A 72,089-nucleotide genomic window follows, 5' to 3' on the forward strand; every position below is an offset into this window, starting at 1 on the left:
GTAATACCTGAAGTGTCTTATTTCATTATGATTTTAAGGCAGATACTCATCAACAATGGTTTATAAGGGTAGTATGTGCTGTTTTAGGTGGTTATGAATGGTTTTGGACTTGAGATGGATTAAACTATCCCCCAGAGGGACAATCTCAGTACCTCATGTAATGTACCCCTACTGAACCCATGTTGTAACATCTTCAATCAACATGAAATACCTTAACATTATGGTTAGTCATCAGAACCCTATCATTGTGCAAGGCATACATAAACTGATCATTTAAAGTGATATTGGTATATCAACTTTTAATCCCCAAGGGATATCCTTCCATACAGAGAGGAGCATCTTGAGAAATGTCATAGGATGTGAAGAATTATCATTACAAGGAAGGAAGGAAGGAATAATGAAAAATTAGCACTATGCCATAATATGGCTATATGTCAGTAAGGCAGAAGGGAGCAGAGTAAATAATTACACAGTATTAAATGTACAATATGAAGTGCAGTAAGAACAGTAAAAATAATAATGGAAATATAAACAGGGGGAGAGTCACCTAGGAAATCAGTAAGTTGAGGGAGCTGACATAGTGAGGAAAGGAAGGGGAGAGCCGCAAGATGCTGTTGGAGTGTGGACGGGCAATCAAGAAAAAGATGACGGATAGTCACAGGGCAGTTACAGTCAAAGCAGAAGGGCTGAGGGTCATGGCTCATCAAATGACCATGAGTTAGGCAGGTATGACCCATGAGTTGATGAGCAAGGATAGTCTCCCATTAATGAACAAGGTGGGTTGACGTATGCCAGGGAAGAACAGAGGGTTTAACACTATGAAGTTTGTTATGAACCTGCTGGTTTCATGAGGATTTACCAACGATCACAGAAGAGACAGGTTAGAAGAGGGAAACAATCAAAGGCAAGAATGGGGTGGAGGAATGACACAGAGGAGGAAGTATCAGAATGTGCCAAAGAGTCTGCTTGCTCAATACCTGTAATCCCAACATAGCTAGGAACCCAGCAAATGCAAAGTGACTTTTTTTCAAACAGAATGGCGGAACAGCCACTCCTGAATTTGGGTCATTAGAGGATGAGAAGAAGGCATAGTGTGTAAGAAAGTGAGTGCACTGAGAGAATCAGAGAAGATAACAATGGTGGAAGAAGAGAACCTAAAAAGGGACTTCAGAGCAATAAGAATAGCAGACAGTTCTGAGGTGAGGATACTTGCAATAGAGAAAAATGTACTTTGGAATGAGGAGTTAAGGAACACAACAGCAAACCCAACACCCCAATAAAATTTAGAGCCATCAGTAAAGATATGAGTGGCAGAAGAATGATGGAACATATGTTTGAGAAAAGGGGAGCAAAGGGTATCTGCAGGAAGAAAAGATGTAGAACAAGGGAGAAAAAAAAGGGCAGACACAACAGCAGGCAAAAGCCAAGGTGGGAAGGAAACTGAATGTAGTGGGAGAATAGGAAGAAAGGCAAAATCAACAGACTGAAGGAGCATGGGGACCCGAAAAAACGGAAAAAGGAGATGGGAGACCGACTGAAAAGAGCATTGGCATCCCTACAAAAGAATGATATCTGGCAGCCCGATCACTGATTGCAACCTTCATTCACAAAACTCAAAGCCAGCTCAGTCTACTCCCACTACCATGGGTCCAGGATATGCTTATTTCTCATGTGATGAACTCATTTTAATGTTGTGATACAGTAACTTGCTGAGTGCAATTTCTCACAAAAAAACTTCATTTGTCTTTTACTTGTTGCCACATAAATATCAGGCAAACTGCGAATGATTTCTTTCCTGCTACTTGCTTGGGAAAGATTGAATTTCATCATGAACATCAGTTTTCTAAATAACCTTTTTCCTCATAGAGTAGCTGCAAGTTGAAGATAGAATTTTTTTTGTAATAATGCCTGGGTGGGAGGTTGTACTAGGCATACCAAGCTCAAGATAAGGAGCTGACATTCTAATACCATATACAGTACCAAATAATGAATTATGACTTGATAAATAAGTACCTTGATTATAAGTATCTGGCAAGCAAAATAAGCCTTGAAGTTTTCTTGCCTTATAACTAGCAGGCACTCAGTTACTGACTCAATCAATAACTGTAAAAATATACAGTACCATACCACAATCCTACTGATTCTATGGTACATTTCTGGCTCATCAGGTTTACCTATCTATAATTATGTCGGTTATCACTGGTTAAATGGTTAGAGCCAAGCTGTATGCATAGATGGGGATGAGAATTGCAAATACCATTTTTTCAATAAGTACGGTATTTGTGGCAAGAAATGATATCTGGAGTTTGTCTCCTCGTGTTTCCAGCAAGATCTGCCAGAAACTACAGTTCTATTAACTCATAATGAAATAGCACTCATTTTCTTACATTTCTGTCACAAATATTCACACCCCATCACATACAGTACAGTATTTACACAATGCGTCACAGGCAGTCACTGTATAGCTCTTGATACCCAGCCTCTTACAGCCACATTCAAAACACATGCCTCTTTACTCTGTGTAGATTCTTTGTACTGTATATTTCTCACACTGTTATAAGTTTTCCCGAACACAGTGGACATGGGTGGAACTTCTGAAGTCCACAGTGCTCCACCTGACTGCTGGCTTCCATCTCATTCAGGAGGTCCAAAATCCGCTGTACCGTAGGGCTCTTACTACCTTCCACCTTTACTCCTGACCCTTTGTCAGTATGTTGGTGTTGATGGCTGACAATATCCCCAGTTCCTCCAGTGTTGACTGAACTCCCTCCAACATCGCTTCCAGTGCCAACAGTCTTGCCTTGCATGCCATTAAAATCTGCTGCCTCCACCTCTGTTGTGCTCCCACTTTCCTCTGGCTCACTCTCACCATTCTCTGTTTGATTATTTTTACCAATGGCAGACAATTAGTTTTTATGCAACCTGCACCAATAATCCTGCCTACCAATCCAATTGTGTCATCATCATCATCATCATCATCATTACTCTCTCTCTCATGCATGTACACACGCTCCCAAACAACCTTAACACTTCCCTCCAGGCTAAAATGCCAACCTTATTAAGAGTCCTTGCAATGCAATATACAGTCGACCCTGGTTTTGTGCAGTTAATGTATCTGTGAAAACTGCCATGCAAACTGAATCACAAAAATTGTTAATATGAACTACTGTTATCTGACTAATGTGAAGAAGAAAATCCCATCACTTTCTCATTAGCCTCAGGCCTTTATAAAATTTCATGTTTCTTTTCTAGACTCAAGGATACAGTTTTTGCTTTAACACCAGATGTAGAAAGGTCTTTGGTAACCATGACTTCATCAGTTTTACCCTGCCTTACAAACATGGTGGGCCAATAACTTGGAGGTTTATTGAGAGTGTGGGTCAAGAATACAAGAACAATGGTCAGGCAGCAGGGGTGAGGCATGCAGGCAACGCTTGATGTGCATGCACCAGGACCATGATGTCAAGCCCACACTACTGTGCGGGTAGTGCACTGTATTTTCAGTGTCAGTAAGGACAACTGGAATGCTGGTCAGATACTTCAGTTCACAAAATGTGTTTGTTGCCACACAAAATGGTTGGAATACAGGTTGACCGTGATGCATAAAAAGTATTTCATGCAACTGAAAGGCATACAGTATAAGGTTCTACTGTAAACTACAGTCCTTTTGTTTTATTTATATGGGCTCCAATATGCTTGTATACGTAAGCCTTGGTCACCTAATGGTGGCTCTCCCTGCTGCTTTACCTCTGGCAGATTCCCTATTCAGTCCCTTATCCATGAAGTCACACTCTATGACCTCATCCCAGGTCTTTTTTGGTCTGCCTCTCACAGCCCTACCCCCAGTGTTCACACTTCTCATTTTCTGCACCCAACTGTCATCCCCCATCCTCTCCATATATTCAAACCATCTCAGTCTACCTCTTCTCATCACAACACCAATACACTCCAATCCCATTCTTCTTAACTCTTCCATCATAAACCTAGCCCCCCAAGCCTCTCATTCACGGACACACTGCAAATCCACCTAATCATTGTAATTTCTGTATGTTTAAGCCTGCGAATATCCTCTTCTATTATTGCTCAGGTATCACTATCATACAGCAATACACTACACAGACCAATAATCAGTTCAATATACTACTTAAACCATTCACTGCAGTACTTTACATGCTATACACTACAATCTACATTATACTATAATTATCACTCCACATATAACATAAGGTATCACATATTGTATTTGCAAAAACTGCATAGCACATTGCTCAATAGTCATATATACTCTATGATGCACTGGGTTACTCACTGAGTCCATTGGCCATTGAGATGTGGCTGTGAATAATGCTGGCCATCTTGGTGAGTCGCTCCACATCAGCCCCCTTCTCCTGACCCAGTGTTGATACCAGGTCCTGTACAAAATATCATTATCAACACCAAAACCATTTCCAATGTTACAATCTCCCACTGACATAACTGGAATGTTATGCAGCTGTTCTGAAACTGGGGGAGGCGGTGGCTCAATCGGTAGAGAGGTGGCCTGCGGTCCTACCGGACCCAAGTTCAAATCCCGGCTGGGGCAGGGAACAGTTTAAGGATTTGAATTGCATGAAATCAGGCTTTACTGATCTACCAGAAGACCCGCCGACATGTCGTAAAAATACCCCCGCTAATACCAATACACCAGTCCTGTATGAGACAGCCCTAGCATGTATCCAATATGGACGGTGGGTGTTAGCGCCGAAGTGGTGACATGTAGAGGTGTATGGTATGTAGGAGGACTGCTGGGCCTTGATAGCAGGCTGTGAAGCCTATGCCCAGAGTCGGACACATAAAAAAAAAAAAAAAAAAAAAAAAAAAAAAAAACTAACAAGCATCACATAGCACTGCCTTGAAGCAACTCTACACTCAGTGAAAAGCCAAAACGTTTCCAATAACCAAGGAAACAATTTACTGCACTGGGTGGAAACCATACAACCAAATGATGCCTAGTGCTCTACTGGGTTACAGTGATCCAGCTGGATGGAGCCTGCATGGGTCTCCAATGGAGGGGTGGTTGGGGTTTATAGCTCACAGAATGCCACTGAGGAGTAAGCAAGGTTGGTCACCCTTGCCTAAAATGTCGGAACTCAACAGCCTAGTCCTGGGCTCCTACGCTTCTGATGGGGCAAAAAAGGAATTGGATGATAGCTGGATGATTCATCATCATCATCATCATCATCATAATTCTACTACTCAAAATACATACAATTTACGTAACAGTTAAAGCAATTAATATCACATTTGTAATATTAGTCACACTATTATGTGAAAACAATACACATGAATGAGGGAAGCATGAGGGTGGAAGTGGTGAATGTGTTCATGAGTGTGAGATATGATGTGATGGCACTGTGTGAAACAAAAATGAAAGGGAGTAAATTGGAGGAGTGAAAGGGTGTGAAATGCATAAGATCAGGCATCAGTAGGCAAGGAAGATGCAAGGAAGGAGTTAATTTGTTGATGAATGAGGGGTGGCAGAGTGGACTGAGATTTTACAAATGTGTCAGCTTGAGAGTATTTGAGTTCAAGCTTGAGATGGTGGAAGTGGCAGTGATTGTAGCATATGCACTGTGTGATGACAGAAGTGAGAGAGAGAGAAAGGCTTTGGGATGAGGTGGATGAAGCAGTGGGAGAAATGCTCAAGAGCTATAAAGTGATCGTAATGGGCGATATGAATGGAAGAGTAGGCACTGGTCCTGAGGATGACATAATGGGTTGTAATGGAGTACAGTACCCAGAGAAAATGGTGATGGGAAGCGACTGAAGGATATGAGGCGTGTGGTAGCACAGAGGCTTATGCTCGGTGCAATTAGTTTTGAGTAATTAAAGGTTAAAGGTGCTCAATGGTCACTGCATTATTTTAAAGATAAATCCAATGAATAATATATGAGAATAAAGCTCTTAAAAAGTCCTTTTTAACTGTATGTATGTATATATATATATATATATATATATATATTTTTCATTTCGGTAAAAATAAAAACACAAAATTAAATGGCAGTGAGACCTGGGCAGTGAAGGAGGAAGACATTCGCCGGCTCAGACGTACAGAAATGACAATGATTAGGTGGATGTGCAGTGCGTCCCTGCGTCCAAGGCCTGGAGGGGCTGGGTTTACAATGGAAGAGTTGAGAGGTAGGATGGGACTGGAGTGTATTGGTGTTGTGATGAGGAGAGGTAGATTGAGGTGGTTTGGACATGTGGAGAGGATGGTGGATGATAATTGGGTGAGGAAGGTGAGAAGTGTTAATATTGGGGGTGGGGTTATGAGGGGTAGACCGAGAAAGACATGGGACGAGGTCATTAAGTGTGACCTTAGGGTTAAGGGACTGAACAGGGAGGCTGCAATGGATCGTGCAGCGTGGAGAGCCGCCATTAGGTGACCAAGGCCGATACATGCAAGCATGTTGGAGCCTTTAAAAACGAAACGAAACGATAACATCCCTCCCATTTGTTTGTGCATTTTCAACACTCACATAGGTGTATAATAACCTATTCAAAAGAACAATTACACAGTAATAAAGAAGCTGTTAGAGTTTCTTGATGACTACTCCTATTTGTTGAATTTTACTTGTAAATAATAATTACTGTGAATATTGAAAATATTAATATTGTTTCACTACCTTATGTTTATTTCCTGGAATGTGAGACATTGAGATTATTTTCATAATACTTATCATTGAAGGCACCACACATACACAACAACCACAGCTACCATTACAACCACAACAACCACAGCTACCACAACAACCACAACAACCACAGCTACCACCACAAACACAACAACCACAGCTACCACCACAACCACAACAACCACAGCTACCACCACAAACACAACAACCACAGCTACCACCACACCGGTAGTCAATCGAATTGCGTACCCTTGGGGTTAAATTTTGTTTTTTGCCTGGGAAAACTGCACCTGAGGAAGTGACAATTCTTAATCAAGCTTTCAAAGGAGGAGGCTATGGAAAAAAAAAAATCTTCTAATGGTATGCATGTTTTAAGAAATGCAACATACTGGTCCGAGACTATCCACATTCCAGCTGTCTTTCAACATCTCAAACAGATGAAAACAGAGAAAATCTGACAGGCAATCTTGGAAGATTGCTGTCACACTATTTACAAGCAGTGGTGGCCACAGGCATTTCTTGGAGTTCAATCCAACAGTTTTTGACACAAGATCTTGCACCAAGTCTTGGCAAAGTTCATCCCCCATCTTCTAACAGAAGATCAACAAGCAAATCATGTGAATGTCTGTCATGACTTCAAAGAACAGTTGAGAAATGACCCAGAATTTCTTTCAAACGTCTTTACAGGTGATGGGACCTGGGTTTACAGGTATGACCCCAAAGCCAAACAGCAGTCCAGTCAGTAGAAGATACCAACAGCTCCAAGATCGAAAAATGCGTATCAGGTCAAGTCCAACATCTAGACAATGTTGATCTTGTTTTCTAACACTGAGAGATTGTCCATAAAAAAATTTGTTCCCCGTGGACAGACTGTGAACCAGCAGGTTTATAATACAATGATGAGACATCTACAGGAGAGCATCAGGTGCAAACGTCCAGTGAAGTGGTGCATCCAGAAATAGTTTTTGCACCATGACAACACCCTATCACACACCACATTGTCAGTTCAGCAACTTTTGGCAACATTATTACTCTGGATCCCCTGTACTCACCAGATCTCACTCCCTGTGATTTTTTTCTTGTTCTCCAATAGTAAGTTAGAACTGAAAGGCAGAAGATTTGATGACTTAAAAGAAATCCAGGACAAAACAAGAGTCTCTGGACAAGGTGGCAAAAGATGACTACAGGAAGTGTTTCTGGGAATGGGAAAAGCGTTGGGACAAGTGCACAGTGTCTCAAGGGGAGTACTTTGAAGAGAAATAAAATGGATTTGCTTTAAGTTTTGTAATTTAGTTTTTTGTTAACAATTCCAGGAATTTTGAGGTCCCCACTCATGCATCACCAATCAGAGTGGAAGATCATTGTGCCTCATGAAGAATAATAATTCAGAACATGAAGCATTGCACTCCCCATTCAACTCTTTTGAATGTCGAATTATTTCTCCTGTTACCATTTCCAATTCCTGTGTGGTGTTGGAAGTGGCTTGAGACCACATTCAAAAGGCTGCTTCTAAGTAAGAGAGCAAAGAGCAAAAAAATATGGTACTGTACTTTCAATGTATTCATATCACCTGTAGAGTTGCCAGTTTTGTCTTCATTTCCTCACGGTCATGTCTAAGGCGTGCCAGCTCTAATTCCCGTTCTCTTGCTTGCTGTTTCATCACTCCACGCTGGAACTGGTAGATCGTAATGTAATCCCCTGGAAGATAATGCAGACATGTTATCTGATCTGTGACGGAAGGGTTTACACTGGCAAGAGTAATCCAGCCATCCATCCATCATCCAATCCTACACTGCCCCATGAGGAACGTAGGAGCCCGGGGCTAGGCAGCTGGTCCTGACATTTAAGATGAGAGTGACCAGCATCACTCATCCCTGGGTGGTATTACATGAGCATTCAACCCCAACCACCCCCTGGATATAAACCTTCACCGGCTCAATCCGATTGGAGCGCAATAATTACCCACTAAAACCACCAGGCACCAAAATCTGGTTATATGGTTACCACCCAGCGTAGTAAATGCTTTCCTGGTGTACAGGAAACCATTTGGCTTGTCACTCAGTGTAGAGTCACCCACAGGCTGAAGGAAGAGGAAATAATAAAGGAAAGAAAGACAGAAGAGGGAGTGTAAAGTCACCCGCAGGCAGAAGGAAAAGGAAAGAATGAAGGAAAGAAAGACAGAAGAGAAAGGAAGGAATGAAGGATGGAGAGGAAAGGGGAGACACTCGAGAGCAGCACTACATCGAGTGAGTGGATTACTAACACAAATGCTTTAACATTCCACTTTAAGCATGTGGCTCATTTATGCACTTCTTGATACAGCTGGATGTCTGCGACTGCAAAACACTAAGTATACAACATATATAAAATACAGGCATTAAGTAATGGAATAAAAGCTCAGTGACAAATAAATCAAAGCACAGGTAATAAAAACTATGGCATACACAATCTGCTTAATACAGTATAAACACAACAGTATGTTCCCACCCTCCTCACTTCTAACTCATCTTATTAACAGGGTTTAACTGTAACTTGATGATTTAAAAAAGGGGAAAGTATATGAATTATAAATCACAGTCCAAGCCATTTCATAATTTACAAAAAATTATGAGTTTCTAGCCTCTTAGGGTTTAGTGACTAACACTTATCTGAACCTCACTTAGGCTCAGATAGTGTTTGCACAGCTGGAAGACATGCAAAACAAGGGTCTGATGTTACAATAATCTGGTCCTATATTTCTCAAAAGTGCCTGTTCTTCATTAGGAATTCACTAGCGCTCAATATTTGTTGGCACTCTTCCATTATGATCTAAGACATTACTAATATTCAATATAAACTTCATCTGCAGAAATGGCAGCAACCAAATCCTGTAATCATCCATCACAGCATCTCTCTCATGATAACATAATAGCATCTCTAAAGGAGAAAGGCTCTGAGCTGCCCCTGAAAAGATTCAACATAGCCCAACTGTCTCATGGGTAACGGCACCTTACTTAAAATAACCCAAGGGCAACCTAGGAAAAAAATTAAGTAAAGACTCATGAACAGTTCCTAGCTCATCAAAGAACAAAGGATCACCTTTACATTGCAACACTGCACCCGGATATGCCGATGGAGAGTTTTAACAGTTTCAACCAGACACATCAGTTCACCACAAATAAGAACCTTGGCTGCCACAAGACACAGTTTAAATTCTACTTTAACTTTAACTGGCAGCCAGAGCCATAATACCACACTGTACAGGTAGTTGAGAATGAAATTAAAATAAATATACCTTTCCCACATTCATTACTTCTTTAATGCATAATTATATAATACATGTGCTGTGGTTCTGTTTGGCATCTCACTTATGTTCAAACTTACCAAACGTATTAATACAGCTGGAATGTTCAGTATGAACTCATACTCATCAGATCCCCTTGTAACAATACTCCCCCCCCCCATGTGCTTATACACACACTTTATTTTAAAATAAAAAAACCATGCCCTACTTAATTCCAAAATGCGTGCATATTTATACTGCTAAAAGCAGCTACATTTATCTCATGTACAGTACTACTCTTTGACAAAGACAAAAATGAACTGATTTCAGATGGCTGGAGAGCATCAGTCCAGACACCATCCAGTCACAGACAATTACTGTACCTTCTTTTGTTTCAAATAACTGCCCACAAACTGTATTTATTGGCTAAGTAAAAACTGCTTCAATTTTATTGGTTGATGACAGGGTAACAGACATGAAAGCATTTGGTACTGTGTGTGGTCAATGGGCAGCAAGCATTGCTGGGAGTACAAGTCCTACTGATGAAGGAACTAAGGTCGATATTTAATCGTAAGACTTCACCTCTGTGCTTCAAAAAAGTATCAACTTCATCCACACCTGCCCCATTTCATGGAACAATATCTATCTTTTCTTTTACTGTTTAGAGGTGATATGCCAATGTAGTTGTGCATTAACAAAGTGACATTGGCTGACAGAAATGAAAAAGGAATGCTGTGACACTTGTTAATGGAAGGAGCAATGCTGAGTCAATCACCAATTTAAATGGGCCACAGTGTCAGCAACACCTGCTACAGGGTTGTTGGCACTATCTCAGTTGTTCATCAGGTGACAATAATGTACTAATTGGCAAGGATGAAGTATATCAAATTTTATGTACAGTATGCAGGTGAGGATGTGCTGTTTGCTACTAGTAACTGGGATCATTACAGACTGGTTCACAGACTTCGAGGTTTTTCTGATGATAGACTACAATCCAGTAAAACCTCGATATAATGGACTTCAATAGACTAGAATTCGCTTTTATCGGACTCAAGGAGCTACCGGACTAAATTCCTATAGTAGGTATATGAGGGAGGGGGGAGAGAGTTGGGGGAGAGAGTTGGGGGGAGGGTAGTCAACTGGTGGGTGACAGAGCGACTTGGAGGCATTTTGTCTGCGGCCACCCTTTGCGGGATTAGGGCGTCGGGCTATAGATAGAAAGATAGATAGATATCGGAAAAAGTCCGATAAAGCCTGAAGCAGTCCGGACTGCCTGACCACTTCAGCTACGTTCACCACAATATGGTAAATAAAAGACATGTTTATCAGTGTACAGTACAATATTATTATACATATTATACCATCTGATTAATGTAGTGAAGATATAACACAGTACAGTACTGCAATGGAAGTCAAAACAGTTTAAAAACCATTCATACGATCTAGACTAATGTCTGATATATCGGAAAAAGTCCAGGTTAGCAGGGGGAAGTCCGGATGTCGCTTTTATTAGAATTTAGCATTTTTCGGAATGGTTTGGGCCCCAATTAGTCCAATATAATGAGGTCTTACTGTACTGTAAAAAATACTTAAATTAGAAAAGAACAGAGAAGACTCAACAATACTAACCAATAGTTTCAGTTTCAAGTTGCAGCTGCTGAACAACATGCTCCAGTTGCTGCTTCTCATCACTCAGCTCTGCCATCTCTTTCATGCTGCGACTGAATCTTTCCTCCAGTGCCTTGTGTGCATCCTCCAATCGCATGAACTCCTCCAATCCAATGCTTTTACTCTCACCTGGGGATATATCAGCACAAAAGAATTTACACATGCACTTTACGTGATATACAATAAAGGAACCTATGACAATACCATAAGACAGTTCTGTCCTTTCACTGATGATCTATGGTGACAGGACATAAACTGCATCATCATCTTACTTCAGTCAAATGTAAAATGATTCACTACATTTCTTGCATATTATGTCTGATCAATACATCCACTGCAACATGCAACATTCTCAGTTCAGTCTGGGGCTGCTATTACCTTTTTTATGGGTATGACCTCAAGGGTCAGGGATTCTCAGTCCTTAACCTCCCCCCCTTTTAGTTGCTTTTACAGCATACAGTATTCATTCTCCTCCAACCCCACAGACACTTGCTATCCTTGAGAAAAATAGCAAGGAAGAAAGAAATTTAAAAAGTACAAGTTTATAATGAATATTGGCCTGACTTTTAATTCACTATACAGTACGGTATGTGTGAATTAGCTCTCAGCCCATGAGTGAAGTAATTGCATGACAAGTTACCAACCGTCAGCCATACTTCATTCTCATGCAGAAGTAGTACTTCCCAGGTAAACAGTGACAAACCATCTAGTACTGTAACTATTTCATTAAAAAAACTCAGAAGAGCTACTTATGCCTTTCAGGCATTGGTCACACATAGGGGGTTACCTTTCTTTCATACTGGTGTGTTCAATTCTAAACATACACAAAAAAAAGGATTGGACAAAAATATTTTATTACAAATTGGGTTGGCATGTTAACTGATCAATTTACTTAATGCACTGTTGGTGCTATAACAGGGAATGTGAAACAAAGTTCATTCAAAATGAGCCCATGCCAACAATAAATACAAACTTGAGTATTCACAGACAATGTGAAATAATGTACAGTAAACTCTCATTCATCCGGTGTAATTCCACCAACCCCTAAGCCGATTAAAGTAAAATGCCAGATAAGGAACTGTACCCCTCGTCAGCTCAACATCTGGCATGAATCCAGATATTGTGTTACTATCCATCTCAAACCTCTATCCAATATACTTTCCCATGAGTAAAAGATGAAAATCAAGCATACAGTACAATAAAGTACTGTATAATACAATTAAGTAATACAGCGCCGGCTGGTTACTGTTTAACCCCTTAAGTCCTAATCGCATCAACTGATGTGATTTGAGTTTTAAGCCAAAATGCCTCATCACATCAACTGAACGTGACCTGTAAAAAACTGCAAGCACTTGCTCCACCCCGATTATGACGTACATGGCTTTAGGCCAACGAGAACTCTTCCCTGATGTGGCATAAGGGGGGATCGGACCAACCCCGGCGGTGGGGGGGGGGCACCCCCCTCTCGGCCGCCTCCATGCCACCCTCTACTCCACTCCCTCACGCCCTCCTTGTCCCTCGTCACTCTCCCACCCCTCCACACAACTGCATCTCTCCTCCCACAACAAACTGCATCCCTTCCCACCCTCTCTTGTCCCTCCTCCCTCCCTGCTAGCTTCGTCGCCCCCCAACCCCACCCCACCTCTCCCTCCTTGTCCCTCACTACCCTTTCGACCCCCAACAGGCCCCCGAGTGTCAGGCCTGATGTACGTACCTGTTTCATATTACAGAAGTTCTACTTCTTCCCAAATTTTTACACCTCACTGTATTCATTTCTCACTTCGTACCTACCAGTTTTTTGTACGTACATAGTTGGAGAATGCTGTATGTTGTAGTACATACGACGCATCTTATTATTATTATTTTTTTCATTCTCCCTACCTGTCCAGATTAGCAGCTCTGAGTAGTGTTCGTCTGTGTTAGTTTTTGAAAGACTATGAGATCTTGTAGGGCTACTCCCCGCACCTGTTTCATCTCCCCACACATACAAACACACCTGTTTTCATGGCTGGTGTAATAATTCCAATGAAATGGAGAGTTTCCACAAGAGAATTTGGTTGTTGCTGAAACGGTAATGATAATGTGATAATTGTAATGGTGTAATAAATGTGTAACGAGAAGTTGGGACAGTAAAATCAGAAATCGGAAACAAATTATTGCTTTTTTTTATTCCTTTCTTATGCATGCATTTATAATATTATTCAACTTTATTTTGATGTCCTTGATGGTTATAAACATTCATATGCATCTGTGTTAGTTCTGGAATGACTATGATGCCCTATAGGGCTACTCCCCACACCTGTTTTATCTCCCCACACCTACATACACACCTGTTTTTATGGCTGGTATGACAAATCCCATTGAAATGGAGGGTTTCCACAAGAGAATTTGGTTGTTGCCAATTTTTTTCTCCCCAAGTAAGAGCAAGGCCTTGTAGGCCTACTCCCCACACTAGTTATCACCCCACACCTACATACACACCTGTTTTCAAGGTAGAAAGCTGGTTATTTCCAACCCCCATACCTATAGGCCTACTCCCCACAGCCTACTTTATCTCCCCACAGTCTAGTAATCTCCCCACACCTACATATACCAGTTTTCATGGTTGGTGTGACAAAACAATTTGAAATGACCTGTTTCAATAAGAAAAATAGGTTGTTATCAAAATTTTCGTGTTTTCGATTGCTTTCGAGGGGTAACTATCATAAACTTTTTGAACTTTGACACACGATTGTGTGGTAACCACTAGGGCTACGGGGGTATGGATTGCGTTGTCAGGTGTGTAAATTCTTCCTCTTTAGCCAGAACACAGTCCATTTGCCCTTGGTGAATGTCGCCAAAACACCCCTGAACTGCGGTTGTGGGAGGTACCCTGCCTGAAACAATTGCGGTCTTTAGGGGTTAAGAGCCGGCTGATGAACCTCAATGCCGTATATTGCACAGAACCACCAGTTATGTCCTGTTTCGGCACCAGATATTGCTTTAAAAGAGCCGAGCCAGCAGCGCTGGCTATTGCTTCAATACAGCCGTGTCAGCAGCACCGGATATTGTGATGTGCCAGACATTGCAATGATGGATATTTGAGTTTACTGAATAAGAAATAAGAGGCAGAATATGGCTGATTTGCTTAAAGAGGAAAGAAGACCTCCATTTAACCAGGCACTTGATATATCTGCAATTAAGGAATGCATCAACCATCTGGATAAGGTAGACTCCAATGTAAATCAAGGAATCACATAATATGTAACACGTTTCCTATGCTGCCTTACCTTTTGTTGTGGTAGTGACCTGAGGAGATTTGAGAGGTGACTCCTGCATCAAGTTGTTTTGGTTGCTTCTCTCCTCCTCTCGCTGTGATAACAGATGGCTGCGTTCTAATTCCAGCTGATTTACTGTTTCCATGAGGGATGTTACCTTCCTCAACAATTCCCCTCTGCTCTGGCTCTCCTCCTCCTGTCCTTCCCTTTGATTTTCTGTGGCAGAATGTTAAACCCTTCTTTACAGACATTTTATATTATTCATGATACTGCCAGGCAATTTTACCCAGCTAAGGCAGGGCCACAATGATTCAAGGAGTCATCCATCCATCATCATCCCAAACACAATTTCCATTAACATGTTGGGTAGGGGGATCCAGTGGAAGGAAAAAGAAAGCACAAAAGTAGAACCACCAACAGAATGCCCACTGAAATGGGTCACTCACTCATCATTCAAGCCCTCAATATTCTTGACTCCATTTCTCACAGAAAAAAGAAAGAATGAGAAAAAAAAAGATTTCATACTGTAATACCTCTGAGGCACACATAATTCTGCTGGCTACCAAGCATAAAAAGCATGCAATGCTTGTCACAAGCAGCCTCATACTTGTCCACCCATTTTGATTTTTAGTCAATTCTTTTGCTCCTTCAATATTCATGACTTGTTTATTTACACCTTCATATACAGTATTCATCCACTATGTGTGTGTGTGTGTGTGTGTGTGTGTGTGTGTGTGTGTGTGTGTGAAGGGATGCCACGCTGGTCAGTGTCTCCCGTGAGTCCATTCTTTTACCGAATGCAAATTCGTTAAATGAACAAAGCATTTGGCTAGCTCAAGGTGGTCATTAAAACCAAAATTTGTTAAAAGAGGATTCTGTACGTTGAGGGCTTCCTGTATGTACAGACCATCACAATCATCATTATTTGCTACTGACCTTGTTCAGAGTCTTCTAATGACTGTACTGCTATGTCTGGTGGCTGCAGGTTGTGCTCAGACAACACCTTCAGTATCTCTGATTTCTGATGGGTCAAGCCTTCAATCTCAGTCTGGGGGAGGGGGGGAATAAAAATAATTCACTATTAAATGAAGTAGGTGCAATCCAGAAACGAGAAGGTTAATGTTGTGGTCCCAGTCTCATTTGACCATGAATCTAACATACTGCAGGATGAAACTGTCCTTCTGAAGTCCATCAGTCTCCTTTCAGGGGTTAGGATGTAAGCTGATGTATGTTTGTATAACCAGGCAATGGAAAAGTTCAGTTATACCTGTGCCTCTTCATGAATGGCATCCCACTCCAGCACCAAACAGAAAAGTGATGAACAAAAGTAGGAACTGCCAAAAGAATGCCCACTGATATCGGTTATGTATAAACTAGCTAATCATTTATACCCACAAAATTTTTGGATCCACACAATGTGCTTCAATGATTAACAACAATATGCTTAACACAAATGAAGAGTCCCTACAATGGTTACTTGTTTGCTCAATAAGGAATGCACAGAAAAACCCTGAAATTTTACTTGGCATGCAAAGAGTATATCAGGGGAAAGGGGGTAGTTGGTAGCCCTATATGACCATTCCTACCTGCTTGAGGAACAGTTGATATGCTGGAAGAGCTTTAGGCAGACTAAAATGGGAGTTGCCATGACTATTCTCCCTAAAGATGATGTCCATCATGACAAACCAAAATGATTCCCTGTCATTTATTTATATATCAGTACTTATTTGTGTGTGCTTTATAAACTTTTACAACAGTATACCTTTCAGTCAATACTTATGTTGTAAATATAGTAACTTGTGCTACAGTCGTTAGAGTTATCAACGGGATGCTGCTTTTAAATACAGAAATGTTATTAAATGAATGTTATTAGAAAGAAAAAAGGACGGAAGGAAAAAAATTATAGTTTGCAATGTGTGACATTAAAATTTTTTTTGGCTATTTTAGATGATAGGACACCATCAAGACACTTTATGGTTTGACCTATGTGCTAAGAATGGTGTCTTTCTTTATATATGAGATATTAACATGTACCATTATATTACTTCCTTACAACACAGTGTGAACATGACATGGATATTGTACAGAAGTGGTATAAATGTATCAGTCATCCTACTGTTAAAAAAATGAGCTTACCCCTGATCATGTACTCCATATGGAATGACCCACTGATATGAACAACAAACAATTCAGTTGCACTGTAAACTTGCTTTGCATTTTCAGCATGTTAAAATATTTGTTATATAAATTAACTACATTAGTCTATGCTTTCTGCTGATACAGGGCGGCTTTGTTATGAATGATTAAAAACAGAGCTTGTAAAAATCAAAGCATGCCTCTCCTTAAAATTTCTGGAACAACCCTTATAAACAGAAGGAAATCATACCCTACTTAAACTCTCAGCATACTATTTTTATATAAAAACCTTAGGAAAGGCTCTAAATTAGCTCCCAGCATATTTTTGAACTCTGAACAACTGGTTCCGAGGCCTGCCATGGGAGCACACAAATTTCTGAACTCACGGCCACTGAAGGGGCTAAACATACGCTTTACTGTAAGCAGTAATAGCACCATACCAAATCAGTTCATCCTGATAAGTCTGTTATATTTTTCTGATTATTTCTGGGTTGGTAAATAAACATTTCTTGTTAAATCTGTTTCCCGGCTGTTTTTAGCTGTTCTGGTGTGACAACTCTCGTTGTTCATTAACGTAGTGGCAGAAGGTACCGTTCTAATCTAACTGTTTAACTAAACCTGGCCTAACCTAGCTTAACTGCACCTAATAATTCAACCTAACCTAATCTCCAGTTGGGATGATGGTAAACAAAATCCACATATGAGTACGCTGAGTTTCTTCCACTGAGCTGGAAACAATCGCAGGTACAGCTTAAGGAACGTGAAGATAATAACAAGGAGAAAATTTTCCAGTAAGAAAAAGTAATTTCCCAAACTGAAAATAGAATGAGAAATACAGAAACAAGCTGGACGAATATGCACTCAATTGGTAAGGTCTTTCTGCTACTTAGAGTGTACATTTACTAGTAAATAAATCAGTCTAACAATACTTGCGTCTTGTTTCCACTGGATTAATCGTGATTTCGGACTGTTTGGGCACCCCTTCACATCACATAGCCTGGATAATCGGGCTATCTCTGTACCTACAATGTATTATGTGCTATTGTCCATACACTTATGTCCTATATTATAATGTTACAAATAAGTATCGTATTGTGAACAACATCTGTTGAAAGATATGATGTCTTTTCTCATCCATTCTCGCTCCCATGTCCACCATCCTTCTCTCTGGGTTCCTGTCTTCACCAAACATCTCTTACCCTCTTGTCCCCCACTCCACCCTTGTTAACCAACATAAACAAAGATAATGATGAAATGACCCATCAGGTACTGATCTTGTATTATATTATCATACACCTCTGTATTAAGCACCAATAAATCAATAACATACAATACTTTGGTATACCTGCCAACTATTTAATCCTGTTGTAACTTGTTACATGACATACACTGCAAGTAGGACCTTGCGCTACAAGGACATAAGGCTGTTCATCGTTAACCCTTTAAAGATGGCTGTCCGCTTATGCTGTCCGAGGGAACTAGGGCCAAGAAGACAGGTGTCCCATATGCTGCCAAGCCCCCCCCCCCACCTTCTACCCCCACCCCCCCACCAACTACCTCCAGCCCCTAACCCCCCCATCCCCATCCCCCCATCTCCCACAAATCCCTAACCACATTGCACCCGCCAATTATGCCTGTCCTTAACCCCTAGCTGCTGGGGGTGGATCAATCTATCCACGCCCCAGAACCAGGCTATTTTTTTGAATTTCGATTTTCCCCAAAGCATTTTTTTTTCCATTACAAATCAATCATAAATGACAAAAAACACATCAAAAGTACATACAGTACTTACTCTCTGTTGCTGGCTTTCAAGGTCACTCTCTCCCTATGAGGGCCTCCCACAACCCTCCACCTCCACCACGTTTCTCTCCTCACGGCTGGGCCGCCCTCCCACCCCTCCTCCTCCCCCACCTCCACCCTCACCCCAAACCACCGCCAGCCAGCATCACCCCGTGCACCAGACAGGCCGTGACAATACCCTGAGTCAATCTGGTGCACTTGGAAGTTCAAACATGTCCGCGAAAAATGAAAACGTCATATAACGAGAACCGCCATCTGTCAACCGCACATCATGTGATGTGAACCGGCTCTTAAGGGTTAAGGGGTTAACATAGATTATGTGTGGTTTTGAACGTCCATTAATACATATCACCGTGGCAATTTAAGCCTTGCATCATAAACACGTAAGGTTTATGTTCCTGTCATTATTGCATTAACCAAACAAATCTGGGACTGGCTCTGACAAATCACAAACTCTCCGCTTTAATGAAAATATTCCGACCTCTTGTTACAACAGTGATACAATGTCATTATGTTTACGACTGAATATTGGTAAATCGTATACATAATGACAATGTGTCACTGTTGTGACAAGAGGTTGGAAAATTTTCGTTAAAGCAGAGAGTTTATGGTTCGTCACAGCCAGTTCCTAATTCGTTTAGTTAATGCAATAATAACAGGAACATAAACCTTATGTGTTTATAATGTACAGGTACACCCCGGTTTAACAATGCAATTGGTTAGGTAAAAACCTCTTGTTAGGCGGGGTATTGTATATAGGGGTAGATTTAACATGTAAAGTAATGGGATGCATTTTACAGCCTTGGACTTCCACCCCCCTAACTAAGTCCAAAACCCACCCAAATGAGCCCAAAAACAAGTTTAATGTCAATATAAATGACCTAACTGCTGTAGAAGATGCTAACCTAAGCCTAACACCTGTAAATAACTCATAAAACCAATAAATAAAATCTGAAAATCGTAAATGTAAGTCCGGAAAATATCACACTTAGTAAACTGTACCCCAAAATGACAATGTTCACCCCACCTATGGCTAAAACACATTAACCTAAGTCTAAAAACAGTTTATAAATCAACCTAAACATACAATTTTTGTCCAAAATATAATCAAAATTGGTAAATAAAAAAAATCAAAACCCATCATTAAACAGGGGTTTGGCCATCCTTAGGCAGGCTGTGGCGGTATTTCTACCTCCATTGTTAAGCCAGGATATCGCATCTAGGGGGTATTGTATATCGAGGTAGACCTGTAAGGTTTAATTTGCCAGGTTAATATGAATTAATGGACGTCCAAAATCAAATATAACCTATGTTAACGATAAACAACGGTATGTCCTTGTAACACAAGGTCCAACTTGCAGTAAGTGTCACGTAACAACTTACAACAGGATGAACTAGTTGGCAGGTATACCGAAGTATAGTGTGTTATTGATTTATTGGTGCTTAATACAGAGGTATATAATATAAATAAGAAATGGATCATTTCATCATTAACTTTGTTTATGTTGGTTAACAAAGGATGGAAAGGGGAACAAGAGGGTAAGAAAGGCATTTGGTGGAGACAGGAACCAAGAAAGAAGGGTGGTGGACGTGGGAGTGAGAATGGATGAGAAATGACATCATGTTTTTCAACAGAGGTTGTTCACTATACTATACTTATTTGTAATATTATAATATAGGACATAAGTGTATGGACAATAGCACATAACACATTGTAGGTATTCTTTCATTTTCATGCCTTTCTCATTACCATATGTTGTGGATAACAGCACAGTCTTACACATGAAATGCCTTTATATATTTACCCCTACTGGTTCAGATTGTCTATAAAAACAATCTTGACACATTGTAACATCACCAGCTTTGGCCGTTCCACATCTATCCAACAACATTTACACTGGGGTTGGGGTAGGAGAGGTGAGTGTGGGGTGTTCAATTGCCTGGTCGTCATTGGTCACGACTCTGGCTACTAGGGGGGAAGAAATTAGTGTTTTTGGGTGTACATCATCAGGCTGAGAGGGTTAACCCTGCAAAGATCAATGGGAGATAATAGTATTATATTATGGCCACCCAGATTATCTAATTCAACTAAGGACACACCCACACGGGAAACAAAATTCAGAAGTATGAAACCCATTAACACTAGAGACTGCCTCATAATTATTTCACAACACTGTCACTGACAAAGTCCGATGTCTGAAGAATGGCCATAAACTGCTGGACACCACTCAGTGAACTGTACCTCGTTACTGCCAGCTAGTGCTGACATGTCACTACAACTCAGGGGCATGACAAGATATGAGTGGAAAAAAAATAAATAAATAAATAAATAAACTATGATGAGAAGACAAGTGTTGGATGCAAGGGTGTGGAGAGGGTGGGGGAATGGAGTCTCGGACCATCACTTAGTGATGGCCAAGGTAAAGCTGCAAAGAAAGTGGTTGAGGAGGCGAAGGGGAAGACAGGAGGAAGCAGCTCCTGTGAGAAGAGTGGAGAAATTGCAAGATAGTGAGAAGAGGACAGAGTATAAGAGCATAGTGGAAGAAAGATTGGGAAGGTATGAGCTAGAGCAGATGGAAGGGGTGGAAGACGTATGTAAGATATTCACGGAAGAGATAAGCGCAGCGTGTGAGGCGGTTTGTGGAGTGAGGAGGAGATGCAAGGGTGTGCAAGGGACAGCATGGTGGAATGATGAGGTGAAACGAGCTGTGGAACAAAAGAAGAAGGCATATGGTGAATGGTTGACGAGTAGAGGTAGGGGAGAAGATGAGAGAGAGAAGAGAGAGGTATATGTGAGCAGGAGAAGGGAGGTTAAGAGACTGGTGAAGGAGAGTAAGAAGAAAGTGGATGAAGAGTTTGGGAGGAATCTGAGTGTGAAATGGAGGGAGAGTAAGAAATTGTTTTGGAAGGAGGTAAAGAAAGTAAGGCAGTGTGAAAGGGGAAATAGTAGGGGAGTGAAAGATAGGAATAATAGATTGTTGGTGGAGAAAAGAGAGAAATTGAGGAGATGGAAGGAGCACTTTGAGAATTTGTTGAATGTAGAGAGTGAGAGCAGTGTGAGTATAAGTGGTTGGGGAATGGCTGGGAGAAGAAGAGATGAGAGGAGGGAGGAAGAGATCAGTAGGTCGGAAGTAGTGGAAGCGATGAAGAAGATTAAGTTGGGAAAGGCCCCAGGAATTGATGGAGTGTGTGGTGAAATGCTTAGGTATGGGGGTGAGATTGTTGTGGAGTGGATATGGAAGTTGTGTAGATTGGCTTGGGAAGAGGGAAGGGTTCCAGAGGACTGGAAATCAGGTATAATTGTTCCTCTGTACAAAGGAAAAGGGGAGAGAGAAGTATGTGGTAACCATAGGGGTATTTGCCTTCTTAGTGTGACTGGTAAAATATATGGTAGAATACTCATTGATAGGGTTAGGCATATGACAGAGGAGCTAGTTGGAGAAGAACAAGGGGGATTTAGGAAGGGAAAAGGGTGTGTAGATCAGATATTTGTTCTAAGATGTTTAGTGGAGAAGTATCTAGAGAAGGGAAGGAAAGTGTATGCTGCCTTCATGGACTTGGAGAAAGCTTATGACAGAATAGATAGGAAAGGTATGTGGAAGGTATTAAGAATATATGGAGTGGAGGGGAAATTGTTGAGTGCTGTGAAGGGTATATACGAGGGAGCTAGGGCTACGGTGCGAGTGAATGGTGAGCTGAGTGAGTTCTTTGATCTCAATGTGGGACTGAAACAGGGGTGTGTAATGTCTCCATGGCTGTTTAATATATATATGGATGGGGTCGTAAAGGAGGTACAAGGTAGGGCAGTGGATGTGGGGGTGGCCCTAATGAATGAGGGTGAGATTTGGAAGCTTCCGGTGTTGCTGTTTGCTGATGATACAGTATTGTTGAGTGAAGATGAATGGGAGTTGCAAGGTTTGGTGAATGAATTTGGGACAGTGTGTAGGAGGAGGAAGCTGAAAGTTAATATAAACAAAAGTAAAGTTATGGTGTTTGAGAGGAATGAAGTCACAGAGTGTGCAGTGAGGTTGGATGGTGAGGATATGGAGAATGTGAGTTCATTCAAGTACTTGGGTAGTGTGATGAGTAAGGATGGAACTTTGGGGGATGAAGTACGTGAAAGGGTACAGCAGGGAAGGAAGGTTGTTGGCACACTGAAAGCAGTGATGAGAAATAGGGAGGTGAGTATGGAAGTTAAGAAGTCACTGCATGATGGTATTGTGATCCCTACCCTGACGTATGGAAGCGAGGCGTGGACCTTGCAAGAGGGGAACAAGTCAAGAGTGAGAGCAGTGGAAATGAGTTACTTGAGAGGAGCATGTGGAGTGACATGGAGGGACAGGTTGACGAATGAAGAAGTGAAGGAACGTTGTGGGGTAGATGTGGATGTGGTTGAAAAGATTAGGAGAAATACACTGAGGTGGTTTGGACATGTGGAGAGGATGGAGAATGAAAGACTGGCTAAGAGGGTGTATGTGGGTGAGGTGGAGGGAGGGAGAGGGAGGGGTAGACCGAGGATGAGGTGGAGGGATGGAGTTGAGAGGTATATGAGGGAGGGGGGGGTGAGTTGGGGGGAGGGTAGTCAAATGGTGGGTGACAGAGTGACTTGGAGGCGTTTTGTCTGCGGCCACCCTTTGCGGGATTAGGGCGTCGGGCTATAGATAGATAGATAGATAGACATTCTGGCATTTCTGAACTTGGGCCACACATCTGCATAAATAAAAATGAAATGCTACATTTTAAGTGCCTGCCTCATTCCAATACCTTCAGTCTCTCAGTTGCAACCCTAGTCCACTTCACTCTTCACACTTATGAAAACAATTACAGGAAAATGAGTTTCTGTGTTTGATGCATGAGATTTAAAAAAAAAAGGATACGCCACAGTTCGTTGAGAAGTTGGAGGTGACAAGTCTTTTGTTGCTGATTGAATAACAACTCACAAAATTGTCTTTCTTAACAAACTACACCAAAATGAGCATATGGATTACATAAATTATCTTACTGACTTACAACATGTTCAGTTACCTTGGCTAATTTGAGCTTCTGCTCAAGTTCATCCACCTGGTCGGCATAGGTTGCAGCCTCTTGTCTGAGTTGCTGTACAATCCTGATGTGTTGTTCATCCTGCTGACTCTGGTTGCGGGCCAACATCAGCTGTGTCCCCAGGGACTCGCTATTCTCCCTTAACATCACTGCCTCACGTTCCTTTTCCAGTAACTGCTGTCTGCATAACACACAAAATAATCTCTTATTATCACACTGGGTTAAAATGTAGCCATTACATCTTAAGGGACTGGATCAATCATTGGTGGCATATCATACACTGATGCTTTGCCTGAGTTCAGATCCATATGGTCATGTATCAAATGAAGTACAGTAACACTTTGATTTCAGCAACTGAGAATGGATATACACAAATAATACATGCTATTCCTGTTGAACAGTTTAGCCAGAGTATGTCATTTATATTTTATTTCAGCAATTACCAGAAGGTTTAACCCGCTGCGTCCCGACCGTTTTTTCACCACTGACCCCCCCCCCCATCCCGGCAGATTTTTGAAATTTTTTTTTGGCTCAAACCTCCGCTTTTTATGAGAAACATTGGAAGTATTTCAAATGCAGTGTGTCCAGGCATCTCGAAATTGTCGGATCTTGAATTTGGCTCTCACTTGCATTTTGCTTTTTTTCTTGGAAGGAGCAATTTTGCGGGCTTGTGGCCCCTGGTTCCTACTTCTTCACATAAAAAAAAAATAATAATAATAATAATATTGTCCTCATTTATTATATTACTGGGAGCTTCCCTGCAGTTTGTCCCAACATGCCAGAGAGCACAGGGAGACTGACACTCGGTGACATGACACACAAATGAATGTTTTGACTGACCACTGAACCTCTCCCATCCAATGCATGTTCTCATTGACTGCAGCACCTCTCCCACGATTTCCCAGAATAACAGACCCCCAAAACTCATTGGATTTTGTAAATGTTCGAAGCTACTTTTTTTTTTTTTTTTAATAAGAATATTTTGAGTGTCTACCATATTAAAGGTGATCAGTACTAAAGAAATGTGTGTTGGATGCAAGACCACTGTACTAGTACTGTACTTGCATAGAGAACTCTGGTGGCACAGAAGGCTTGGACAGTCCCATGAACTGATGCAAATGAAACTTGTCCTAAGGTGTTCTTTTTCTAAGAGGAGACAAATCACTGATGACTTCAGCAAAAGGTTATCATGCCTAGTGAAGTATTACATAACTGGAGACAAGTAGTAAAGCACCCACTCTTCAGCTGTCTCAGACTGGATAGATTCCTTCTATTGCCTGCACAGTGTCATCAAGTGACTCAGTATCACTTCCTAAGGTGTCTCCAGAACATACTTTTTTTTTTTTTTTTTTTTTTTTTTTTTTTTTTAGGGGGGTAAGCAAAGCATTGTTTCTTGATACTGTACCTCTCTTCACCATATGCGATTAACTAAGGTAAACATCTCTAAATTTCTTTTTCTCAATCTTATACTCTCACTGCTCATAAGAATACAATGTGGATGATTTTATGCTGAAAGTCGGCCATTTTATCAAACACAACCCTCCTGATGTGTACAGGTCCACCAAATTGTTCCTAATGTCATTCACACCTGCCATTCCAGCATGCCTATTACACCACCTAAATGCCAATTAAAACTTTAGAAACACTGCAACAACTGCAAGAAATTCCAACACTTGTATACTAATTAACCAGCAATACAGAAACACATAAAAATACTCGATTTTTGTCTGTAAAGTTGTTGTTGTTACTTAAATCCAGTCTGCATGCCAAACAGACCCGTAAACAATAAAGTAACTGCCCCGATGAGGTCACTCCGTACATTCCTTACACAGTTTATGTTGTGTCTGTGTTTTAGTGTGGCATGTGCTCCAATATGTGTTATCGTGTGTGAGCCTGTTCTACAAGTGGGGCATGTGTCATCTATGATACACCAAGTAGATGATGTATATTCCAATTTCCACTCAAATAACGCTGGCGTGCTGCAGGGATCAGTTCTGGCGCCAACCCTATTCCTGGTTCATATTAATGATCCCTTATCTGTCACCCACAATCCCATCCACTCATACGCAGATGACTCAACACTACATAGTTCATTCACACTCAGACACCCATTTGCAAAGTCTAATATCTCTACCTCTCAACTCAGTACAGCCATCTCCATAAATCAAGACCTATCTTTGATCAGTGAATGGGGACAAAACAACCTTGTCTCTTTTAATGCTAGTAAAACTAAATATATACAATTTACTAACAGACAGATACTGCCAGATTCATACATTACCTTCAGTGCTACTCATACTCCCATCTCCAAAAGTATTGAAATTCTTGGCGTCTCACTTAACAATGCCCTCAGATGGACCTCTCATGTCAGATCACTTGCTAAAACCGCCTCAAAGAAACTTGGATTATTGTACAGAGTCCGTAACTTCTTCGCTGATGAGCAGTTAGCTATAATTTATAAAAGTCATGTGCACTCTCAGCTTGAATATTGCTCACCCTTGTGGAATGGATATGGAGAGGTTGCATTAAAACTAGACAAAATTCAGAACAAAGCTGTTAGAATTATTAACAACCCTGCCATTACAAATAAACTAACCTCCCCTGCAAGTAAGAAGGAATGTTGCCTCCCTTGAATTATTTTACAGATATTTTTTTGGTAAATGCTCAGACGAAGTTGCATCCATGGTGCAACCTCCCCATGCCTTCCCTCATGCTACATGGGCATCTGGTAGCGCTCATGACTGGAATGTCACTCGCCATATTGCGGACCTTCTGGCTATCAGAATTCTTTCATTCCCTGAACTGCATCTCTCTGAAACTCGCTTCCCCAGAGTTGTTTCCCTCCAAATTTCAACCCACAGCTGTTCAAGTCTAACTGTTACAGATATTTTATGAACAGAGGACACCAGTAATCTGGTGTATGGATTATTTTATTTATTCATTTGTTTTTCCTTCCTCCATTCTGTAAAAAAAAAAAAAAAAAAAAAAAAAAAAAAAAACTACCCAAATAAACAAAATTAATAAACTTGAAATATCACCTTGATAAAACTGCAGCCATACCTTGAACTTGTTAATTTTTCATTCAGTGTTGCAATCTCCTGATTAAGGGCTTTTTTGGTGTGTAGTTCCTTCTCCAACTTCTCAGTTAATTCTAACTTCTTGTTACTCTGTAATTAAATTGTACAACACAATTAATATTACATATAGTACATAAAAATTATTTTATCATCCTAACCCTACTTCCTGCTAAAAAATGGAACAAAACAATTCAGAACCAGAAAAGAAGCCTCTTCATTTCAATGCATATGATAAATCTACGGTTAGGATCAATCAAGATACAACTGTGTAAAAGTATTTTCATCAACATACTATCCTAATTTCTCAAACTGCAAAAAGTGATTATGCTAATGGACAAGGAGTAGGCAAGATTCAGAAACATGAAGAGGAAAAGGAAAACAAGAAAGATATCAGCAGAGAAGTAACTGAAATCCACTGCCTCACACCTCAAATGTTTGATGTTATCAGGTTTCCTAAACATTACAACAGCCACTCACCATTATGATAAAACCACTCTGAAGCTCTTCCAATTGTTCCTTCAACTGTCTATTCTGTGTAAGAGCCCGAGCAGCAGCGACTTTGTCACTTTGCATGGCTTCCAACAATCGCTCAGTGTCCACTTCTTCAGTCCCTCGCCTCTCTGCCTCCACCTCTAGTTCTTCCACCCGGGCAGACAATTGCTCTACCAATCGGGACAGCTGACTGTTATCGTTGGTCTGTAAACAAGAGAAAAAAGTCTATAATATACTGGCAGTTCCCATGACAAGCAAGATAAGTGTTCCAAAAAATCATCATTTTCTCCACACAAATGGTACTATAAATTGGGGGAACTGGTAAATCAGCTTTACAGGCCACATTGGAATTTTAATAGGTTATGTTTCCCAAAGTTACTACAAACTTAATAACAAAACGACGATAGACAAGATGATGACATAAAATATGCATCTGCAACTGTCTCCTTCTGCCTGTATTTCCTGCTAGCTATGATCTCCAGTCTTTCAAACGCAGTGTGTCCAGGCATCTTGAAATGATCAGATCTTGAATTTGGCTCTCTCTTGTGTGTGCAGCAACACAAATTACCGATATGTGACATGGTGCTTAAGGAGTGGATGGCAAAGCAGAGGACCTATGCACCTAGGAATGAAATATGGAAGTCGAAAAACAAAGCAGTAAGGGATGCCTTCTAGAGTGAGATGAGTAGGTGGTGGCTGAATAGGGTGCAGTTAATGAAAGTCTTAATGAACAGTACAAAGCCCTCGGGAACAATTTCCTGAGAGTCACTAATTCAATGTGAATGGACAAGCCCCCACCCCCCCAAGACAAAAGTTAACACTGTGGTGGGATGAGGGTGTAGAAGCTGCTGTTAAGGGAAAAAAAAAAAGGCTTTTCTGGGAATGGACAAGGGGTGGTAACAAAGAGGAATACTTGGCTGCCAAGCAAAGGGAAAGAAAAGAGGTATACACAGCAAAATCTGAGTTTTAAAGACTTTTACTGCATAACCTAAATACTGTAACACTGAAAGGAAGAATATAATATTTAAAGTGGCCACTCAAATGAAGAGGGGGAAACAGGGATATCATGGATGAGCAGCGTATGAAGAATGATGATGGAAAGGTAGTGGTGAAAAGTGAGGATTTTAAAGATGCCTGGAGAAGGCATTATAACTGGTTGCTGAATGAGGAATCTGACCACAACAGGGATGATTTGGAGTCAGTAGATCAAGTGTCTGGCCCTTGGCCTTTGATTGACGCTGCTACTGTGAGCAGGGCAACAGGCAGGATGCAGCTGGGGAAGGTGGCAGGTGTGTCTGGGTTGACTGCTGAAATGCTGAAGGCCTCACGGGATGTAGGAATGAGGTTAGTTACTAATTTGATGAACATGATTATATATGAGTGTGTTGTCCCACTTGACAGACTCATAACGGTGATTGTAAATGTGAACAAGGGGAGGGGTGAAGCCTGGAAAGAGGAAATTACAGAAGTATAAAACTTTTGGAGTAGATAATGAAGGTAATGGAGAGAGTTCTAGATGGTATAATTTGAGAAAGAGTGAATACTGATGAGATGCAATTTGCGTTTATGCCAGGCAAAGGGACCACTGATTGTTCGACAGTTTCCAAAAAATTATATAAGAAAGAAATGGGATCTGAACTTTGTTTTTGTTGATCTGGAGAAGGCCTTTGACAGAGTCCCATGGGAGATGGTGAAGTGGGCAATAAGAAGGCTTGGGATAATGGAGTGGTTAGTTAGAGTGGTTATGACTATGTATGTGGGTGATTGCACCCACGTGAGAATGAATAGAGAGCTGAGTGATGTGTATTCTAAGGAATGTTGATGTTTTACGCCAATGATTTGGTAATCATTGCAGAGAATGAAAGAGAGGTGGAAGAAAGATTTAGGAAGTGAAGAGATGGTATGGGGCACAAGGGCCTGAGAGTAAATGCAGATACCAACAAAAGTGATGGTATCTAGGACTGGTGGTGGTACTGTCAAAAAGAGGGGAGAGTAGCCATGTGCAGTTTGCCACAAGGGCATGGGAAGTAATTCCATCTTGTACAGTTTTTGTGAAAAGTGCGTGCACAAGAGATGTATCGTATTACAGCTAAACTGCGAGATACTGCTGGTCAAGTGTGCGGTGTGTAGGGGACAGCATGTGAAGACTGTCAAGTGTAAAATGACTGATCTTACTGGTTAGTCTCTTGAGTGTGTGGATGAGTTTTGTTCCTTGGGAGACATGTTATATGCTGGATGTGAGGCTGAAGCTAGCTCTGTGGCTAGAGTAAGGAGTGGCTAGAAAAAGTTCAGGAAGCTGTTGCCTCTCCTGACACTGAGAGGGCTCCTCCTCCATGCCAAGGGATCTTTGTGTGCAGCATGTGTTAGGAGTGTAATGCTGTATAGTAGTGAGACCTGGGCAGTAAAAGAAGAGGATATCTGTAGGCCCAAATGTACAGAAATGACAGACTGGGTGGAAGTGCACTATGTCCTTCAATGCAAGACTTTGGGGGGGCTGGGGTTACGATGCAAGATTTAAGAGGAAGGATGGGACTGGAGTGTCCTGGTGCTGTGATTAGGAGGGGTAGATTGAGATGGTTTGGGCACATGTAGAGGATGGGAGATGACAAATGGGTGCAACAAGTGAAAAGTGTGAACACTGGGGTAGGGCTGCGAGAGCAGACCCAAGAAAACTTGGGACGAGGTAACAGAGTGTGACCTCAGCAATAAGGGACTGAAGAGGGAGGCTGCCGAGATCAAGCAGCATGGAGAGCTGCCATTAGGTGACCAAGGCCAACACATGCAAGCATGTCGGCGCCTTTACATACAAAACGAAACTCACCCTAACACACCCCATCATTAGGTGAGAGGAAAAATCACGATGGTGATGATCACATCAGTGGTGGTGGTAGTGTCAGTGGTGTGTGGCACGTGCATGTCACCTCAATCAGTGCTGGAGACCAGTTAAAAACAGACTTATATTCTAATATGATGGATTACTTACCATGGCAGCATTCTGTTCCTTTAGCTGGAGTGTGAGCTGCTGGAGGTCAGTGACTGTGGCAACCAGTCTTTGATTCTCTGCTTCCAACTCTGTCTGGCCTCCTCCTGCCCCTCCCTGCTCTGCTTCACTTGTAACTACTGCTGTTGCAGCCATCTGGGCCTGGGTGGCCTCTAGGGCAGCTGACAGTTCATCCTTCTGCAGGGTCAGTGTTGCTATCTATGGGATATATCAATAGTTACTATACAGGACATAAGTAATGAAAAATTGCCTTGTCAATGAAACACAAATGAAATTCCTACTGAGCTCCTGACACCCTCTCATACATTTTAAATCTATCTATCACCAGAATCTCACACCTTCACAAAGGGGTTGGCCACAAATGAATCATCTCATCCAGTCCTCTCAACCTCATCCCTCAATCCCATCCTCAGTCTCCTCTCTCTCCCCTCGTCAATCCCATCCTCAGTCTCCCCCTCTCTCTCCCCTCTTCCATCTCTCTCACACACACTCTCCCAGTCAGTCTCTCATTCTCCATCCTCTCCACTTGTAAATACAGTACAACATAAAAATCAATCTGGCTGGTTGCGGGCATCTACTTGTTACCTTAGCAACTAAATCCTACAGCTCATCCAACCCTCAAAATTACACACACTTTCTCACCAGCAACTCCTATTACACAACACCAGGCAATTTTTTTTGCTTCACTTCTCATCTCACAGACATGGTTATGCATGAAATGATATAACAAAGGGAGGGATCAATTATGGTGTAATGAATTATGTCTGGAGTTTTATAACGGTCTTCTATACTGTTTTATACCTGAAACCTTAGGAAATTTCCATTAAACCAATAATATTATCAGTTTCAATGCAGATATTCATCCAGGCAAAGCTGTTGTTACTATAAGATACACACACAAACGTTCAAATGATCTGCACATTTATGCTCAAGTGGCTACAGTCTGCAGCCAGTGGTGATGACAGGTAACCAATCCCTTGGCCAGCTGTTAAAATATCATTATTATGCACAAACAGGGTCACCTTGAGTCTTTTAGTGTACTGTATTTCTTTTGTAAGTAGAAAGACTGACAAATTTTTGTGGGGATTTTTTTTATAACTTAGGTACAGGTAAGCGTGTCTGTTGTCTGCTGTGGCATGACTGCTACCATGGTGACTGGCCAACATTTCACTATGCAGCAGAATCCACTTTTCCATAACTACATGTGCTTTATATTTACTATTTCTTCCTTTCTCTGTAAATCATGCAATAATAAAAAACTACACTTTCTAGGTTATTTTGGTATCTTTTAATTTTTTAAGCTGTTGTTTTACGTTATGTATAGTTCAATGACTGTAGATGGTCTCAATTTAATTATAAGTAAAATGCAATGGAAATTTACACCCCATGAGGAATAATCACAGTTTTAAGCATTTATAAGGGTTTTTGTCAACCTAATCCTCAGATTTTAAGGTACTACTGTACCATATTCCACTTCTGTTGGCACTGCTGTTGAGTAACCCGGTCTGTCTCGCCATGCAGACCCACCAACCACAGGCAACAACCACCCCTGAGGGGCCATACCATGAAGTGAACCTATGCCCCCTTGCAGCAGACAGCACTGTGCCATGGCAGAGCATGGGGAAGAGTATGGATGTTTGATTCCTGGATGGATGCCGTATTTGCATCTCTCCACCCAGTTAACAGGGTCACCAGAGTAGGTTCCACATCACTCCATTATCTGGTACTATGGTTACCTCCCAGCACTGTAAACGAGTGCCCAGGTTATTTATAGTAAACCAATGGTTTTGTCACTCAGTGTAAAGTCACTAGAAGTGGAAAAAAGAGTAATAAAAAGTGACGGGAATGATGGAAAGAAATAGGAAGAGAGGAGGGCAGACAGAAAAAAAAGAATAACAATGATGATGAAAGAAGCAGGCAGCAATACATCATGTGAGCAGATTATAGGTGTCACCACCTACTGCTGCCCTATATTCTAAAAATCTGAATGGCGAGCAATATGACAAAAGTTATCAAATATGCTCCCAACCTGGTCCTGGAGTCCTTGTGTCTGAGCGGCCAGCTGGGATGTGTATTGCTGGTATTGTCCTGCCACCTGTTTGTTCTCAGCATGGGCACGAGATAAAGCTGCCCGAACCTCCTCCAGCTGTCTCTGGGTCTCAGCATCTCGCTCTTGTGCTGCCACTAGTTGTGTCTGTAGCTCCTCACTGCTTCCATCTCTTAGCTATACGAGAGGAAGTGTACAAGTTAGCCAATGAAATGTCTGCTGAGATGATTTTATAGTATATATGTAAATGGTACAGACATCTGGATACGGACAGCAGGGGTTATGGGAATGTACACACTGAGTACGTTCACAAGGTTTGTTATGCTGGAGACATGATCAGTGTTGGTGGTGACACTACAGTTGCTAACATGGAAAGAATTGGAACAAGATGAAGTTTGGGAGCTACTATACTGACTCTTGGATGCCTAAAGGGTCCTTCCTCTGCTCAAATAAGTCTTAAGTTGTAATGGCATACAGCCAATGAAAAGACAGGACAAATACATGTCAATGCAATGAACACGTGCACTGATGCTATGGCTGGAGAATGAAAATGGTCAAAAGGATGTGCAAAGTGATACTAACTGCTCAGTGCAGAGTTCTTGTATTTGTTGTACGGTGTCTTGTGTATCGGGTGTTGGGGAGTGTCGCAGTGTGTCCCATTGTCTGATGAGGCCTTGAATTACTGGTGTGAAGTTGGAGTTGTGTCTCTTTCTGTTGCCTCTGGGGATGTGTCTTTTGTCTGCGTTTTGTATAACTGTATTGAAAGTGTGCACAGTGGTGCTGATGTTTGTGATGGGTCTACTGTTTAGTGTTTCGAAATGTTGTTGTTCTGTTTCAGTTACAAAGGCCTCCCAGTTGGCTATCTTATAATTAGTGTATGTGTGTCTGTGGCCTGCTGGGGTGATTCTGGTTATGGTAGGGATGATGATTGGGAGGTGATCAGAACCTAGGGTTTTGACCACTCTCCATGATGTAGTGGGGGCGAGGGTTGGGGAGTAGATGGTGATGTCTGGAGATGATGGGAGGAAGAGGGCTTGGTGTGGGATATGGGTATGTTGGTCTAGATTGTTCAGTATGAAAAGATGATCTGTCTGGGATTGTAGTACCAGCCCTCTGTCTGTGTCAGAGTTATGAAATATGCTACGTGACTGTGTACATGAACAGTGAAATATTTTGTAGAGTTAAGTTTCATTGGTTTGTACGACTGGGATATTAAGGAAAGATGACTGTGTTGAGCTGTAAGTGCCAGGAAACAGATGGATGTACATGATTTTAAAAAAAAAAAAAAAAAAAAAAAAAAAAAAAAAAAAGACTAGGTGCTGAAAACTATCTTAAGACTAAGGGATAAGCTAGGGAGCCAGATATCAAATAGCTTTTAAAAATGTTTATCATCATCACCACCTAACCCTGTGTTGCCCCATGAGAAGTGTAGGGGCCCAGGGCTGGGCAAGTTGGTCAACATTTAAGATGAGTGACCAGCCTCACACATCCCTGAGCAGTAAACCCCAACCACCCCTTGGACAGTAACCTGCTGAGGTTCATTCTGTTTGGAGTGCCTTAATTATCCACTAAACCAACTGACGCCGAAATTTGGTTACATGGTTAACTCACTGTGTAATAAAATGGTCTCCTGGTGTACAGGAAACCACTTTGCTTGTCACTCAGTGTAGAGTTACCCATAGACAGAAGGAAGAGGAAAGAATGAAGGAAAGAAAGACAGAAGAGGAAGAAAGGAAATAAGGAAGGAAGAGAGGAAAGAGCACTCGACTGAGAGCAGTACTACATCAAGTGAGTGGGTGGTGAGTCCCCAGTAAGATAATCACAGTTCATGCATGGCAACATGGAAAAAGCCCTGTCATGATGATGACAATTATAGATGACTCAGTTAACAACAATATTGGGTTAATTTTGCCTTAAATGACAATATACCAGTTCCTATTCATCCACAGGCACTACTATATTTATACAAATTAAAATGGCAATTCTCACTACAAATTAATAGACTGCTAAGTATATAGTATAATAAACACAGAAGCCTTCAAAAATTACAAGAAATCATAATTTTCCCCTTTATTTCGGCAGAGTACTACATCACACAAATTTCTTACCTGCTGTATGTGAAGCTCTGCCATGGCAAGTTTGCTCTTGGTATCAGTCAACTGGTTCAGTAAAGAATCGTACTCTTTTGTTTTCATACTCAGGCGTTCTGTTAGCTCTGACACTGAAGTTTTCAAATCCTCAGTCTGCTTACTTCAATGAAGAAAAGTAAACAAGTCAATACCTGTATAAGAACACTTTACCTAGATATTCTTAATGTGCAATACACTTTTATTCAAAGCACTGTTCACTTTTTAGTGGTACACAATTATTCATGTTTTCTACATTGCAAATGATGACAAAGCTCGTCAATGACTCAAAACTGTTAATGTCAATGAGCTTTTTTTTTTTACATTATGCTTGCAGTAATAAAGTAAAATACCATAGGACAACAGGTGAACCTGAAAACAAACAAGTTTATCCCTCTCAACTAAACAGAGGTTAGAACTAAAATGACGTAGTTCATAAGCCACTACAACCATGATCAAGCACTGTGAGACTGAACAACTCATCTTAGTCCAGCCACAGAATAATGTGAATTGTAATCAATAATGTGTGCCGTGGATTATTCTAATAGATGAATTACACCCACCACAGAAAAGTTGCTTATTCAAAATGTAAATCAATCATGGCCATGCTCAGATCCTCTTCAGCTATGAATACTTGCCACTGTTATTGTTCTACCCCAGCCTGTCTGGACAAGCCAGAGCCAGAAAGTATTCAAAATGACCCTTGAGGTCAGGAAAAGAAGAAAGGAGATGAAAGTGAAAACAAAGAAGGATGAAACAGAAAGAGCAAAATTAAATATGTGTATCAACAAGAGACAGAGAAAAGAAATATAAAGGTTTATTACAGTAAATTCTGTAGAATTTACTGTAATAAAATTCCACCAACTAACGTGGTCTTGAATGCAGAGGTTCTGGCTGTATCCAGGTCTGAAGTGAGCGAGGCAACTGAATCTCGAGTGGCCTGGAGCTGCGATGCCAAGTCCCTTGCCTCTGCCTCTGCTTCCCCAGCACGCTGCCGAGCTCCTGCCAGTCTACCCTCCAGTTCTGCCACCTCACCTAAGCAATGCCACAGAATGCTGGATGATTATAAAGAAGGAAATTACTCCAGATTCATATACATCTGACAAGAGAGCCACACTGACAGAAGTTCCATGGACAAATTTTTCTGTGGTCCCTCTCAAGCAAATCCTATGTCTGATACAATCAATATTTCATCACCATCATTATTCCATCCCTAATTCCAACCTAGATGATGAGGTGCAGTAGGATCCAAAACAAAAAAAAAGAGACAGCACAAAAACAGATCTATCAAACAGAATACCCTATGAAATAGGTCCACAATTGTTTGTCCGTCCTGGTTCTACCTCACAAGCAAAACCATCTGCATTTTGTTTTATTTACAGATTGAAAGTCACATATATGTTTTATTTACAGATTGGAAGTCAGGTATAATAGCTGCCCTATTCAGAGGAAAAGAGGAAAGAGAAGTGTGTGGCAATGACAGGGTTTTTGTCTTCTTAGTATAACAGGAAATATATATTGCAGGATACTTGTCAATGGAGCTAGGAAAATAGGCAAGGAATTAGTTGCAGAAAAACAATTGAGTTTTAGGAATGGAAGAAGTTGCATAAATCAGATAACCCTTCTAAGATGCTTAGAAGAAGAGTAGCTAGAAAAGAAAAATAAGTTGCATGCTGCCTTCATGGATCTGACAAGAATGCATGTAACAGAGGAGATAGATAAGGAATGTGGAAGGTACTGAAAATATACAGAGAAGATGAGAACTTGCTGAAAGCTGTCATGAGTACATATGAATTTACTTGGGCTACAGTGCATGTAAAGAGTAAACTAAGTGAATTCTTTGATCAGAACATTGGACTGCAACAGGGATGTGTCATGTCTTCACAGTTGCTCAAGATATACCAGTACAATATATAGATGGAGTCATAAAAGAGGTACAAGGCAGGACAGTGGATGTTGGAGTGTCCTTAACCAGCCCCGTCCCGGAGGCGTGAATTCACGTCCTCACATGATGTGCACTCATATCCCGGAGATGTAAATTAACGCGGCAACATTGCAAGGTCCCTAATTTGCACAATTTTCAATTTTTCGCGAGTGATTTTTGGCACGTATACACGGGACACCTTCCTCTATTCCTCTACAAGATACCAAGCAGGGACAATGCCTTACACCGCATAACTTCTCCCCCCCCCCCTGCACGCCATTGTCTCGGCAATTCACCTGTTACCAGTGACCTGGCCAATAAAGACATTCAGGGCCAGGGTGATTCCCCAATCGATGACAATGTGGAGGACAAAGTTTACAGTTTACATAGCATTAGAAGAAACAGTCAGAAATGATGCTCAGGTAATGTGGGAAAAAAAGGTCATGAATGGTGATGAGTTAGTGAGTGAAACAATGCTTATAATGCCTATATTACTGCTTGAAAACCAATAAACTCTTGTACTACATATAAATTCGCACCAAGTAAATAAATAAATACTGTTTATGAATGGATAAAATATTTACCCTCCCATAGAACTCGTTTTCTTTGGTGCCAGCCTGTTAGAAAACCCAGTCAGGTAAGAAGGTACTCGTACCTGTATCGAGTATTTTAAACCTCAGGTGAGCGATTTCTCTATGAATTTTCAATATTTCTCACCAAAAGCGAATGTTTGAGCCTAAAAAAAAAAAAAGGTCCAAAAATGTCGGGACTGGGGCGTACCACTGCCCAGAAAACGTCGGGATGGGGCGGGTTAATGGGCGAGCGTCAGGACTCCATATTATAATTACAAATCATAATAGATAAATAGATACATAAATTGATAGAGAGACAGATAGAAGCAGGAAGTCAGATGATGAGAAGGTATTGTGTCTGTGAGAATCGAGCAATGCTAAACATGCTTACACACTCTTAACTCAAGGAATGCTTTATAGGCACACGACAGCGCCTCGTGACCATACACACACATGCACACATACTCACACACAGGTTTCTGGAACTTTCCAACCACAGTGTAACACATGTGACACGACCCCTGCTACACCAGAATTTGGGAGTCAAGAGGTCAGAAGGAGACAGGCCATAGAAGCGACAGGTAGTAGGGAGAAGGGCTTAGCAACTTGGAAGAGAGAGAGAGAGAGCGAGACAGGGAGGTAGCTAGTGGGACTCTACTGATACTTCGCTCGTGTGTGAGAGACTTTGTTAATATTTCCAAGACAAATAAAAATAGTCCCATACTACTCTTTACCTCTCCTGTCATTGAATGACAAAAGGGAACCAAGATTTTCTACTTACAAAACTACTCAAGTATAACAACCACTCATCCACAAGTTCAATATATATATATATATAACTTCTCTACAAGTAACTACAAAGTCCTTTTTGTGACATTTTGTATATATAAAAAGGACTCTTGTAGAGTGTTGCCTGCTTTTGTAGAAATTCTCTGCTGATTCGAAGACGAGGTGCGTACTTTCGCTGCTACCAAATGTCACAAAAGACTTTGTAGTTACTTGTAGAGAAGTTATATATATATATACTGAACTTTGTTTATCATAAACTTGATGATAAACATCCAGTGCATCATCTGGTGAAAAAGAAAATAATCTCTTTCTCTCCGTCTTTGTGTAGGACTATGCGTAAGTTTATGTAGGGGAGTAGTGAAAATATGAAAAGAAAAAAATATACAATATTTTTGTTTTTGTTTATTATAAACTTGAAGATAAACATCCAGGGCATCATCTGGTGAAAAGCAAAAAACCTCTCTCTCTCTCCATCTTTGCGTAGCGCTATTTATAAGTTAGTGTATCAGTGGAGTAGTTAGCGGTGATGCATGGAAAGCACAGCCTGAGCTGTGGCTCGCAATCCATGGGTTAAATGTCGAGGCCAACTTGCCTAGCCCAAGGCTCCTACACTCTTCATGGGGCAACACAGGATTAGATGATGATGATGATGATGATGAAGTGGCAAAAGCACCTGATACCTTTACACTACAGTACAGTATATAGTAACTGTCATCCCAACCACACAGTCCTTATTATAGGTCACCACTTTCTTTCTTCCTATGGTCCACAATAAATTGCAGAAAATAATCTACTCCAGTTCCACTGTCGCCAGCAAAGCTGGCTTGCCAGCTCCCCTCACTTAACAGGAGGGTAGTGCTGGAAAGGGATGCCTTCAGACGGAGGCATCGATACAATCAAACAGCTTCACTGCCCAGTTATACGACTGTCTCTCAATTCCCTCTTGATCTCCTTAAAGAAGGATAATGGACTGCAGGATATGGACAATTTCATCCTTAATTCACCAGTTTCATGTCCACAGGAGTCTGGGACTACAAAACAACAACAGTACAGTACCACTTATGTGGACAATATTTATACTATGAAACACACCTCTAAGTAAAAATGAGGATGGTCTGTTTCAGTGCCAAGAGAAACCAACTGTGCCACTCACCTGTCCTCTGGGTGAGAGCATGTGTGGTGTGGGTGAGGGAAGATTGAAGTTCTGACTTTTCTGCTACCAGGATGCCAATGGTCTGAATATGGACTTGCAACTGTTCCCTCAGACTTTCTGCTTCCCTGGCCCCACCAGTTCCCACTGAGTTCATCATGGCTCGAGTACTGCTAACTTCTGACTCAAGTCGTTCCACCTGGCTCTTCTGTGGAGTGATGTGATTTTGGAACTAAACTTCAGAAAGACAACTTCACACAGTGGAACCTGCATACAGTAACCTGGCAACTCTGCTGTCCAGTTATAAAAATGCCACCCCACTTCTTGTTCCTTAAAAAGGTGGATGGTAGACTTCAAGTAAGGGGAAACATCAGCCTGCAAGCCACCAGGTTAACATCCAGATTACCTTGGAGCCAAAACATCACCACCACCACCAACAGCCACTTCCATATGCAACATCCAACAGGCACTGTGAGACTGATCAACTGAGGATTGCTCTGTATGCAGTCTATGTCTTGCAGTGATGAGTAGCTCTTACATCTGTGGTAGGTACAGCCACCCACCATTTACTTACATATAATGCTACCTACAACTGACTCTACACTAAGTGACACCCCAGATAGCTTCCTGTATACCAGTGACATTTTTTCTTACAATGAAGTGGAAATACTATCTATCTATCTCCAGACGCCATAATCCCGTAAGGGGTGGCCATTTGACTAACTCTCCACCAACCCACTTGTTGACACATAGGGAGCAGGTATGGTTTGGATATATGGATACCACTCAGCATTGTAAATGGTTTCTTGACTTACAGGAAATCATTTGGCTTGTCACTCAATGTAAAGCCACCTGTAAAGGAAAGAAAAAAGAAGTGACAGAAAAGATGGGAGAAACAGGAAGAGAGGAGGGCAGGCACTGAAAAAGAATGATAAAGACTATGGAAGAAGTAGGCAGCAATACATCAAGTGAGTGGATGATGGTTGCCACCACCTACCACCAAAGTGGAAATACTAAACTGATAAAAAGGAATACACTGAGACGGTATGGACACATACGAATGCACATATGGTGCCAAAGGAAGTCCTTGAAAATGAGACTGAGGGAAATGTTTACAGAGACACACCTTACTGTATATGATATCAAAGAGAATGGATCATTATACTGGTGAGGGAGAAAGAAGTCAAAGATGAGTGTGATAGAGACTCACAGCGGTATGTGAGGATAAACTTCGTAGAGGCAACCAGCCACTCCTTGATCCCAAACTTTCTCACTGCCCACTTCTTGATCCCAAACTTTCTCACTGCCCACTTCACCACCTCCTTGGGGGCTCTGTCAAAGACCTTCTTCCTCCAAATCAACACAAAGTGCAGCTTCCTTTTCTTTCCCATATATTTTTCCTGAAGATGTTGGGCAATGACTATGGCATCAGTGGTTCTTTTACCTGGCATAAACCCAAACTGCATCTTACCAAGATTCACTCTTTCCCTTATTGTACCTTTTAGGACTCTCTTTATTACCTTCATTATCTGGTCTAAAAGTTTTATGCCTCTATAATTACCCCTTTCCAAGATCTCACTCCTCCCCTTATACACATTTACAATCACACTCCATAGTTGATAATCTGAGACAATACACTCATATCTACTTGAATTTATGAAATCATTAACTAAACCCACTCCTACTTCTCCTGCGGCCTTCAACATTTCAGTGTCAACTCAAGATACACTCGTTGCCTTCCCCAATGGCATCCTGCCTATTGCCCTGCTCACAGTAGCAGCAGCAAGCATGGGCCAAGGGTCAAACACTGGATCTACTGACTAAAAACCTTCCATGTTACAGTCAAACTCCAAATTCAGCTGCCAGATATAATGCTCTCTCCTGGCACCTGTAATATCCTCACTGTCCACCACTACCTTTCCCTCATCATTCTTCACACACTGTTCACCTATGAAATCCCTGTTTTCTCTCTATTTTATTTGCCATCTTAAATACCACATATTCTGCATTTATTAGTTCAAGCATGGTACCATTTAAAAGTGTGAACAAAATATGGGATACTGCTGTATTCTGGGAAGATAATTGCCACTCCTAAAAAAAGGTCCGGAAATCAGTGCTAGAAGAGTCTAAGGTCACTGCTACTGTAAATAAAAAACAAAACTGGTTAAAAAATGATCAAAACTTAGCATGTGAGAAGCTCTGAATTAAGGAAAGAAGGATGTATAGAAAAATTTTTGATATGAGAAAGAGAGATAGAAGGCTCTTGAAAACTGGTAAGTATTATTATTTAGCCTTAAAAAATGTAGTAACTACATGACAGTACTGTGATACCAACGTTACGTATGGAAGTGAAGCTTGGACCTTGTTGGATGGACACAAGTCAAGAGTGAGAGCAGCAGAAATGAGTTATTTGAGAGGAGCATGTGGAGTCACATGGAGAGACAGACTGAAAAATGAGGAGGTGAAGGAGCATTGTGGTGTTGATATGATAGGACGCGTTAGGAGAAAAACACTGAGGTGGTCTGGCCACGTTAAGAGGATGGAGAATGAGAGATTGACAAGGAGAGTATGTGAGGTGGAGGAAGGGGAAGGCCAAGGATGAGATGAAGGGATGGAGTGGAGAGGTATATGAGAGAGGGGGGTGTGATCTGGGAGCAGGGCAGTGAAATGGCAGGGGACAGGGTGACATGGAGGTGATTTGTTTGTGGCCACCCCATATGGGATCAAGGCATCTGGCAATAGACAGACAGAAAAATGTACCAGTATATGACAGTCAGAGTGAAAGAGACTGCACCAGAACTTAATATAACACACAACAGAAGGTACAGTACACTTCAAAAGCAATTCATAATTACATTGAAAATTACAAACACCTGAAAGACCTAGGGCAGAAAATAAAGAGTGTATTTGTAATGAACCAAATGATGAGTCATCATACACGAAACTCATTATTCAGTTCCAATCATATTGGAATATCATTTTGAGATATGCTTTGTGATCAACAGAATGAGGTCACTCTGAGAACTGACCAAGTGGATGATCTGCTGTGCCTGCTGCTGACACTTCTGAGATTCCTGGAGCAGCAAAGCCGCCAGTTCACTGTTCCGTCGCTCCAGCTCACTAACAGTTGGATCCAACGTCATTGGGGCTGCACATGTTAGATATGAAATACTTTGCTATAAAAAAACTACACATACACTGGACACAGAATCTCAAGTCATAATTTCTTATTACAGTATTTCAAATGATTCATGATGCATACAAAATAATACAAATTACCCATACAGTATTGTATACAGTGTGAGAATAAATTAATAAAGCCATGAAAACAGTTACGGGTACATATTAAAAAATGAAAATAACCCACCAGTTGATTCACTCTCACTCATGAGGCCACTGAGTTGGAGTGATATTTGTCGTAGACTCTCTGAAGATGATTTAAGGCCTGCGTGACCATCCCCACCCACTACATGAATAGCAGTTGTAACACTAGCTGTTGTCTCTGAGCTGACTGATCCCCCCTCACCTCCATCCCCAATATCTGGTGAGTCAGGAGCACTTGAAGCTTCTGGAGCATTGAGACTGGGTGCTATGGTGCTTTCTGAAATGCTTGGTACATCCTTTGCCACTGGATGGACATGGGAGTTTTTAATGATATTTTCACACTCATGTGTTTCACCAACATGTGGTGCATTACTTATAGGATTCACACTTACTGTCTGAGTGGGTGGCAAAAAACTATCATGACTGGAACTGATACTCAATCTTGACTGTACAGGGACAGTGTCATTATTTTGGTGTATATCATCTTTGTGTATCTGAAAAGAGTTATGTGGCATGGTTCCATTGGATTCACTACTGGCAACTTGCACTAAAGGACTATGACTTCCATTATGAGTTACTTGAGACCAATCTGGAGTTTCATTTATGAGTGTTGCTTCAGTCTCAATCTGTCCTCCAGTGTAATATGAAGCAGCATTCTCTTCACTCTCATTTGGTGTAGTAAAAGAATTTATTCTGGCTTCACTTTCTTTCTGAGCACCAACAGCAAGAGGCTCTGTTGAAGTCTCCAAAAATTCTTCAGAAGCCAAGTCGGTAGAGGATGCCCGGGAAGACAATGTACCTGATTCTGAGAGAAGAGTTGAGTCTTCAAGTACTATCTCCTGCAAAAAGAGAACAGTGTCAAATACTGTATAACAAAATTTAAGAATCGAGTGACAAAATATGCAACACATGATCTGACTGCAGAGGGTTACCAGTATATGCATAAATATATGATTGTCTTCATCAAGGGTACACATATATGACAATCATGTTTTTAACAAGGCCACACGGAAGTTAACTGTAACATCTTGTGATGTGTCCCATTCCAACTACTGTACCTACCAAAATTTTTTCAAGATAGTACAGCAATACGTTACTAACACTTTTATATTACTGTTAGGCCTCTCACCTCTGGAGTACTTTCCTTGCTGCCATTTCCTGCCACACGCCTTGTACCTTTCTTCTTTTGAAACTGACGTAACTGAAAAATTGCAGCATGATTTAAGGTGGTGGGTTGCTGTCACTGTTCACAGTTTTGGGACATGAACAGAAAGTTACCCACTTACTTTATATGATGTAAATATGTGGTTGTGACTGATAAGTGTTAAGAGAAAGCCTTTGAGACAGTTTGCCATGTGGAGAGGATGGAGAATGAAAAACTGACAAAAACAGTGTGTGTGAATGAGGTGGATGAGAGGGAGGGGCAGGGCAAGGATGAGGTGAAGGGATGATGTGGAGAACTATGAGAGAGGAGAAAGTTGGAAGGAGGGCAGTCAAATGACAGAGGACAAAGTGACATGAAGGTGATATATTTCTAGCCGCTTCTTACGGGATTAAGGCATCTGGCAACAGACAGAGAGACATGTGATGAAGCACTGTACTATGTGTTCCAGCAGGTTCCCAATTAACCTGAGTGTATAACCTGGGCACTCTTTGGTCCTACCTTGGGCACTCTTAGAAGGGTCATTTATGATCATTATAATAACCAAACCTAAAGGGATGTAACCTATCAGAAAACCCCACCCTTCAGACCTAACTTTGGGATGCCTGGGTCCCAATTCATTTATTGGGACTAAACAAACTTGAACTACAGGGATGACCTTGGCATCACTGGTTCAAACTTGAGCATTGTTGGTCCTAACCTCCACAGAGTTACATCCATCCATCCATCACCCAATACAATACTGTCCCATCAAGAGTGCACAGTCTCTGTGATAAGGTATTCAGTCAAACATTTACCCCATTACATCTGGGAACAAAAATGACTGCTTATTCTGACTACCTCTAGCAGACTATGTTCACTTTTGAAGAGATTTCTTGTGACTGGGTTAATGAAAGCCATGTCTAACCCCTGAGGCTCAAAAAGTCTCTCCAGGGTTGAATTAAACGCCCCAGAGACAGTACAAATAAAATAAATATATCACTAGATTGAAGAGATTAAGGATTAACATCTTCTTCGGCATAATTTTTGGATCTGTATTTTAGAATATTATTTTCATGTTCACTGCATTTAACCAGTGTTCAAAAAGATCTGTTAATATATGGTGTAGGATAGGTTATTAAGGATATATAAATACTTCTTTAGTCAGTCTAAAGTACAGTACCTATTTAAGTAAGGAGGCTTTTGAATATCAGGGAAAGTAGGTTAAAGAAGGCCAGACTGAACACTGGTGAGAGCCACCCTTTCAGAATTTTTTAAAGATAAAGATTTTGTTGGTTTTATAACTAAGTTTGTTGCTTGTTAATGCTGCCCAGGGAAGATCAGCTGGTCATACCTTAAGGGTGAGTGAAAAATTCTGTTAATTTTCAAGATGAGGTCCTGTCTCATTAATTCATTTTCATTCATCCATTCACTGCCAGACGCCATGTATCCCAGACTGGGTGGCCAATGGCTTAGAGTTAATTGTTTTACAGGGAGGGGCATTAATCCTCCACCAACCCCACTTGACACGTAGGGATGCCAACAGCATCTGGTGTTCCCAGGCGGTCACCCATCCAAGTACTAACCAGACCCAATGTTGATTACTGAATATTAAATGTTAATGTGATGTATCTGGTACAGTACTAAAATTATTTTCCTTAAGAATGTGGATTTATATGGAAACAGCTTGAATCGCTGGTAATTTTTTAACAAAAGGGTGCAGCCTTTCCATATACTCTAGTAAAATGTCTTTCACAGGGTAACTGGGACCTCTCCTGGATTACCATACCCGCTGGGGATTTTTTAAAACTTACCTCAGAAGGCTGTTATTTAGAATTTTGAATTTATAAATATTCCACCGACATCGCCATGAATGTCAAACACTGCGAACTGGGGTTACAATTTTTTTTTTTTTTTTTTTTACCCATCTGTTTTGTTTTACCCAACCCACCGTGTTTTTTTGTTTTTATGGGGGGGCTTTATTGGGTTTTATTGAGCTTTTTTGGGTTATATTGTTATTCCTCATATTTATATGTAAATCAGTTAAAAAAGCAATTACAAGGTAATATAGAACTAAATAAAAGGTTTGGCATGTTATCTGGGGAAAAGATATTTGTTTTAGACATGTTGATACAGGCTGGTCCAGTTGGTCCAAGCCTTTGATAACTTGTACTGTAAATGTTAATACAGGAAATGAACAGGTGAGGCTTGACTACTGCTAATTCAGTACTCAGTCTCAGTTTTTCCTTGGTAGTGAGAAAACCATGGCAACAAGATGCCTGCTGGCTGTGCGAGAAAAATGGCAACTGAGTGGGATGAAGTTGATGTTTTAGAAAAGAGTAAACAGAAAGCAGGCTGCAAATACTGCAACCAAATATAAGTGCTAAAACAGGATGAGTGAGAACCCACATCCAAAAGTGTCCCAAGAGGAAAGCTTATTAGCTACAGGGAAAAGGCAGGTCTGCAACGTATCAAAAAATAATAAATAATTACAATAATGCGCTGTGCTGTGAATGTAGATGTGATAGGAAATGTCAGGAGAAACACACTGAGGTGGTCTGGCCATGTGGAGAGGATGGAGAGTGAGAAACTGATGAGGATAGTGTATGTGAGTGAGGTGGAGGGGGAGGCCAATGATGAGATGGAGCGATGGAGTGGAGAGGTACCATAAGAGAGATGGGGGTGAAGGCTGAGAGCAGGGCAGTGAAATGGCGAGAGACAGGGCGACATGGAGGCAATTTGTTTGTGACCACCCCTTACGGGATGTCAGGCACCAGATAGACAGATAGAACTACAATAATGTACCTGGAGAAACATTAGTATGATTTTAGGAAAATTTCTGTATTGTCTGTATGTATGACTAGGACTACATTTAATGCAAATCTTAAGTGTAAGAAACAATTTATTTATCTTTTTTTTAATTTATTTTTTTTTAATGCCAACCCTGCTGCGAATGCACGTTTTACTTTTGGTGTGATTTCCAGATGGTGTGTCCAGGATGTACAATTACTTTGGTGGAATTGTGTGTTGTTTGCATTGGTTTACATCAACTGTTTCCTTTAGCATGTAGCCATTTGCTTACCAAGGACACAACAAACTGCAAGAAGTGGCATTCCATGAGCTGCTTCTGGCGGCAGCTGCTCTTTATCCTCCTGCATATTGACTTCTTTTTCTTTCTTTCTTTTTTATTTTTCAGGTTCTTCCTGAGTTGCATTTTGCCCTGATGGGTTTTGGATATTCCATATAATATTTTGTGACAATCCCAATTTCGGGGGGAGTTAGGTCAAGTTAGGATGGATTAGGCTAGGTTAAGTTGGGTTAGGTTAAAAGTATGGGGGATCTGGAAAGGCAAAGCCCCCTCAGTTAGCTCTGGCCAAGTTAGATTAGGTTAAATCACTAAGTTTTCCAAAGCTCTGACACTAAAGATGTACCGATGTATCGGTATTGGTATTGGTGATTTGCATTTTTAGAGTATCGGTACCAGAATCAGTATCGGCTGATTTTCTGCTGATACTATCGATACTTAAAAGGAATTTAGTGAGTGGCATATCACTCACTGGAAGTTACGGTATTTTGTTGAACAGAATTTGGATGTTTTATAGGGATGAAAAATAAATTATATATTAGTAATATCCAATTATTTAGTATCAAATTAATTTGAGTATGGTGCATGGTAGTTTAATGACAAACTTGAAAACAAGAAAGTCGCACAATGGGCAACAGTCAAACAGATTGGTCTCCAATGCACTGGTATTGGTATCGGTAGTAGTATTTGTACCGGTCCAATTTTTTGTATTGGTACTGTACATCTCTATTTGACACTTATTAGTGTTTTCTTTTGCGCATATTTGAGTATGTTTGATACACCAATGCATCCATTCAGAGCGATGGTTGGTAAGCTGCACTGGTAGTTGGGGAGACTGTTGATAAATATGTGACACGGGCGACCTGGCTGCTTCCTTGAATATGAAAAAAATTGGCAAATTTTTTTTTTTTTCCCAATCACTTCCTGCAGTTACAATTCTGCAGTTAACTGTGTTGCATCTGTACCAATTACTTGCCTTGAGATAATGAGTTTATCATAATATAGGTGGAATCAGTGTTCCCGTTTCGTAAATAATTACTGAATCACTGAGCAACTGTCATCTTGTTATACTGTACCAAAAAAAAAAAAAAAGTCAGGTGTTGCAATGTTCTGAACATTGTAATTTACCACACACGTTCAAGTGTATTTTGTAAAATATTAAATACGTAAAATTATAGGGCTGAACAACTATAATTCATTATAACTCAACTTTGATCTCCACACATGGGACATTAAGCTGATTTTACTACATAATACTGACATAGGAAGAGGTGATAAATTCACGCACCTGTCAGTTACCATCAGCTGACTCTATTTGTTTGTTTACATCAGTCCGAGTCGTCCACCCACCCACAATACTTCACCCTTCTACTGGTAAAGACAAAGGGACAATTACTCAACCACAACAACAGACTTATATCTTTCCATAGAAGTTACTTTCTCATCATAAGACGTATTAAACACTGCATTTTTTACCTTCTTTCTGGCCACCGCCAACTTCTGCTCCCTCATCGTATCTGCCATGTTGGAACTTGGAACCAGCAGTGATTGGCTGCCACGAAGGCAATAACAAACCATAACAGAAAACGTTCAGTGGTTAACTAATGTATTTTTTTCATGTTTCATTGATTGCACTGTTTATTGCTGTAATCAATCCCATAGAACATACATTTAGTACGTATGGTAAATATCATAAAATATAAAGGAATGCATAAGATATATCACATATATTAAAGTAACACTAGAATGGTACAGAATAGCCAGCCGTTTCATTGAAGGGTATCCCAACATGAGAAGGAAGATCGGTGTCATTGGCATTAAACAAGGAGCCAAACTGAAAACGACATCACATATCCGCCTGACACTAATGCCATGAAAATGAGAAGTCATTCATGAGCTGAATAAAATCACCTTCTTGCAGTTAGATTGTTTAGTGGAGATCCATTTCAGATTATAGATCACACCAAAGATCCACGGTCAGACAATATGCTTTAGAGCCACTGAGAGACAGAAGTGAGAGTTATAAGTACAGTTAAGAAGAGGAGAGAGGTGAAAAGACTAGTATGAAAGAGTAGAAGAGAGTGGATAAGGATTTTGGAAGGAATCTGAGTGTAAGATGGAGAGAATGTAAAAAAAATGTTCTGGAAGGAGGTTAAGAGAGTACGACAGGGTGATGAAGGTAGTAGGAGAATGAAAGCTAAAAATGACAGACTGCTAGTGGAGAAGGGAAAAAAGAGAGCAGACAGAGAGAACACTATAAGGAAATGCTAAGCACAGAGAATGAAGGTAATGGAAGTACAAGAGGCTGTGAAATCACTGGGAGAAGGAGGGAGATGAGAAAGGAGGAAGATCAGTAGTATGGAAGTAATGGAGGCATTGAAGAAAGTCCAAATAGGGAAAGTCCCAGGAACTGATGGAGTGTGTGGTGAAAATCTGAAGTAGAAAGGACATGGAAGATGTGCTGATTGGCTTGGGAGGAAGGTGGAGTCCTGGAGGACTGGAAATCAGGTATACCATAATTATTCCCTTGTATGAATGAAAGGAGGAAAAAGAAATGTATGGTAATCATAGCAGCATTTGTCTTCTTAGCATAGTGGGAAAAGTATATAGAGGGATACTTACTGACAGGGTTAGGGAAATAACAGAGGAATTAGTTGGAGAATGAGGAGGTTTCAGGAAGAGATGAGACTGTATAGATCAGATATTCATCCTGAAGTATTTAGTGGAAGTTTTCAGAGAAAGGAAAGAAACTGTACGCTGCCTTCATGGACTTGGAGAGACCATCATCAACTCACTTGGTGTGGTGCTGCTTACTTCTTCCTTCACCTTCATCATTCTTTTTCTGTGTCTGTCCTCCTCTCTTCCTATTTTTCCCATCTTTCCTGTCACTTTTTAGTACTCTTCTTTCCTTTTCAGGTGGCTTTACATTGAGTGACATGCCTACTGGTTTCCTGTAGGCCAGGAAACCATTTACAGTGCTGGGCAGTAACCATATAACCAGCCCATACTAGTTCCATACATGTCAACAAGTGAGTTGGCAGAGGGTTAGTGCCCCATCCCTGTAAAACATCTAACTCAAAGACAAACAGCCACCCATTATGGGACTGTGGCATTTGACTATAGTCAGATACACAGATAGATATGACAGAGTGGACTGACAAGGAATAAAGAAAGTATTAAAAATACAGTACTGTATATGGAGTAAATGGGAAGCTGTTGAATGCCATGGAGAGTATGTATGAGGACAGTCGAGCTGCTATGTGTGTGGATGGTGAACTGAGTGAATTTTTAAATCTGAATGTTGGATTGAAATATGGATGTATCATGTCTCCATGGTTATTCAATCTGTATATGAATGGAATTAAACAGATACAAGGTAGGGCAGGTGGTGTTGGCGTGGCCCTAATGAGAGGGAGTTCAGTGTTTGGAAGCTTCCTGTTATGTTGTTTGCAGATGATACTGTATTATTAAGTGAAGACAAAGGGGAACTGCAAGGCCTGATGAATGAGTCTGGGAGAGCATTAAAAAAAAATATAAAAAAACCTAAGGGTGAATGTACAGAAGAGTAAAGTTTTGGGCTTCAAGTGGAAAGAAGTCACTGAATGCACAGTGAGACTGGATAGTGAGGAAAAGGGAAATGTGAGTGCTGTGCTTGGGTAATGTGATGAGTAAGGGTGGAAGCTTGGAGGATAAAGTGCTTGACAGGGTACAGCAGGGAAGGAAGGTGGTTGGTTCATTGAAAGCAATGATAAGAAACAGGGAAGTGAACATGGAAGTAAAAAATTTGCTGCATGACAGTATTGTGATCCCAACACTAATGTATGAAAGTGAACCTTGGACCTTGCTGGAAGGACACAAGTCAAGAATGACCGCAGTGGAAACAGTCATGTGAGAGAAGCATGTGGAGTTACATGGAGAGACAGACTGACAAATGAGGAAGTGAAAGTGTTGTGGTGTGGATGTGGATGCAATAGAAAGCATTAGGAGAAATACAATGCGGTGGTTTTACCATGCAGAGAGGATGGAGAGTGAGAGACTAACAAGGAAGGAGGTGGAGGGGGGAGAAGGAGACTGACGATGAGATGAAAGGATGGAGTGAAGATGTATATGAGAGGGGTGGGGGGATGAGTAGGGGAGAGGGTAGCATAATGGCAGGGGACAAGGCAAAACAACAGCAATTTGTTTGTGGCCACTCCTTACAGGATTATGGCATCTGCCCATAGATAGATAGACAGTACAAATTCGACAGTGTTAGATATGATGATTTGTTTCAAATACAGAATGATACTGTGACTAGATATAATGGAATGAAACTCAAAATCAAGAGATGCAGCACTTACATAAGGACAAACTTTTTTTTCTTGCAAGGAAGAAGGAACCAAAGGTTAGAGGCCCCAAAATTGTTCCCTCCATGAAAAAACAAAAAGAAGGTAACAGAGCCAAATTCAAGATCCATTCATTTTGAGATGCCTCGACACACTGCGTTTGAAAGACTGGAGATCATAGGCAGTTGGAACAACAGACAGAGGAAGACAGTCCCAGAGTTGACCTTTTGCATACATGAAGGACTGGGAGTAACAGTTAACTCTTGCATTAGAGAGTTGAACTACTTTCATATTTGCATAATGGAACAATGGCATAGGCTACCAGCAACAATTGTTAGTGCAAAAACTACTAATACCGTATGTTTAAAAATCGGCTAGATGAATATTTTGCACCTATAGGCTACAACTGACTTAGTGTTGTTTATTTCCCGGCTGAAGTGATGCTGACAACTGGGAGATGTTTTATTAATAATGAGAACATTCAGCAAATGTGTAAGCTTTTCTTTTACAGATCTGTACTGTAGAATGCATATTACATAGTGCATACAATGCTGGTTTTTCTACCTAACAGGGTGTTTTTTTTCTATCCTTTTCCTGCCGGTTTAATCGGATGGTGTGGTGGATGGAGAAAAGCCTTCTTGTTTTCTACTCTTTTCTCTTACATGTTAATTAGATCTTAGTAGACTTAGCCTTCTTTCCAGCAGATCACTTCATTGTAGGTCAACAGGCTTCCTGTTATCTGTACTTCCTTTGTACTCCTGTGTACACCATTACATTCACCTAGGGCATCAGATGCCTTAGGACCATCACTGGAAATATGTGGATAATAAAACAGCAGCACCGAGTGTCACTGGGGATCTGGCGTGAAGTTACCAAGACATCAAGTCAGGTATAAAATACATGGTATGGCAAGGCGTGCAGGGCTCTTCCAAAACACTGAGGAGACACCCTTATTATATTTGTGAAAATAACTGCTTCTGTAGATCTACACTTATTACAATTCTTCATCCATCAGGAATGAAATATACCTGTGAGGGAGGAAGACACCTTGGGCCCTTCATTCAGGAGGATGGGAAAAGGGAAACGTTCCCCCAAGTTAGACCTTATTGGATCACATAGCCCTGCTAGGTGACAGGAGGGCATTACCCCTCCCGGCATGGCAGCTACCGGCGTGGCTCAAACTCACGACCCCCCAGTCCCAAGTCCGATGTTCTACCACTGAACCGTCCTGCCCCCAAACCAGGTGGATGGGGTAACCTTGTTTAGGATAAATTCACTCACTTGATGTAGTGCTGCCTACTTCATCCAGAGCATTTATCATTCTTTTTCTGTGCCTGCCCTCCTCTCTTCCTATTTCTCCCATCTTATCTGTCACTTCTTATTGCTTTTCTTTCCTTTACAGGTGGCTTTACATTGAATGACAAGCCAAATGGTTTCCTGTAAGCCAAGAAACCATTTACAACACTGGGTGGTAGCCATATAACCAAACTATACGTGCTCCCTACGTATCAACAACTGGGTTGGTAAAGGGTTAATGTCCCTCCCCGTAAAACTAGTAACTCAAAGTCAAATGGCCACCCCTTACGGGATTATGGTGTCTGGCAATAGATAGATATAAATAGATAGATAAATAGATAGATAGATAGACAGATATAGATAGACAGATATATAGATATATATATCCATCCATCCATCATCTAATCCTGTGTTGTTGCCCCATGAGGAGTATAGGAGCCCGGGGCTATGCAAGTTGGTCCTGACATTGAAGATGAGACCACCCAGCATAGTAAATGGTTTTCTGGTGCACAGGAAACCATTTGGTTTGTCACTCAGTGTAGAGTCACCCATAGGCAGAAGGGAGATGAAGGAAAGGAGGAAATAAAGACACAAGAGGAAGGAAGGAAGGAAGACAGGAATGGGCAGTCACCCAAGAGCAGCACTACATAGAGTGAGTTGATGGTGAGCACCCCCACCTACCACTACAGAGAGAGAGAGAGAGAGAGAGAGAGAGAGAGAAGGCTTGTGAGAAGGATTATAAGGTGTTGTGTGGTAGGTGGGGGCGTTCACCATCCGCTCACTCGATGAAGGGCTGCTGTCGAGTGTCTGCCTTTTCCTCTCCTCCATCCTTCTTTCCTTACATCCTCTTCTGTCTTTTTTTTCTTTCCTTCATTCTTTCCTCGTCCTTCTGCCTACGGGTGACTTTATATATACTGTGTATATATATATATATATATATATATATATATATATATATATATGCAGTAAGATCTCACTATAGTGGACAAATTGGAGCCCAAGCCATTCTGAAAAAAGCGAAATTCCGATAAAAACTACATCCGGACTTCCCTCTGCTAACCCAGACTTTTTCCAATATATCAGACATTAGTCCGGATCACATCAATGGTTTTTAAACTGTTTTCACTACCACTGCAGTACTGTACTGTAATACACCTTCACTACAAGAATCAACAGGTATAATATATATAATAATACTGTACTGTACACTGATAGACATGTCTTTTGTTTACCTTATTGTGGTGAACATAGCTGAAGTAGTCAGGTAGCCCAGACTGCTTCTGGCTTTAACAGACTTTTTCCAATATATAGAAATTTAGTCTGGTAGCTCCTCGATTCCAATAAAAGCGAATTCCGGTCTACTGAAGTCCATTATATCAAGGTCTTACTGGTTATGTGTACAGTATATATATACATAAAACATGCAGTTAGCTTATGTTACCTATGCATCATTCATATTCATGGGAAAGTGTGGATGTGTATTACTGAAGTCAATTTATCACTGCATGTAACTACAGTAAACTCTCAACTATCCGTCATTGCAATATTTGGCGTTGCTGGCTTGGCTAGCAACATCCAGCACTGAAACAAGATGTAACCAGCAGTTCTATGCAATATCTAGTGGTGAGGTGTATCAACTGACTTGTAAGTGGTAGCCAACCGGCACTGTATTACTGTACTTCTATACTGTATCATTATTTTATTGTATTTTATGTTTAGTTTTCATCTTTTACTCATGGGTAAGTTTTTAGAACAGAGGGTAGTAGTAGTAGTAGTTGTTCCCTAGGCAGTCAGGCCGAACAGCCCCGAGCCCCTCAGGAAGGCCATGGCCGAGATCAGGCTTTCCCACAGGGCTCTCAAGGAGTATATGTTGTGTTGCTGGCATAGGTGACTGTGTGCAATGCAGTCTTCCATAGTGTGCTTAATAGTATGGGGTGCTGTGTTACATCCTAGACAGGTGTCAGCAACGGAGTCATCCAGCCTCTTCTGGTAACTTAAGAGGGCTGGATGATGCTCACATCTCAGCCAGACCAGGTGGATCCTGTCCTCAAGAGGGAGATAGGATTCGGAAGGGTGGATATCAGGAGGCCATGCATGCAGCTGTGTGTTGTCTTTAAGTGACTGAATGGAGTGGCAAGTGATTTGCGTATGGATAAGCTTCTGGAAGCTGGTCTGAGGCGGGCGAGGGGAGAGACATGACAGAACTTGAGTATGATATCATGTGCTGGGTGTTGTTTTGATGTTCCTTGGTGTGTGTGGATGTGCTCCCATGTAGTGTAGTGGATGTTGTGGGTTTGTGGAGGCTGCAGCAAGAATGTGGGTGCCTCTCATGTCTAGGTTGAGATGGACAGTACACATTATCCGGCTTGACATTGAATGTTGAGCTGATGGAGAGTACAGTACTATGCAATATCCGGTTTCACGTTTTTTGGTGTAGGGCGAGGCTGAATTAAAACGGATAACTGAGAGTTTACTGTACCTAGACCCAGAGCTCAGCTTTAACTTCTCAATAAACAATGGGGGTTTCATTGTACTGTACATTTATTAACAGACTATTACAGTATGTTACTATATATCACAATTGTAACTGTAGCTAAGCATCTAACACACATCAGTATAACATACATCAGTATTATACAACATCAATAATACTGCAGCTTATAAATCATCACGATTGGTGTTTTACAGTTAGTTTACTATGTACATGAGACTTCCTCTGTCAGCAACTGACTGGCAACAATATTTTGTTGTTAAATTTTTTGTGCCAGATCTATAACTGTACAAGTATGAACCTACTACTGTACTGTACATGTTCACGGTCTATCATCAGGATCTCATTCACAGTTCAACTGAAAAGAAAAAAAAATGGCAACCTTACAGTAAAATATGTCTACCTTACTTTTAGACAACTCTGAAGCTCACGAACAGACTAAAGGTGCCCATACAATAGTGCTGTACATGTAATCATATAGCCTATTGGATCACCACAGTAAGCAACAACTCACTGGGAAAATTTGTACATAAATTTAAAAACTCACATAATTCAAAATGAACAGTAGTACAATATTAGGCTGGGACTTACAATACTGAGTACCTTATGCACTAGACTGTGCAATAAACTGTCAAGATGTTAAATGGTGTATTAACTGCAGTGGTAAAATTGTTTACTTGAAAGCTACAAGGCACATTCATGAATACCAGTACCATACTTGCACTCAAGCTTAATTCAGGAATCAATGTAAATGGGAATTTTTAAAAACAGTAATTGAAATGGTATTTGAAGATTAAAAAAAACTACATGTAAATATAATCTGATCAAAAACATACATATGTAAGTAAAAATACTGTAAGTGACAGTGCACCGTCATATAAAAATATATTAAAACCTATCAGGGTAGTCCATCTTAAACTATCTACAGCAGTAATATAGCAGTATGTACACAGAGAATTATTGACTACACTGGTCATACCTAAATACAAAGCTAAGACAAGCAAACAAGAATGGCCAGAGAGGAGAAATGGACAATGGCTAAAAATCAAGATAAATAACATATATAATGCTTAATTTTACCTACAGTATGTGCTGTACAATATATTCTATTCTATTTACTTTCTTAATAAAAAAAGAAGGCAATCTACATATGAAAGGAATGCTTCATCTGATCCCATAGATAGCAGTGTAAAAATAAAATAGATATAAAAATATGCTGTTATTCTAACCAAGTTCTTTCCAGTTTTGTGAGATAAATCTAAGGCAATGAAATGCTAGATAGAAACTTGACTAATACATTAATGAGGAAGGTCCTCTCTCTGGGCATTCTGTTCTGGCCTCTTAGTACTTGGAATGACCTGACAACTGGACGGAAGAGTGTGACTGTCTGACAGGCCAAATTATGATGCCTTAAAGCTTGTTTGGCTGTCCAGAGTGTCTATTAAATGTGATTTTCCACAAAAACTAATGACTTAAAAAATTGCTTTTCTCTAAAATGGCAATCCATATTCAGTGCTGCATTATCCTGTTTTACTGTATGTTGTTCTCAAATGATATACTGTACTACATAACTTAAGACTGAACTAACTTCTAAGTTAATGTCTTGATGTGGTGAGCTCGTGATGCCTGGCAGACAAAACATATAGGAGGGGAATTTCTTTTTCTCCTTTTGCTTGGTGACAAAAATGAAAGACATTCGTCGGAAGAACTCATTCATTCATTCAACATTCACTCCTTTAGACGACGATACTTACACATACCTATGTTAAAAATAAGGATGACTATAATGGCAAGCACACTTTATCATCATTATACTGTATTACAGCTGATAAACTAACATATCTGTGTTCCATATTTAATTCCCATACAAATTCATGACTGATTCATGTTTTTTTTTTTTTAACATGTCTCTTATTACTGTATACAGGATATAAGCACATGCTGGAGTTTTACCTTTCCTATCCTGTAATATAAATTCACATAATTTTATGTCAAATGTAAACATCTTGCAACAAGGAAGACAACATACCAGAGTGCATCTGTATCTATAATGTTTACTTGTTATACTATTTTTACTTTAGCTAAATATGATTGATAAAAATAATAAAGTAATCACTTCAACTGAAAAGAAGTGAATAGCAAATTTTAAAAAATGAGAATATATATCATATATTGACAGAATAATTAAAAAGTAAGAAGAATTTCCACTTGTTTCTTTAAGCTACTGGGGATAATACTGAGCATCCATGGCCGGATTGTCAATGCCAAACTTAGTCTCGCCTAAGCTAAAGTTGGACTGAGCAGCAAGCAGTTCTCTTCGTGCCTCAGGGCATCCAGGACCCCAGTCTGATGCAGGTTTAAATAGCTTCTTGATTTTCTGAAAACATATGATATATCATAAGTTTCTGATGCTAGAATGAAATTAGGGGAATTTAAGAATTTAATAATGAAAAAAGGAAAGAAGGAAAAAAGAAAGTTGTGCAATTTGTAAAACAAAATGTGCAAGCTATCTTATCTCCATGGCAGTCTGGGTAGACAAAAGTTGTCAGGGGAACAAATGAAGAACTGTTAGGATGAAGAACTATTAGATGGTGGTGAGACCACAGCAGCACTGTATATAAGCAATGACTATCACCATTTTAACTTTATTTGCCACACTTATAAAGACTGAAGAGACCTAGAGCAAGTACAAATTTTGAGCTTCCCAAAGACCATTACCAGAGGAGAATACAAGACTCTGGTACAACTTCTCTTCCTCCTGTGCTACAGGAGGTAAGAGATGGCTTGCAATACTGTACAACTGTTGAGTGGGGGGTCTGCCACCTACTGTAACCTGTAAGGAATACTAATTATTTTTTTATAGCAAGCACAAGATTTACTGTATACTGTAATGCACATTATCGTGGAAAGATATCTCAGTCTTGCACAAAAAGCAAAACATGGTACACAGGAACTAGTGTAGATTCTCAGTGTGTGAAATTAATTTGAATACAGGAGTAAACTGGGAAGGGGAAAAAAAAAAGGCAGTATTTTTTGCAAAACCAAAAACCCACTTCACTTGCAGCAACTTGGAGGGATCCTGACAGAGGCAGCAAGTCACTAACATCACGATCAGGCATTTCATATGCTGATGGAGTAATCAACTCAGACTCAGACAGCTGAGAAGTGGGTGCATTACTTCTTGTTTCCAGGTCCTCAAAAGGCATGGCAACCTTCATCTAGGGTCAACAATATTCTATCCTTTCATTCAAATCAAGAAGCACATTATATAGCTCCCATGCTTCCAATTGTTGGGATGCTGAGAGCACAGCATCCATTTGTTACACCCCTCAACTTACCTACATTCCAAGCCCACTCTGAATCCTTCAGGTGTTTTATTTCCTTCAAACTTGCTTTTCACATTAGATCTGGTCATTACTGGGATATATAAAAGATGGGGATGAACTACATCATCTGTTAAAAAACAGCTCCCATGGACAACCTTCTCTAAAATCTCAGGATAATGTTTCCATTACCATTATGAACAACAGTGGACTCAGGACTAATCCCTGATGTACCCTCCTTAATCTTAATTTCTTCACTGTAAGTTTCATTTATTCTGAAGCTACTTCTAACATTTGCAAATAAGCACCATGGTATAACCACAACAACCATCCATTCCTCAGCTCTCAGTCTCCTCCTTGCCCATCTTACCTCTTTCCTTGGGACTTGGTCAAAAGCTTTTCTGTCCACAAAATCACAGTTCAATTTCTTATCTCTAGCTAAGCACTTCTACAGCTATCTAACTATGAGTATAGTATCTATGGTTTCTTATCCTGAATAAGACCAAATTGCTCAATATTTACACTTTCCTTTATTACTTCGTTTGTTATTTTTTCCACAACATTCATTACATGATCCATCAGTTTCAAACATTTATAATTTCCTTGGTCTAATGCTTTACCCTTACCCTTACAGCAGCTCGCAAAGTAGCAAGACATCACACAATCACAGTCATGTACTACTGTGTTTACAAGGTTGGTTATAACTTCAATATTTGGTTCACTACAAGCCTTCAACATTTCAGTCACAATACCAGATGGCTGTGTTGCTTTACAACAGAAGAAAGTACTGTACATAACTATACTAGTAATGCAACAGGTACTGTATATACATTGATGGGAGGGGCTAAACCCACAGCATTCATAGGCAACCTGTTTTAGGATGCCTACGATTTATGACTGCCTGTGGCTAAGACTTAGGTATCTCAAAACAGGTACTGTTTGTACACTGATGGCAGGGGCTAAACCCACAACATCCACAGGCAACCTGTTTTGGGATGCCTAGGATTTATGACGGCATGTGGCTAAGACCTACGTATCTCTGATGAACCCTTCTTGTGGGTTATGTGGGCTGAAGTGCTATGTACTATCTCACAGTCTCATCACAACCTTCTCTCGAACAAGAAGTTGGGTTGCAAATAATTCATGATCAAGAACACACTTCAAAAAGAAATATATGCTAATGTATAGTGCTATCCCACTTGAGTGTTACTCTCCTGGAGTATCAGTTTATCATATATCATATTTCTTGACATATAAAATGGTGCACTGTGTAAGACACTCAAATTTTTTAAGGAAAAGTTTTAAATTCCTAACCAAAAGTCACGAAAGCCTTAGCCTGATATAGCCACAGTCACACAAATGCACACTCACCTTTCAGTATCTTCATTCAGTAAACTCCATCAGTCAATAATTTCATTGCAGTAAACTCTCAATTATCTGTCATTGCAATAACTGGCTCAACACAATATCAGATGCTTTTTTGCTTGGCTCCATTAAAGCAATATCCAGCATTAAAACGGGAAGCAACAAGTGGTCCTAAGCAGTATCCTGCAGCGAGGCATATCATCCAGCTCAGATGCAGGAGCTAACCAGCATCTGGGAAAACCCTGCAACACGCCAGCCAATCTGAATGTGTTGCGGGAGCGGCCCATTCAGTGTGCTGAGTCTACCATCGCTCTAATTCTCTCCCATGGATCTCATCTAGTGAAGATGACGTATCTGTGCACTCTGCTCTTGTAACCACAAGGTGGCAAAACCCCGGTGCTATGACTTACTCCGTGACCCCCCATGCCTCACTTGTTGTTGGTGCAAAGCTTGTGGTCACTCTTTGTCTCATGTCAAAGTGGTCTATTATGATTCTGGAATTACTGTACACGTGGTGTCTAGACCATACAGGATTAAGTGCACTGTACTGAATGGTGTACAACTCTACCCTCCACTATGTACTGTATTAACGTACTGTATGAATACCGTACTGTATTTTATACTTAATTTTCAGCATTCACTCATAGGAAAATTTTTAGGAAAGAGGGCTGAGACGGACAGTAACATATTATGTGGCTCAACACCGAATATCAAGTCGATGGTGGGGTACTATGCAATATCCAGCGTTCTGCAATAACCGGCATGGGAGTTGGCTAAATTAAGCTGGATAATTGAGAGTTTACCTTATTACTAAGTAAAAGAACTAAAATACAGTAGTGAAAGCCTGTACCACAGTCATACATATAAAAACTACAAATAACTTCTGTCCATCCTTCTGCTTCTTTACTGAGTTTGAGCCAAGTGGTTTGTATACACATATTCAACTCTCAGTATCTCTATACAATACTAGTCATCAGTCTGCTATATAAAAGTGAAACTCAGTAACATGGTCATACATATGTACACCAGCAAGTGCTTCTGTCCACCCTTCTACTGAGTTGAGCTTGACCCAACTGGGTTTGTCCTCAAGTCACTTGACTGCATGTAAAATATAAGCATGACTCATGCAAAGAGAATACAAAATTACAAAAAAAATAAAGGCCAATAAAGAGTTACAAACACTTGTTCATCCAAAAATTCCATGCTTGCACTGATGGCTTTCAGTTATATTCACCTGGTGGCAGCATTGTCTGTGTAAAAACAAATTTATGGTTATCCTTGATATTTTTCCTATATCTTCCATGTAAACGTTCAAGTGCATCTTACTTTGCTTTAGTTAACTTTTTTTACGTATATTCTACCAATGACAGGCAGCGTACAAGATAACTGCCTGTGTATGTTGCTGCTTTGAATAGGGTCAGTGCTAACTCCAGTCTAACCTCACGACATTCATCTTTGAAGATGTATGGGGACTTTTCAGTATATTTTATGTCTTACACACCAAAAAATTTGGTATTGTAACAACCAAAATGAAACTTAACAAATTAATCACTAGTCTGGATGGGATTGGAACTCGGGCCCCCGCATTCCACATGCACATACGTTACCACTGAGCAAAACAGAGGATCCCTCCTTTGGCTATGAGCAATGTGGGCATTTATAGACCCCATTACAGTAATCAAATGCATACGATGATATGTATAGAATGATATCACAATACTGTGTGACACTTGGCTGAGAGGACACAGTAGTAATGTATTCCTTACTCCAATAACAGTGAGTCCCTAATGGAAACAAAACATATGACTAGAATACACAGAACAGTATATGGGTAAATAAGTACCCGTATCTCCTCAGTCATCAAAACATGGCACTAGGTGTAGGTTCACTATTTGCCCAAATGCATTTCTAAGCATTCATGATATCATTACCCCTCTTGAGGACATTGGAAGTGAACAGAGTGACAACATGCTGACCCAGTAATGAGGTATAGCAGTAGTGCTAATGCAATCTGATGGATTTATATATGACAAAATAGGAATAAAGTGTCTGTGTACTTCTAGACGTGGCCTCAGATCTAAAGGTTCCATCACCAGTTGCTTTAAGCATGTGTCCAGACCTGTTGTGGAAGCTTGAGTGTTCATCTGTGGATTCAAGACTAATACCTGTTCTTGGAGTGGATCTGTGTGCTGTAGATACTGTGAGATGGATGAAGCCAGACACAAAGAATAAGGTCTATGAGTATCACAGAGTTTCCACTCTGAGGGGGTTTAAGGAGTTGCATGCTGATGCTCTCTCTTGTTTGTCCTTACAAATGCCAGAATTGAAAGTACTGGGATAGAACTGTGATTAACAACAAACTGAAGGAGGTCAAGGTGAAATTTTACTAACACTAATGACACTTCTGAACATTTATGACACTCTCAGCTTTGTTGGTGACTCTCTGATGAAGGACTGGAAATAAGGCTACACCATGTGGTACTGGAGTTGCTGATTGTGGTTTAAAACTTGCATGTATGGAGCCTGCCGATGTTGATGATCCTAACTATGGTTTTCCTGCCTAATGTAAATGCTCAAATATAGAGAACTAAGAACCCTTTGAACAAGGGGGGTAGGTCTCCTTCCAGGATAAGGTAGAAATTCTACAAGTTTGCATCACCTGTGCTGTGCCAACTCAGTAACTACAGTGATGCTTGATCTGTGCAAGGACAAGCTATCGGGGTAGGGTGAGGTGGTACACGGTCGTGGTGGCTAAGGGGTCAGCATCACTGACTGTGAAGCTGCTGGCCCATTAGCACCAGAGTTTGAATCCTGCTACAGCCAGCTGGCGTCACTTGACTCAGGCGTCCATCCACTTATGGGATGGTAGATAAAATGAGTACCTAAGGTAACACCTAGGGGAGGAGACTGTGGTAACCTGGATGAGGCAGTGGCCTTGTATCCCAAGATATTGGGTGAAAACATGCCACAAGCTCAAAAGCATTAGTTATGGAAATGAGCTCCACAGCATCTGCTCCCACCTTTACCTTTACCTTGAGGTGGTACATGTGTCTTCTAAGTCATGGACTGTCAAGTCATGGATGGATGTACAGTATCCATGGGGATGGACCCAATGGTATTTCCACCTTAAAGGGGAGATGAGGGGAATGAGGGATGAAAGTCAGTATCTATGATTATCAACACTAAAATGTTTCATAAGGTGAGGTGGCATACAGCCATATCAAAGTCCAAAAACTACCAATAAATAATGAAGAGTATGCCAAAACACAGCACAAAAAGCTCTTAACACTTACATGAAGACTTGAGCAGTTGTGTGATAGAGAGGGACACCATAGTAGAACACAAGAGGAACCTGGACATTACCAAACAATGTGCTCCTAGATTACTGACAAATATAGTCATGGCAGCCACATCATACAGCTAAATTTGAAAAAGCAGAAAAGACATCAACAACCCTGGGGAAAGGCTGCCATTTCTTGTAAGTGATACATTTTATCTGGAGACAAGATGCAAATCACCCTCTCCTCACCTCTCTGTGTCTTTGATAATTCCTCCCATCAACATTTATCATGCCTGAGTGCTATCATTATTAGACTGATAGCTCTTCCATAGGATACCTCTAAAAAGGAAGGTTTGTGTGAAAATTAAACCGAGATCCTAATTTTTTTTAAAACAAAAATCCCTGATGTATAGTATACCTATACATCATGATCATCATCATTTCAATCTCTTTTCCCACATAAGGATAGGGTGAAGATTAAGGGTTATTAACTCGGGAGGTAAAGAGCATATAAGGGACTTATTTATGATTCAGTTGGTTGTTGACTCAGGAGATGTAGTGGGTAAATCAGTGGTTGATTTTGGGTGCTGTGGACATTTTCTTAATTTTATAAATATATCTCAAATTAATGAACATGGATATAACCAAATTTTGGCGCCTGGTGGTTTAGTGGGTAATTATTGTGCTCCAATCGGATTGAGCCAGTGAAGGTTTATATCCAAGGGGTGGTTGGGGTTTACTGATCACGTAAGGCCACTCAGGGATGAGTGAGGTTTGTCACTTTCATCTTAAATATCAGCCAACTGCCTAGCCCCGGGCTCCTACGCTCTTCATGGGGCAACATAGGAATGGATGATGGATGTGATAATTATGGGATATGCCAGGAACCCTCTTACATCACAGGATCTGCTGTTATATTAGAAGAGATGTGAGTAGCACAAAGAACATAGTTTCCTCTTATGATGCCATTCAGTTAGAGGAAAAAAGGATAATGCATAATAATTACTAAATCAAAGTTAGAATGTAATGACAACAATTAGAATGTACAGTAAAATATTTCTTTTGTCAAAAATAAATATACAGGTACAGTAAAAGTCCTCCAATCCGAATGCCAATAATTTGAATATCCCAATACTCCGAATTTTTCAAGGCAAAATTTTTCTAATTTTTCTAATCTGTTTTTGAAATTTTCTGGGCTTTATCTAAGGATTTATCTGGCTTGGACTTGCTCTTGGATTTGGATCTACCTGCCTGCAACTATTCAGCTACACTTCCGTGCATTTCCCATGTCTAAAACAATAACTCATAAAATTTTAAGTGTTTATTTAATGATCAGATACATATTCCTAATGTTTTCAAAGGTCCCTCCCAATAGTCCGAAAGATCCTCAGTCCCCTGCCATTCAGATTGCAAGGCTTTTACTGTAAATACCAATCCAAAACAGCCAGTCTTACCCCTGTGACAAGCATCTTAAAACTGTAGATTATGAAGACAATGGGAATCATGCCCACTGAGACAGCTGCCAGGAACCAGCCAATGGCAATGCCCCAGTCTGGGTATCCCACCTTGCCATCGTATTTTGGATCCTCCCAGGTCACCACAGAATACACAAAAAGCACCTGTGAAGTTGGAGCAGGTAAGATTCAGAAGTTAAAACTCAACACTCAAGAAGACAAGAATTATGCATGTAATAATTTAACCTGTAGATTGTGAGCCACAGCTCAGACTGGGTAGTGTCACATTGCGAGCCACAGCTCAAGTTGTGCTAACCTTCCAGTGGCCGTGCATCACTGTTAACTACTCCACCCCTACGCAAACTAACGCATGGCACTAAGCACAGACGGAGAGACAGCGATTTTTTCTTTTAGCATCTGGCAATAGATAGATAGATAGACAGATGATGCCCTGGATGTTATCTTCAAGTTTATACAAAAAAAAATAATAATAATAATAATTTTTCACTACACTCCTACGCAAACTTACACATGGTGCTATGCAAAGATGGAGAGAAAGAGAGTTTTTTTTTCTCACCAGATGATGCCCTCGATGTTTATATTCAAGTTTATAATAAACAAAACCTTTTTTTTTTTTTTCATTTTTTGCACGTCACGGGGTGGGATAAAAAAAAAAAAAAAGATAACTGCACAATCCACGGTTTAAGTTAATCCAATCAGACGGATCATATGATCTGTGTATTTATTCTTACAATTTACAAAGAATATTATTCAGCTTAAGAATAATTCTTTGAAATGGAGGGGTCAAAGTAACCCTCTCACTGCTAGACACCATGCCAATGCTGGATGAAGTTGTGTGGAGGTAGAAAGAATAAACTAAGAAAATCTATCGACAGCCAGATGCAATAATCCCCTAAGAGGTGGCCACTTGTCTTTGATTTAGTGGTTTTACAGGGAATTGGATGATGGATTGATGGATGCATGGCACCAATCCTCCTCCAATCCACTTGTTGACACATAGACAGCATGTGTGGGTTGGTTATATGGTAACCACTCAACATTGTAAATGGTTTCCTGGCTTACAGAGAACCATACAAGTTGTCATTCAGTGTAATGCCACCTGAAAAGGAAAGTCATCATCATCATCATCATCATCATCATATCATCATCATCATCATCCAGACCTCCTTTCCCACCCTATGACAGGGTGAGGAGTAGCAATGTCCAGACAGCCCAAATCTGCCCAATCCAATGGGTCACGCTTCCATTCACTCATCATTCATGCCTCCGGAATCCTGGCTCTATTGGATACGCCAAAAACATTCACCACGTTTTGTAGCTTCACATAAACATATCCAATAGAGTCACTCCAGATGCTGCCATGTTAAAAAGGGGTGCCAAAACCCTGATCATGCACTACTCACAACATTCATCCAGCCAGCTCGATCTCTTGTCAGTTCCCTAGCCTCACCGACTTCCAAACCTCTCTTCCTCACACACTCGTCCACCATATCCCTCCACCTTCTCCTTGGCGTACCTCGCCTCCTCCCGCCTTCAAATTTGCTCAGATATACCTTTTTCACCACTCTATTGTTATAAATTCTCTCCACATGATCATACCATCTCGGTACACTCTCTTTGATTCTGTTGTTCACAGACTTCCTCACTCCACATCTTTCACATTATTTCATATCCAATATACCCTCTGTACTCCACATACATTCCTCAGCAGTCCCATCTCCACTGCTCTTACTCCTGACTTTTCATTTTCATGCCACACCATAGTCCATTAGTTAAAGTTGGCACTAACACTCCTTCATGTAAGCCTTGTGCAGCTGCAACACTCAGGCCTCTGTTTCTTATCAAGGCCTTCATTGCACCAGTTACTTTTCTTCCTTGTGTCACTCTACTATCCACTTCTTTTGCACATTTTCCTCTCTTTTCTATCATTGTACCCAGGTATTTGAAGAATGGTCAATTACAGTGGTTAAGGTAATGTACGAGAGTGCTAGCACCCAGGCAAGGGTGAGCGAATGTCTGTGACAAATTTTCTGTGAACAATGGTGTGCATTAGGGGACAGTTGTAAGCCCCTTAATATTCATCACTGTGCTTGAAGCTTTCCCACCTGACTTCAGAACTGGACTTCCATGGAAGGTGGTGCATGATGATGACCTTGTGTTGATCACAGAGACTTAGAGGGTAGCAGAAGAAAGATTTAGGAAGTGGAGAGATGGAACAGGGTACAAAGGTCCAAGAGTAAGTTTTAAAAAACACAGCTGATGATATCTTGAGCATGTGGCAGTACTGTCACAGCAGAAGGAGTATGGCCATGTGCAGTTTGCCACAATGATGTGGGAAGTAATTCCACTTTGTGCAGTGTTTGTGGTAAGTGGGTTCACAAGAGATGTAGTGGTATTAGAGGTAGGCTGCAAAATAATGTTGATTTTGAGTGTGCAGTATGAAAAGGGGATGATTCAGAGAAAATGAGAGAGAGGTGGGAAAGGATTAATCTTGCTTGAGTCTCTTGAGTGTCCAGAAGTACTAATATTTGGGAGACATATGTGCTGGAGGTGGGGCTGGAGCTAGCTTGGTAGCAAGGGTAAGGAGTAGTTGGGAAATGTTTTGGGAAATGTTGCCTCTCCTGATATTAAGAGGGTTCTCCCTCTGTTGTAAGGGGTCCTTGTATGCAGCATGTATTTGGAATGTCATGCTGGATAGTAGTGAATCTTGGGTAGTAAATGAGGAGGATATTTTAGGCTCAAATGTACAGAGATGATAATGAGCTGATGGATGTGTAATGCATCTTTGAATGACAAGCCTGGGAGGTTTATGACTGCAAAATGAGGAGCTGAGGAAGAGTGGGACTTGAATGTATTAGCATTGTGATGAGAAGGGGTAGACTGACATGGTTTGGGCATGTGTAAAGGATGGAGGATGACAGCTACATGCAGAGGTGAGAGGTAGGAATGTTGAGAGTAAAGGTGCGAGAGGTAGACCTTAAAAAGACTTGGGACAAGGTCATAAAGTGTGACCTCTGGGATAAGAGACTGAATAGAGAGGCTGTGATATCAAGCAGTAAGGAAAACCACCATTAGGCGACCAAGACTGACACATGCAAGAATGTTGGAGCCTTTATAAATGAAACAAAATAAATATGGTATCATACAGGGATATGTGAATATGTTGTTGGTGATAATACACTTGAGTGTTGTTACAGAGTTGCAGTATACTATGCAAGAAACTTTCAAGCCTGGGAAAATTTCCATACCTATAACTGTATACAGTTTTGCACACAGGAAGAAGGATACTTACTATCAACATGACTGGAGCAATGAAGACCCAGCAAACCTTCCAGAACATAGAAGGAGAGTAGTTAAGCATGAATTTAAGATCCTCACTGAAGCGCTGCACCCCATACACCCAGTGTAGTGCCACCAGCTCAAAGATGGCAATCAGCAGGACACCAATGCCACCTCCAAAGTTGTCAATCAGGTAGAAGATATACTGACCCATCTGCATTTGCACAAAAACATACAATTAGCTGGATGAGAAATTATTAATGAAATTCAGTGAATAACTAATGAATTTAAATGAAGTTTTTACTGGAAAAACTGCATGAGAAAGAATAAAAGCACATATCTATGGCAACTGTGAATGACCATCATTATTAGTAATAAGGTACCATTATTAAAGAAAACAGTAACTGTGAGTGACCATCATCATTAGTAACATGGTACTGTAATTAAAGTGAATAAATCAAAGTGAAATATGAAGTGAGTATATCAAAGTGAAATATAAAGTGAGTATATCAAAGTGAAATATAAAATGAGTATATCAAAGTGAAATATAAAATGAGTATATCAAGGTGAAATCAACAGTATAATATATTAAGTACTTTTAGGCTAAACAAAATGGTAGTAGGCAGCTGAGTCTTACTGTGGCACAGAGTGGGATACCCATGAGGAAGCAGGAAATACAAACTAGGGCAGTCAACAGCAGTTTGTGGCTGCGTAACCGTGGGAATGTGTCGTAGAACCCGGTAAGAACTGTCTCCAGGAGAGCAAACTGGAGATGAAATGGATTATTCCCTCTATCAGCTGCTATACATGAAGTGTTAAATCACCTGGCATCATTTTAATACCATTCAGCTTTCTGTATTTATCATTATCTCACGTGCAATCACATAAAGTAAGGTGTGCTAACTCATAAAACACATGTCATGATGAAACCAAAGTTACTGGCAAGTACAAAGGCCAGAAATAAAAAATTCTGATTTTATACAGTATCATCTCCTATACCTACTCCCTCCCAAGATGTTATGCCTGACCTATTCATTATGAGAATTCTACAAATTTGTATTAACCCTTTGAGGTTCTGACAACGCGATTTCGCATCATCATAAATCCAACTGTTGAGATACTGATAACTAATTCGAGTCATACAGAACAATATATACACTATATGTACTGTACTTTTTTGCATGTTTTCCATCTCCTATCTGGCTTTATTCCACATACACTATCCTGTTTATCCTTTTCCAACTATTTGTTTTTACAGTGATGAGTACATCAGATAGATATGCATAATAAATAGGATTTTACCATGAATAATATCAATATTACCAGATGCATATTTGCTTTATCACTTTACTTTCTCTCTCTCTGTGAAAGCTAACTTAAATTGCCATAACCTATATATCAATAAAAAGGGAATTTACTGTAGACTGACACAGTGCCATCAAATTTCACTTAACTCTAATACTTTTTTTTTTTACAAATATTTTTCTAGAGAAGGGTGTACGATTTTTCCTTTCGGCTAACTTCTACTCATCCTATTGGCCTTTTAGCATTTGTATTTACATTTTTCAACCATACTACCATAAAGAACAACTATCCAGCTTTATAACAGTATCACATTCGTGGCCGATTAAGTACAAATATTGCTGCACGACAGCATGCTGTATGTGCGCCCGGCAGAATCTGGCACAGACACAATCAGTGGAGGGCCAAGAATCTCAGAGGGTTAATTCATCCAGAAGTAGCTATAATAAAATTACACAATAAAATGTGGCTTGGTTACTGAAATACAGCATTCATAAAATACAAGGTACAGTATATGTGCAGGTGGGCAGCAAGGAGTGGGGGGGGGGGGATTTACTCTTAAAAACTGAAAGACTTCAGTCTTCCCACAAGACTGTTGGGTATACAGTACACAGTTGCAAAACAAAAGGCAGCTTAGTGACTGAGCTATAGTATCTATAAAATAGGATTCATCATGAAGGAAGAGGAGGGACCAAGAAAATCAAGACTTTTGTCTTCAACATAGATCTAATGTATGAGCCAAGCTGCAGATTTAAAGGTGGCTTGGTTACTGAAATATGGCATCCACAATTTGTGTTATGCTGAGGGGTTGGGGGAGCATAAATCAACAGAGGGAATATAAATCAATTGGCTTCATGTCCACCATGAGCATACCGTGTATGCAAAAGTTCCCAACCACAGGTGGCCACAGACTTTAAGATATGCCATCCAGAAGTTGTGATGTATGGCACCAGAACTCTGATCAACGGTTTGTCACTAAAACCACTGTATCTTTCCATACACTGGGGGATACAATTAACAAGCACATTGGACCATTATAATTTCTCTCCAGCTCACACAAGTGTCAAGATGATTCCCCACTAACTACTATGCCTGTCTGTGGAGGCCAAAGGCAACAGTGTAACATTTCCCTGTGTGTTAACCATGACTAAATTACCGTGTGAAAGCAATTAAATATTTAATGTTATTCAAAACGTACAGGAATGAATGCAAAACAGCTACCCATTTTACTGATACTGTATAACACTAATTGGTCTCAACCTACCTCAGAGTCAAGGCCAAGTGTGAACAACATGAAGAAGAACAGGACAGACCATAACTGAGGGATAGGCAGGGTGCGAGAGATGGCTTCAGGATATGCAATAAATGCAAGGCCAGGACCTGAAAAAACTCCGACTCAGCAGCTTTTGGCTAAATTTACACATAATGCCTATTATCTCCCATGTTACATTATCTTTCACATCATTACAGTATATATCACCTTAATATGGTAGTAGTAACAGCCAATTCCATATTACCCACTGTGAGGTGCAATGGCCTGAGGTTAAGCTCCAGCATTCCAGTACATTTAACCTCTTCAGCCAGAGTGTGCCATTTTTATTTTATTTTTGCTGCCACTAGACAATTGTATTCATTTTAGAAATGGCTGCATATACCCTGATCCCACCATTTCATAAACATTTATATGAAATTCAGAAACATTATCTACAGATAATAAAAACAAAATACATTATATATCACCATTAAGAAGGGGATAAGGGTAAATGGCCTGTCTACTCCTCTTGCTGGTAATACATGATCAACTAAGACCACTGCTATTACAGTACCATATCTAACTTCTTTGTACAATACAGTAATCCATCCACCCCTCCCTAATGTATGTTACTCCATCTATATGGTGTTCATACCTGGACTGCATTTTTATAGCTATCATTTGTATCCTCCAGTACGTTAAATTATACCTTATTTAATAATCAGGCACTGAGATGAATAAAATACAAGTACCTCAGTGTCTCTGTAGCAGAGAAGGGGTTGATAAACATAACTTTTTAACATGAACTGATAGGATTTCTCTTAGGTGAACAACAATGTTATTCAGCAAAAATATCTGAGTCCACAGTACATGAAAAAAGAAAAAAGAAATTAAGTAAAATCCATGATTATGTACATATGTGGGCACTTAATGGACATGAAAAAAAAGGAAAAAAAAGAAAAAAAAAGAAAAAAAAAAGAAAAGAAAAGAAAAAAAAAAAAGGACCCTTTTTATCTAGTATCCCATTACAGTATGCTGGTGATAAATTCAACCTTGGTTCCTACCATATCATTCAATATTAACAAGGTGTTTTACATATTTTCTTCTTAAATTAGATATATTTTATGTGATACAAGGAAGGTCAGCTTATTTTAATGCCTATGGTGGGCACAATCATCATACTTCATACTTTAATATACTGTTACCTATTCTAATACTAAACTGGACTACCACCTCAGTAGGAGACACCAGAGGTGACAGTGTGACAAAAAGAATACAGCAGAAATCATCAACCTACCACTGGCTGCCAAATTCCTGATGTCAATTCCCAGGTCATGTGACATGGCACCCAGCACAGAGAAAATGGCAATTGAAGCGATGAGTGATGTGATGAAGTCCAACGAAGACACAATGAAGGCATCAATGTGAACCTGCCAAGAATAATAACTGCACTACAGAATCTGTTCATGAACATAAGCAAAAAATCATTAGTGGGTGGGTCCTTGAAGTTAAGGTGCAGGAAGCGAAAGACTCTATAACCTATGTATTTGTGTTCCTACATCACCAACACAAGTCTTTACAGTATATTCATATACATAACAAGTAAATAAACAGTAATGGAACAGCTTTTCCAGTCCCCTGTCAGGGTAAAACAAAAATTTATGTCTATGGTTAAAGTTAAGTTTGCTAGTTCACAGAGGTGAGAATCTATTCTCTGTCACCTGCATTCTGTGCATATGGTTTACTATCAAATTCAGTACTTTTCTGTTTCGCAACACAGAAGGTGGAGGGATATGGTGGAGGGATATGATGGACGAGTGTGTGAGGAAGAGAGGTTTGGAAGTCGGTGAGGCTAGGGGACTGACAAGAGTTCGAGCTGGCTGGATGCATATTGTGAGGAGAAGCGCATCATCAGGGATTTGGCACCCCATTTAACATGACAGTGTCTGGACTGACTCTATCGGATATGTTTAAGTGAAGCTACAGAATGTGGTGAATGATTTTGGCATACCAGATAGAGCCAAGATTCCAGGGGCTTGAATGGTGAGTGAACAGAAGCGTGGCCCACTGAACTGGGTAAATTTGGGCTGTATGGACATTGCTACTCCTCACCCTGCCCTAGGGTGGAAAGGA

The 72,089-nt window shown here is 40.5% G+C and overlaps 2 protein-coding genes across 4 annotated transcripts in view; both read right to left on the reverse strand.

Moving 5' to 3' along the window:
* Positions 1-2,052: 2,052 nt before the first annotated feature.
* LOC145411843 (golgin subfamily A member 2-like) lies at positions 2,053-48,092 on the reverse strand. The gene is made up of 18 exons (XM_080281802.1): positions 48,045-48,092; positions 43,457-43,543; positions 42,386-43,178; positions 42,048-42,166; positions 39,022-39,226; positions 35,453-35,618; positions 34,566-34,707; positions 32,440-32,634; positions 30,393-30,608; positions 27,395-27,613; positions 26,901-27,007; positions 23,823-24,021; positions 15,798-15,909; positions 14,874-15,077; positions 11,566-11,733; positions 8,245-8,372; positions 4,310-4,412; positions 2,053-2,875 (listed from the first exon to the last, which is right to left on the reverse strand). The coding sequence occupies exons 1-18, from the start codon at positions 48,090-48,092 to the stop codon at positions 2,547-2,549; spliced, it is 3,540 nt and encodes a 1,179-aa protein (XP_080137928.1). The 3' UTR covers positions 2,053-2,546.
* Positions 48,093-56,826: 8,734 nt separating this feature from the next.
* The window catches only part of LOC145411816 (sodium- and chloride-dependent glycine transporter 2-like), a 151,919-nt gene continuing 136,656 nt past the window's right edge, over positions 56,827-72,089 (reverse strand). For all 3 annotated transcript variants that reach the window (XM_080281774.1, XM_080281775.1, XM_080281772.1), the window contains 6 exons: positions 71,254-71,386; positions 69,969-70,084; positions 68,040-68,168; positions 67,416-67,616; positions 64,103-64,267; positions 56,827-57,057 (listed from right to left, as the gene is read on the reverse strand). In XM_080281774.1, the coding sequence (XP_080137900.1) occupies positions 56,902-57,057; positions 64,103-64,267; positions 67,416-67,616; positions 68,040-68,168; positions 69,969-70,084; positions 71,254-71,386 (900 nt within the window). In that variant the 3' untranslated portion in view covers positions 56,827-56,901. The remainder of the gene's footprint in view (positions 57,058-64,102; positions 64,268-67,415; positions 67,617-68,039; positions 68,169-69,968; positions 70,085-71,253; positions 71,387-72,089) is intronic.

Source organism: Coenobita brevimanus, chromosome 91 (assembly GCF_032717465.1).
Source record: "Coenobita brevimanus isolate Jiangsu-jjx chromosome 91, ASM3271746v2, whole genome shotgun sequence".
In the NCBI taxonomy this organism is placed as follows: domain Eukaryota; kingdom Metazoa; phylum Arthropoda; class Malacostraca; order Decapoda; family Coenobitidae; genus Coenobita; species Coenobita brevimanus.

Bases quoted from the DNA above. Each gene is read 5' to 3' on its own strand.
- LOC145411843 (XM_080281802.1), bottom strand. From the start codon at position 48,092: ATGGCAGATACGATGAGGGAGCAGAAGTTGGCGGTGGCCAGAAAGAAG. The intron at 43,179-43,456 runs GTAATATAAAAG...TTTTTGCAGGAG, and splicing joins CAGAGGTGAGAGGCCTAACA to ATAGTACTTGAAGACTCAAC. The intron at 4,413-8,244 runs GTGATATGAATA...TATTTTGTACAG, and splicing joins CAAAACTGGCAACTCTACAG to GACCTGGTATCAACACTGGG.